Source organism: Octopus sinensis, linkage group LG2, assembly GCF_006345805.1.
Source record: "Octopus sinensis linkage group LG2, ASM634580v1, whole genome shotgun sequence".
NCBI lineage: Eukaryota > Metazoa > Mollusca > Cephalopoda > Octopoda > Octopodidae > Octopus > Octopus sinensis.
The window spans coordinates 45,922,952-45,995,040 of record NC_042998.1 but is presented as its reverse complement, the minus strand read 5'-3'; the positions used below and the strand labels follow the sequence as shown (position 1 = coordinate 45,995,040).

The following is a 72,089-nucleotide window of genomic DNA, read 5'->3' as shown; positions in this document are numbered from 1 at the left end:
CATCGAGAAGAGCATCCAACCATAGAAAACCCATGCTAAATCAGACTGGCATCTGGTGCAGCCTCCCAGCTTACCAGCCCTGGTCAAACCGTCCGCCCAATGCCAGCATGGACAACAGCCCTCAAATGATGACGATGATATATATGTGTGTGTGTGTGTGTATAATATACGACAGGTTTCTTTCAATTTCCATCTCCAAAATACACTAACAAGGCTATGGTTGACATGGAGCTATAGCAGAAAACATTTGTCCATGGTGCCACACAGTGGGACTGAACCAAAGACCACATAGTTGGGAAACAAGCTTCTTACAAGAAAGCCATGCCTGCACCTATAGCCAGACCAGTGCCTATATCTAAAAGAGCATTATTTAACATATCCGTTTTTTTGCCTTAAGACAACATGGTGTGATATGAGGTAGATTTGGCTACCATTTATAGCAGATTAACAGTATGGGATATTAGATACTCCTTATTATCTAGAATTAATTTACACATTTAAAACACATTTGCTAATAAATCAACCAACTTCTTTGATAATTCACTGAAAGCAGCAGATAAGTTCTGTTATAGAGGCAACTTAATTAATTTTCTTGGTGCTGTCATTGTTCGCGTCATAGATAGCATCTACAATACAATGCAGAGTAATTTGAGGAACCACCATTTCATTGATAGAAAAGAGATTATTTTCAAAGCCTTTCTTATTCTGCTTCTGTTTTGGCATCAACAACCATCTTCTTATAGCATTCAGTTACCTTATCCATTCTTATGATATGTCTAAACCAGTTCAGTCATTTATCTTGTATCTTGCTAAAAAGTTGTAGAAGTCTACTTTTTCTGTCTGAAAACAAATGTAGTTTATTATATATGCATACATATAAATATATATATATATATTATATATATATATATATATATATATATATATATATATATATTATATATGTGCATGCATACATACTTACAATCCATACATACATACATACATACATACAATACATACATATATACATACATACACAAACACATTATAGGCTCAGGTATAGCTGCATGGCTAAGAAGTTCAGTCCTCAAACATATCATTTCAAGTTCAAACTCATAGTATGGCACTTGGGAAAGTGTCTTCTATTATAGCTTCAGGTGGGCCAACCAAACCCATATGATCAGATCTGGTAGACAAAAATTGAAAGAAGCCCATCATATGTATGTATGCATGTACATACGTATGTATGTATGTATGTATAAATGTATGTATGTATGTATGTATGCATGTATGTACATATGTGGATGTATGTATGTGTGTATGTATGTATGTGTTGCAGCGGACACCCCCAAGTGGAAAGTGGGCTATTCCACTACTGATAAATAGTGGACAGACACAGCAGGCAGTGTCAGTCAGTGAGGTATGCTGTTTGGGCCAATCATGCAGACAACAAAATGTGTCACCATAATGCAGGACATATCAGTGACACCACTGTATAACGGTTTTGTTATATCACTAGTAATGAGGATACCTCTCACTATATAATGGTGTCATTATATCTGTGGCGACGAGGAGTTGAACTACATGCAGAGGCAGATAAGACACATCACAGACGAATCGTGTAAGAAGACACAACAACTACACACAGTGAAAAATTTGAAGAAGGATTTGAACACACAGTGAAAAGTATTAAAAATCCTGAAGTAGGATTTGAACTAAACACAGTGAAAGATAATATACACACAGTGAAAAATATATAAATTCTATTGAAAAAAGATTCTGAAGGAAAAAATGCCTGATAAAACTGGAACTCTAACACAGAACTGAACTACACACAGTGAAAAATAACAATAATAATAATAAGTGCCTGTGAAAGTTTTTAGTTAGGTTGGTCTGTGTTAGTACCACTACTGGTAAACAATGTAGACTGGTACTACCTGCAGCATTCTGAAAAGAAAATTAATTCTGTGTGGAAGAAAAAATAATAATAATAATAATAATAATAATAAGTCCATGTGAGAGATTTTAGTCAGGTCACTATGTGTTAGTACCGCTACTGGTAAACAATGTAGACTGGTATTACCTGCAGCATTCTGAAGAGAAAAATAATTCTGTAAAAAATCATCATCATCATCGCTTGATGTCGGTTTTCCATGCTAGCATGGGTTGGACAGTTTGACCAGAGTCTGGGAAACCAGGAGGCCGCACCAGGCTCCAGTCTGATCTGGCAGTGTTTCTACAGCTGGATGCCCTTCCTAATGCCAACCACTCCGTGAGTGTAGTGGGTGCTTTTTACGTGCCACCGGCACAGGTGCCAGGGGAGGCTGGCAATGTCCACAATCAGTTGGTGCTTTTTGCGTGCCACCGGCACGGAACCCAGTCATGGCGGCGCTAGCATCGGCCACGTTCGGATGATACAGACAAAAAAGTTTACAATGATGCTTAATATACCAAAGGAAAAGACATGAGAGTGTGAGGTTTTGAGTGGATATCCTTTATCAAAGAATAGAAAAAGAACTGAAAGGCCGGTGAAAGAGACAAAAATACATGATGCCAAAAGAGATGTCTGTTCATAGGGCAGGTCTCAGGTAGAATGAAACCTGGAGCTCAATAACAACAACTCATATGGGCCAAGTCAGTTTGTATGTAGTCATTTGACCTGCTAGAAATAGTAGCTAAGTCTCTTTTTAAAAAATAGCATATTAGGTGGTGTAGCCCTTAGATTCTTCTAAAAAGACAATGTTTACAACTGTAATTTTTTGATAAGTCTGCATGGTCAAGGTTAAACAACAATGACATCTTATGGGCATAAACAGGATTTCAGCTTGGCTGAGTTCATATTTCTTAAAATCAAAAACCATCAATACCCATATAAATTGTGGAAAACACAAAATTGAAATAGATATCATGAAATATTTGCATGGAGGTACAAGGTTCATCTAAAAATATTGACATTCAGTTATAGATGTGTATTTGATTATACTGTTGATTTTTATCAAGCTAGCATTACATTAGCAACATGTGGCCAATGATTAATGATTAGGGGTGTAATTTCAACTGATTAAAAATTCTTAGGTTTATACCATCAAGTATGTCAATCCACATTTAACTACATGTTCTTCATGTAGAAGGTATCCCTGTGAAATTTTTATTATTTTAAGTTGTCTAATCAGTGAATAATTTCCACTAAAAAACTACATTCTAAGATCAAATAGATGTGTTAGACCCCATTCCAGATTTAGAAGAAGAGAGGCTCAAGAGAGGGGCTCTTTTCAACAGGCTTAAGGCAGTGTCAAAAATATGGAGGACCCCTAGATTTTGAGGCTCTTTATTTCAGTTTTAAAATCCTGTAGTTAAATATGGCACTGGTTAAACTATACTCCTCATTGCATGTCTCCACTTCATTTTCAATCAATTTTTTAATATTCAGAAGTTCTTTCCCTTGCTTTCTTTGACATGAATTGTCATTAAAATTATTGACTTTTCTTCTCATTATGGCTCAAGTTCCAGCAGGTTAAAATTTCTTTTGGCTCACTATATCATGTATGCTACATCATACTTTAAATATTCTTTTATATGCATCTAAATCTAAATTCTAACTCTGGTTAAATGTCTATGCCATCAGATGTGAGACCCATAAAGGGTGGCATGCTGCCCAGTTTAACATCATCATCTGGTCTTTAACTGCTTTTAACACTAGTTCTCAACCATTTTTTTTTATCTATGGACCCCTTCAGTGTTGGCTTGTGTATATGAACTGCAGCACTCCCTATTTCTACTCAATATTATTGATAACATTTAATATAATGAGTCCTTTTTTGCTTTAATTCTTTCTTTATACTTGTACATTATATAATCCTTAAGCTCAATGTCAGTAGCCATCCTGTAGTTTATAGAAAAAATACAAAAATCCTTGTATAGAACTGTGCGCTTCACAGTTGCAGTAACACGGTGTTTAGCTGTTGTGCACATGCTCACATGTCTGAGATAGGAAGCTTCACACTAGGGAGAGAGAGCACTGTGTGAATGACAGTGCCAGGTGAAAGGTAGTATTTCTTTCTGACTGTGCATGTGTTGTGCTTAAAAATGTGTTTATACTCTTGAATGCAATAAAGTGTAGAATTAGATTATTATCCTGCTTCCAGCTTCAGTGTTGCTGGGATTTGAAAAATAGGGCTCATTCCCCCTGCTTATTTTGTGATTGAAGTGGGATTTTTGAAAAACAAGGTGGAATTCGCAGCGGTCTTCAGCGAACAAATTAAACAAACTACCCAGCATTGGCTAAAACGCGAACCGATGAAGTTCATGTATAAATTTTCTTTTTATATGTTTGTTTCCTTTTAGACAATATTAAAACGACGGCTAAAAATTTTCTGAAGCAGCATCCCCACTAATTTTATCAACGAGCCGCCACTGGAGCCCTTTGATTCTTATTTCACTCTGAGGGACCCTCAATGGAGCCATTCAATATTTAAAATATTCTGTGAAGCCATTCAATGTTTAAAATATTCTATAGTATTTTTATTATTAAATATTATTAGTAAAAAATATTTGGTGTATTGTAGAAGTATACGCAATTTATTGCTCATAAATTTTAACAAAAATTCTTATATAGGTCCCCAAGGATCATGTAAAGTCTGACTGCAAACCATTGCTTTAACAGGATTCACTAAATTGCAAGCATTCAGACCAAACAACACTGACGAATCGAGAATCAATTCCTTACGGTAGTTTCTCTCTCTCTCTCTCTCTCACACACACACATTAAATCCCGCCAGAGTCAACATCTTTCTCTAGTCTTTCGGGATCGATAAAAAAAAGAGTATACTCGCCCAGGGCAGTGGATTGGTTGAACTGTAAAAATGTAACGTTCTAAGTTCAAATCATGTCATAGCATAGATCTGTGGTAAGACGAATCAGTCGATTTGTCGCCAGGGTGAACAAAGTCTACTGGCACTGTGCCTTTAATAGAATCTGTTCTGTTGCGAGCACTTGAGCCAGATATTCAGGTGGAAGACAGCTTCGACTCTCTCTCCTACCAGCCTTAGAAAACTTCTTAAGGATCAAAAGATCTTAGACACTGCCTTCTCTTCTGACTAAAAAATGTTTATGCCATGCTGGGCATGGACCGTATCAGTCACACGCATATGGGAAGTCATGAGTAGCTACTCTTCCCTTCTTCCCCCAACTCATAAAATAACAAAATATACACAAACATGAATTAGCTTATATCATGGTAGAATCATTTTAGCCATAAAAGAAATTCTTGTATTCCATTTCAATATATTTTATAATACTATAGCATATATCAAAGTCTTTCGTTGTACATATACAACATGATCACTATATACAAATATTAACATGCATACTAGATTTAAGGGGTCGTTACGCACCTCAATAAGGGACCAATCCTGCAATCTTTACCATTCCCAATATTTTTCTTAAATTTGTTTAACGTATATCAAAAAGTAAATTACATCTAGAACTTCTCAATAAAACAACAAATATAAAATATCGTGATTTCTTCTCTTGTATATCGTCTATTTGGTTCTTTTGGCTGTTGTTTAACACTAATAGAAGCATTCCAGCTGTGGACATCTCGTCTTTTTTTTAAATGTTCAGAGAACTAAAGACACATTACCCAATCAACAATTTAAGAGGTTTGGCTGCTATTTCTTGCAGGTCGAGCAAGCGCTTAGAGGCTCTCCTGCTGGCTCATTTCCATTCGGTCATTTAATACAGTGTGTCTAATATATCACTGTCAATGTATTTCATTCATTACAGCAGCTGCTGTCTCTGCTTTCCTCTTTCTCTCGGCAACAGTGTCTGTCCTCTATGGCTCTGTCTTTCCGCAGTAATGTAAGGTCAATTGTCACCTCTCTCTCTGTACCTGCTTTCCTCACCACGCTGATGTTATTCGGTTTCCCAGAGACATTTCTTACATACATAAGCGAATCCAACTTCGAGCGCCACACATACATATACAACCACATACATGCTTACGTTCACACCCACAAATATACGTACATAGATACGTACACATGTATTCACGCGTATATAAATATATATATATATATATATATATATATATATCATCATCATCATTTAACGTCCGCTTTCCACACTGGCATGGGTTAGATAGTTTAACTGGAACTGGTAAGCCGGAGGGCTGCACTTGGTTCCAGTCTGATTTGGCATGGTTTCTACACGTGTGTGCGTGCATATGCATGCATGCATACATATATGTATGTATTATGCATGTATGTATGTATGGTGAGAGAAAGATAATATATATATATACACTCATCTACACACACACACACACACACACACACACACATATATATATATATATATATACATTCATGTACACATATAAGAAATTAAAATGACAAAAGAAAAGAAATTATGTCATGAACTTCATTAGCTTACAGTTGTTTCTGCTATAAGATGCAATGCACTCATAGTTTGTATATCATCCTAAAGCTGCATCAGAACTACAAACATGGGTCTTGAATGCAAAGAACTTGAAAATACTGGAAAGACATGAAGCAAGTATGCTCTGTTGAATATACAATGTAAGTGTGCATGAATGACACAGTACAAATGTGCTGAGATGAAAACTGGGCATAAGGAGAACTAAATGTAGTGTGCAAGAAAAAAAAATGATTGGGCTGGTATGCTCATATCATGTCTGGTTGAAGACAGCTGTATAAAGTAATCATTTAATGTGGACAGAGCTTGTGGGAGAGGAGACCGAGGAAGATATGGGATAAAGTGATGAAGGCTGACCTCAGAACTTTGAACCTTAAGGCGGCGAGCTGGCAGAAATGTTAGCACACCAGGCAAAATGCTTTCTGGCATTTTGTCTGCCGCTGCATTCTGAGTTCAAATTCCGCCGAGGCCAACTTTGCCTTTCATCCTTTCGGGGTCGATAAATTAAGTACCAGTCACACACTGGGGTCGATGTAATCGACTTAATCCATTTGTCTGTCCTTGTTTGCCTCCTCTATGTTTAGCCCCTTGTGGGCAATAAAGAAATAAGAACTTTGAACCTCAAGTAGATAAGGAACTCAAATAACTGGTAATATGCAGCTCATGAGAAGACCTACCCAACTCAGTGAAATTAAGTTCTGGAAGTGTTGTGTGTGAGTGTGTGTGTGTATGCACAAGTGGGCCTTTTGCTTATTTTGTTCCTAAGACACCCCATTACCCTCCATCTCTCTAACTGCATTTTTTTTCCTTGATGCCACTAATCTTTCTCACAAGCTAGGACCATTTTACTTGATATCCCTCCTTCATTCTTAATAATGCCCTCTCTTCCCACATTTTACATTGACCCCATCCCCTCAGTCTCAGATCACTAATTCATCTCACAATCACACCTTTTCCACCATCAGGTGTATCTCACTCTCCCCATGTACTATGCCTGCCTTTCTCTCTCACCCACACAACTATTTACCTTTCCGTCTCTCACCCTTCCCCTGTCTACCGAACCATCATTGTTATTCTGCAGCACATCACATCCATCATCATTGGTCACCCCACCCCACTCCTTATCCATCATTCATTACATAGAAAAACACAAGCAGAGTTTAAAAGTCACAACAGCTCTTTCAGCAGTTATGATATTGATGAATACTTTGATTACATCATGACAAAAATTCACTATCTTCAGGTGATTTTAGACAAATAACTAGATAGATAGATAGATAGATAGATGGCGAATTTAAGTTGACCAGTTGACCAAGTTACATGGCAAAAACAAATGAAGTTATCAGAGGAACTGTAGAATTTATAAAATTGCTAGTAAGACCTGTAAGGGCAAAGTTCAAAAACCATTAAATTTCTTAGATCATTATCTGACTTACTTTATATCCTTAGTGAGGATTCAGGAAGCAGATTGTATAATATAAGAGAAAATAAGATAATATAACAGAAGAGGAATATCCACCCAGATCAATGTAGATAACATATCAGACAAAATCTTATAAAAGAATAGAAAATAAGATAAAGTAACATGAGAAGTGTCCACACCAGATCAATGAAGATAACATATCAGATGAAATCTTGTCTGATATGGTCAACTTAAATTTTCCACCTATCTATCTGTTTGTCTGTTTAAAATTACCTGAAGATAACAGATTTTTGTCATGGTGTAATTGAAGTATTCAATAAAATACTGCTGAAACTGTCATTATGAATTTCAAAGTCCACTTGTGTTCTTCCTTAATATATGTGCTATACTTAGAACCATCCTGAGGCCAGATCTATAGTTTGTATTTAGATTGGGCACATGTATATGTATACATACATTTGTCTACATGCACTCACAGCTGGATTGATATGTAGACATGTATACACATACTTGCAGGATACAGCCAGCTAACAACAACTGAATATTGCAAGCCCAGTACCTGACCTTTCCCAACATCACACACAAATGTTTAGATTCTGATGAATCCTGCAATTGAATATGTGTGTGTGTGTGTGTACATACATACATACATACATATATATAGGGAAGGTTTACGAAAATAAACAAAAGACGAAGGCAGGTGGAGTACAAACTAACAATTGTATTAGTATGGCACTCAGGAATAGAAATAAAACAAGTCTTTTACGTTTCGAGCTTACGCTCTTCGACAGAAAGATACACAGAAAAGAAACAAGGAGAGAAAAAAATGCGTGTAGGAGCTAACAGTCCATCATGATGTTCTGAGCTTGAGATGACGCATTCAGCAATGCTAGTAAGGTATAACTGAGATTTTGAAATTATGTACGCACACTAAATGCACTCAACTAGGTCCCTCATCTAATCGCCCTCTTAATCAATGGGGTCTCTAAATTGAATCACTTCCTATAGACATCCATCTGTCATTCTGACCATCATTGTCACACAACTTATACTGGTTTCAAATTTTGCCACAAGGCCAGCAATTTAGGGAGAAGGGGTAAGTCAATTATATCAACCCCAATCAAAAGGATGAAGGGCAAAGTCAACCTCTGTGGTTGACTTTGCTTGTAAGGACAGATGAAATACTGCTAAGCATTTTCCCCAGCATGCTATCAAATCTTCCAGCTCACTGCTCATATCAACTATCATTTTTACTATCATCCCTATTGCCATTTTTCAAATCCGTCTCTCACTCTTTCCCAAACTCTAGCAGCCTTAACTTCACACCTCTTCTTCATATCACCCATCCCTTTATCACTCTCCTATCTACTATTCTACTGAAGTGAATAATGAAAGCAGAACCTGTTCTTACATGCTATATAATATCACCATTTTATATATCATATATTTTCTAACCGATGTAAGCATGGGAAAAAAAAGATATACATATATGTGCATATATATGTTATATATCATGATCATTTTAATGCCCACTTTTCCATGCTTACCTGGGTCAGATGGATTTTATTCAAGTAGATTTTCTGTGGCCAGATGCCCTTACTATTACCAACTGTTTAGTCCATTAACAGAACAGGAGGAGATGCACGCATGGAATGGAGAGTCATTGAAGAGGTCACAGGATACATGATGAAAGATTTAAGCCAAAGGGCACTAAAATAGGAATGAAGATAAAGTTGAAGTGAAGAACTAGTATATAGTGCATGTGGTTAATTAGACAAAAAATATGACCTTCCCCAAATATTACAATGTATGTATATGTATATATATATATATATATATATTTATATACTGAGAAAAAAAGTCATCAGAATTTTGGGAAAAAATCCTTTTATTTCTTCATTATTATTTCTGTACATCACACCTAACACTCTATGCATACATACATATACACACCACACACACACACACATATATATATATACATACATATATTATGTATGTGTGCGTTATATATAATGTACTTATATCTACATACATATATTTATGTGTATGTATGTCTATATATGTACATTATATTATTTATATATATATATATGTATATATATGTATATATATATATATATATATATATATATAGAGAGAGAGAGAGATAGATAGATAGATAGATAGATAGATAGATAGATAGATATACATATATTATGTATGTGTACATTATATATAATGTAGTTATATCTACATACATATATTTATATGTATGTATATATGTGTATGTATGTCTATATATGTACATTATATTATTTATATATATATAGATAGATAGAAAGAAAGATATATATATATATATATATATACACATACATACACACATACATATATACAATGTACATATCTCTACATACATATACACATGCATATATTTATGTGTGTGTGTATTATTCCTCATTATAAATTCCATTAATAAAATAGAAGCTTGAATAGTAAATGCCAAACCAGTATTACATTTAGAAATAACACGCAAATTAATAATAATTTGTATCTTTATGAACTTCTCGTTGGGTTTCAGCTTACTAATTAACACAATAGAGATAAGGGAAATTTAATCATAGCTGCAAATGGGATTATCACAGTTTTTGTGTGTCTATGTGTGTTTCATGTATATCAACTGTTATCCCTAGACATTTACATCAGTGAACTATATATCTGTAACGGGGTACTACTTGTCTAGAGTTAGTGCAAAGGATAAAAAAAAAAATAAAGGTATTTGAAATGTCACAGGAATTTGGTAATAAGCTTCTAACCCCTCCCCCCCATAAAATATAATGAACAATTCCTTTGGCTATTCCTCTTTCACTTCCATTTTCTTCGTCCTTTTCCTTTTTTTTTCTGGGTTATGTTGAAATATGAGAAAGTGAGGAGGAGGAGGGAAAGAGGTAGGGGTTGGGGAAGTTGAGAAATAGTAAAAGACAGTGGTTTTTTTTTTCAAGGGCGAATTTGATGCAGTTACTCTGGTCCAACTAAAATATATTAAGAGCTTTCGTTTTGTGAACAGCAGTAGCCATATATGTAGTTTATTCTGTTGGAAATAATCAACTTTTATCTTGATGTTTTTTTCTTTCTCATGAAACTATAGATTTTTATTTTATGCAAATTGATTTTTTTAGTTCTATGAAATATAATGGAAAAGGGGTTTAACATAATTTTAAATATCTAATGTGTTGGAGAATAAATAAAAAATAAAATTGTTTACGTGAGCATAAACAGTTGATATAACGATGTGGTTTTGTTTTGTTTTCTTAATGCATTTTCAATATAAATATAAAGAAAAAAAAAATCAAAGAAAGAGAACGCTACAAAGAAAATTGATAAGAAATGTAAATCAGAGTAACGCGTCAGCTCGACAAACGAAACGAAACAGTTTCTTAACAATTCCCCATTTTCGTATTTTCACTGATGATTTTGATGTCAAATATACCGTATATCACTTATCAATTGAATTCTGAAAGCGAAGCGTAGGTTAATATTGCTTCTAAAAATATATCAGATTATTTTAAATTATAAATGTAGAACTGAACTTAAAAACTGAAATAAAAGATTAAGTCGGTTGGAGGTGGAGGAGGAGGAAGATGATAGATCGGCCATCTTTCTTCTTATTGCTAGGTGAGTGTATGAGGTCGCTCTTTGCGTCGTCTTACTCGTTTGGCACTCTCAGATATACCACTTAATAGAGCCAAAGGTAAGCTAAGCAATTATACATTTTTATATTTTATTTTCGTTACTTTTAGGAAGATACTTGAGAAAATTGTTTGCGTTTTCATTTTCTTCTCGAAATAATCTATGCGTTTGTTTTGGTTACTTGCGATGCCGGGCTCGGTTTTTTAATATGCATGATTAAAAACTGGAGTAAGTTTATGTTGGGGGGAATTAGCTATGTTGTGGCGGCGGGGAAAAGAAAAAAATCAAACTAGAAAAAAATCTTGGGTTCGTTTATCATTCCGATAGCTTTTTAATAACTTTTATTCATTCAGTTTTACCTAGAATTCGTAGTGTGTTACAAGAACTTTTAAGTAAATGCTGTCCGCCATAGTCTATTTCAACCACATGCAAGCAGGTAAGGTAGAATTAGTGAGATGAGGAAAAAAATCAATCTTAAAATTCCGTGTGTGTTACGGTGATTATACACTAACATATTTAAAATATATGAATTAGTTCCCCGATTCTGATTTAAACAATCTTCAAATTCCCCCTTTTTCTCTGATTTTTTTGTCTTTTTTTTGTGGGAAGACATCGGTGAAAGGCTTTCCCTTCATCTCCCTCACACCATGACGCACGATTCTTAGGTGTATGAAAGAGATGTGTGTTCTTTCTTTAGTTATAATTATGAGGACTTATTAAATGCTATCTGCCTCACTTTTTGTTTCCTCCAACTTATTTGCTGTCGTTTTTCTATTGTTAAAAGGTTGACTATCCTGTTCCGCTCCCCTATCTCGTCATTCTTCATGCTACCTTTCTGATGTAAACCTTTATTATCAGTATAATTATTATTATCATCATCAGATCAGATATTTCTTTTATTGTAGTTCATAGATTTAGTTTAAAATCAATTTTTTTAAAAAAGTAATGAATTAATTGCATTTTATTTATTTTACTTACCTCTTTTTTTCCTAATGCATACAGCACATTTTAAGAAAATATTTTTGTAATGTATGTATGCTAATTGAGGTATGAAATTAGCTGAGTGGACTTGAAACTGACCACGTAGAAAATAAGTGTAATTGATTACCGAAGGTAACTGACATATCTAAATGCAATGTTTTTTGAAATTTTTAATTTTCAAAAATAAAATAATAATTATGATTGGTGATCAAAGGAAAGTTATATATCGATCAATTTAAAATCGATGGTTGTTCAATGGCTTGTTAAAAAGTATTTAAATGCAAATTTCAAAAAGTTGACTTCTTTAATTGTTTTCGTTAAGCGATTTAAAATAAAAAGCTATCTTGAACTCATAGATAATTGTCTTTTTTTTTAACGATTTTTTTTTCTTTCATTTAATCGCCACGAAAAAAAAAGGGGGAAAAAATTAAATCACTGCAGTGATTCATGTTCTGATTGAATAGATGTCTCGTCTTGATATCGATGTGGCTGAGGTTTAATGCATTGGAATGTGTCCTCAACATAACGATGTTTCTGGACGTGTCTTGGCCATAATTTTGTATTTTAATGTCTTGCCTGTTGTGACCAAGGCTCACTATTCTATTAATTTAATGTAGTTATGTTCTTCGAGCATACCGAAGAAAAAAGTATTTTGATTTTATTTTAATCCAGTTTAATAACGGTATCTTACAAGCGGGGATAAACGGATGTACAGGACTTAAATTTTATTTATTCTCTTTCTATTTTATCTCTAGTCCACCCTGCAGAACCAATAAAATTGTCTTGTAATATAAAACACGTTAGTCAATTGTCTCTCCTCCCTCTCAAGAAGTGTCTTTTGTTTAAAGTGTGCAAGTGGGGGTGTAATCAACATTATTATTAATTCAGTTTGAAATGTTATTAATATAGATTTCTTACACGCACACAAACTGTATAGATATGAGGGTGGGAGTTTATGATGTTCATGTGCTTCTAAAGGTGTCAGTAATAGAAATATAGTATTGGAACATATAATACGAAATGTCCATTTAAAATACAAGTTTACAGTACTTTTAATTGGGATTTTAAAATGTATGATTCTAAATGTGTATTTGACATGAAAGATAATGAGTAATTTAAGACAACAATTTTTCCGGATGAATGAAGCTTTCTCCATTGTCTGGTTCTTGTGTCTACTTGTATGTTTGAAGGTTTTTCTGTATTAAGTGTGAAGTTTAAACAAATTGTCTCGACGTTGAATTAAGATTATGTAGCTACGTTTTTTTATTTTTTTTTATTAAGTCTAACATGTTGGCATTTTATGCAAGTAAGGCTTATTTTATTTCATTTTTGTATCACCATCTCCAAGCAATAAGAAAAAAAAAATCTTTGGAAAGCTCAGTACCTAATTTGCTAAAAAAAAGTACGAAGAAAAAAAAATTAAGTTATTCAAAAATTCATTTTGATATTTAAAGGGTCAGAAAGTGTATACTATACTTAAGTGTTAGAGCTAGCTAACTCAAGCTCTTTCCATTACAAATTCAACTCTGTTGTACTATAACATCACCCCACTTCATAAGTCTAAGAAAGATCTGAGGTTTTCTTAGACTAAAGAGAAGTGCTCTTTACGAAAACTTCAGTTATTTTTACCTTATTTACATTTTTCAATGTTAATTTGAAATATAGCATGCAATAATCTAATTTGTTGCCTAGCAGTATTTGATATATAATAGACGGTTCTGAATATGTACCATACATATAGTCATAATTTTTGTCTTTTTTTTTAAATTTCCCTAAACCTAATTATGTTACTTGTAATTAATTGTTTTAAATTTAATTATAGGCATATATGATTTTTATAGAAAGTTCTAATGCTGACATTACTGTGGGGAAAAAAATTTTTTTTTTTGAAATTTGGGTTTTCTTCCTTTGTATTAATGCTAGAAAGAATTAAAAATTTCATCACATTTATTATCTTGGCAAAATTTATTGTATTTTGACAATACGTCAATGTATTCTGCTAATGCAAAATGAATCAGTAAGCCTTTGTTCTGATTGTGATTAAGGCTAAATACCAAAAGATGCACTATTCTAGATGCATACAATTCTGGAGAGTTTTTTTTTTTTTATGAAAAGTAGGTAAATATCTTTTAATAGATAAATACTTCTTAGCTGAATGGTTTCAGTCTGCTGATGGGGGTGGAACTGGGGTGAGCAGATTCAGTCTTATGAACCAGTTTAGCTAAAACTTTACAACCACTTAAAAAAGACCTTGAAAACGACAACCAAAATGTTTTCTTACTAAATATAACAGGCAATATGTTAATCTTCACTGCTTTTCCTACATACTATCGAAAGTGAAAAGACTTGACATTAGCTATTGATAGTTAATGTCAACAAAAGTCTTTCTTCTCGGATTTCTTACAGTTCACTTAACAATCCTAATATTTGATTTTTAGTTATAAAAGTTCTTTTTATAGTAGTACTGCATATTTTTTTCATTGAGAATAATTGATTTAAATAGTATTGATATTACCTGAAGATACATTTGAGCACTCAGCTACCAATGGAATTGTAGGGGTGCTGCTGTGACACAATGCACTCTTATCCATCTGTTGCAGCTAGCTGAATGCCAGGGCTCAAGTCTCCGTCAATGATTTGTTCAACCATTCTTTAAGCCTCTGCAATGAGAGCCTCCATTCTTTAAGCCTCTGCAATGTGTGACAGGAAAGTGAAGGCTTGCACCTGAAGGATTTATACCATTTACTTGCTTCATTATTATACTGAATAACTAGGTTAGAAAGATGAATTAACTTGAATGGACTTGAATGAGCAAAGGATTAACAATTTTAAACTTTTAGAAGCTTGGCTTTAAGCTACTGAAAATCTCTGGTAATATCTTGAAGGGATTAACTTAAACTATTGGAGAATAACAAAGAAAAGTATAATTATTTTGAAATTTCTTCTTATAATTAATACAGAAGAAACTATTAAAAAAATAGATGTAATCCATTGCTTGGTGGCAGAATATGCATATTAGATTTTTTGGTCTATCATTGTTTTGATGACAAGATGTTTCACCATACTTCTACTTTCTATGTTGGCATGAGTTAGGCTGTTTAACAGGATCCAGTTGGTTGGCAGTATAATATATATATATACACACACACACACACATAGATTTATATATATATACACACACACACACACACATATATATATATATACACAGATTTATATACATATATATATACACACATATATCTATCTATATATATATATATATACACACACACACGCACATATATATACATACACATACATTTATATATATATATATATATATACACACACACACATATACACACACACACACACTATATATATATATATAATTTAGTATGCATTTAAATATAACAGTAACATCAATACTAGTTTCTGGATTGTTTCCTGCTTTTTCATTTGTTTGTGGCAAGCCAAAATGCCAAATCTAAATTTGCAAGCAGTATCGTAACTTTTTTTTTTGTGTGTTATCATTGCTGACTTATATGTCATGTTGCATGACCAAACCCATAGTAAGGCTTAGATTTTTCTCCAATATTCTTTTGGAATTCTAATATTTTCTAATTCTTACAATATATTTTAGTATAATTATTGAAGAATATTTTACTTACCCTTCTCTAATTCTCTTCTTGAAAAAGAGAAAACTTGAGAATGTTAACTGATATATTTTTTTTAATAGGATTTTCAAAGCAATTGTGCTTACATTGTTGTAATGATTAAAAAGCCTTATATTATTAATCATTCATTACTTGGATATATGAAGAATATAATTCTACTGATGCTAGATGCTGCTCTAAGATAATGTTTTAAGAAGTATTTACTGTACAAGAGTTTGTTTTGTGTGTTTTGAGTATCTTGTTTTTCCATGAGAAAAGTCAATGATTCAGACATTAACGTGCTTAGTTTTAAATCTGTGTTGTCAAGTGTATACTTAGAATTGTGAAATATTCATAAAATGAATTCGAAGGAGTTTGACTCTCAAGTTGTGAGGCTTCATTTTAAATACCTTTGTTTTGAAGAATATGTACTGTGTATGAGTAACTAGATTTCAGTTAACATTAAATAATAATTCTTCCTAATTTTGGCACAAGGTCAACTATTTTGAGGAGAGGGGCAACTCGATTACATAAACCCTAGTAATTTATCAACCACAAAGGATGAAAGTTAGTTTTAGCAGAATTTGAACTCTAAATGTAGAGAAAAAATCCCACTAAACATATTGTCCAATGTGCTAAAAATTCTGTATCGCCTTTAGTCGAACAAATCAACCCCAGGATTTATATATGTTGGGCTTCTTTCAGTTTCCATCAACCAAGTCCACTCACAATGCTTTTGTCGGCCCAAGGCTATAGTAGAAGACACTTGCCCATGGTGCCATGTAATGGGACTAAACTTGGAATCATGTAGTTGGGAAGCAAGCTTCTTACCACACAGCCATACATATATATATATTCTTTGCTAATATACAACAGTAAAAGATTGAAAACTGCTGCTTTTTAATTGAAAGTCCTTTGAAGTATTTTTTCTTCATTGTTGTCACTTTTGTCATCAGATGTATAATAAAACAGTAGTTGACCCATTGGAAACCTGTGATTCACCAATTACAAAATGTGAATAAATAGGATGCAACATTTAGTTTCATACTCTATTGTCGTACTGTCTCCTTCATAGTAATTACAAAAACTATAGATTTAAAAGAGAGAGAAAAAACAAACCTGTTTCAGGATTAGTCAAACAAGTATTAAATCACATCTTAGATATTTAAAGATATATGACAACAATTATTTACAGAATATCCAGTCAAGTGCAGGTCAGATGCTTGCAACAACTAGACAAGACATTCTCTTGCTATAACATAACTTATTTTGGCTCCTGAAGAAGAGGGTAAGCTGGAATGATATTGGTGAGAAAAAGGTTAATTGCAGAAGAAAAGCATAGCTAGGTACACAGGAAGAGTGATTTTCAAGTACATGCATTCCATTATTTGATAAAAGTGCACAATATTAAAAAATACAACTGTGACTTAACACTGCTAGACTCTATAGAAAATAATGAACTTAACTCTTCTCTACTAGCTTTCCACTGACCCTTGTGTTTTCCAACAAATAGCTTTCAAATTTGAAAATGGTTTTAAATCATTTGTTAGATGGATGACAAATAGAATTAGATGCACAAAAAACTCTTTACGCTAATCATTACCATCATGTCTATTTTTCCACACTAGTATGGAATTGAACTGACAAAATAATCACCTTTACCATTTTACCACTTCAATCATAAGAGGTCTCATGAAATTCAGTCAACTTTTTCAAGTAGAGGGGGGGGGGGTCACTGTTGTTTTGCTTCATTAGAATTTAGTGATTACTGTTTGTTGATTAGTATAAAAGTTTAGATGCTTAATGTCAACCTAGATTTATAATAAAACCAATTGCATTGAGTGCTAACTTAAATGAGTATAATTAAATTAGAAACAAAATCATTGTAACTATAGGAAAAGTGGATTAAATATTGTGAAATGAACATTCCCAACTACATGGTTCTAAGTTCGGTCCCACTGCATGGCACATTTGGGCAAGTGTCTTTTACTATAACACAGAGCTGGCCAGAGTCTTGTGAGTGAATTTGGTAGATGGAAACTGAAAGAAGCCTGTCATATATTCTTTTTAAACAAGAATGTTGTTGTCAGAGATTTCAAAGTTTTGACCAGCTAAGCCATCAATGGATGACAGCTTAGCTGACTGTAAACTTCAAGGTTACTTTAACAACATTCTTGTTTTAGATTAATAAATTTGTATTCAACAAAAGTATAGAGTAACCCATCAGATTTCGGAGGAGTTTGTAGTGAAAGTTGGTGTGCATCAGGGATCTGCGTTGTCACCGTTGTTGTTTGCAATAGTGGTTGATGTGGTGACAGAGAGTGCAAGAGAGGGATTGATAATGGAGATAATGTATGACCTTGCTCTGATGTGTGAGACAATGGAGGGATTGAGGGAGAAGTTTTGGAAATGGAAGGAGGCGTTTGAAGGTAAACCTCAGGAAAACAAAGGTGATGGTAAGCGGGGTGGAAGGAGAAGTGTTAGTGCGCAAGGTGAATCCATGTGGTGTATGTGGGAGGAGGATAATGGTAAATGCAGTGTTTATGAGATGTGAGAAATGGATTCATGGTAGATATACGAAAATAAAGAAGGTGATCCCAAGACTGGTGAGAGAGTTTGTTTGTGGAAGATGTGAGAAAGGAGCAGGAGGGCTGGCAGAACCCGTGGAAACGGTGAGAGGGTTTTGTTATTTGGGAAATAGCGTGGATGTGAAGCAGCTGTGACAGCAAGAGCGAGACTTGGCTGGGTGAAGTTCAGTGAATATGGAGCATTATATGGGAAAAGGTTCTCATTAAAGATGAAAGGAAGGGTCTATAAGAGTTGTGTGAGGGCTGCAATGCTGTATGGGAGTGAGACATGGTGTCTGAGGGAGAGAGAGATGGTAATTTTGAGGACTGAGAGAGCAATGGTGAGAGAAACGTGTGGGGTGAAGCTGTTTGATAGGAGGACTGAGGATTTGATGGCGATGCTGGGGTTGGAGGGATCGGTGGAATGGCTGGCAAGGGCGAATGGAGTGAGGTGGTATGGGCATGTGTTGAGGAGGGATATAAAGAGCATGTTCTAAGGAGGGTGACTGCATTTGAGGTAAATGGAGCGCGAGAGTGAGGTAGACCAAGGAGATTGGAAGGGTTAGTTTGAAAAAGGAGGATGCCCAAAACTGGGCAAGATGGTGTGAGGGCGGTTGCTATGGCATTGAGGTAGATCTGGCCACCTCCATTTACCGGGACAAAACTCGGATTTAAAACACTAAATGACTGACTGACTGAACGTAAAAACACAATGTGTGTGTGTGAGTGAATGTATGTTTGTCTCCTTGCCTTGATATTATATGATATCTGTAAATGGGTGTCACTGTCATACAAGCAGCATCATATCTATTTTTCTGCAAAAACATGTCAAGCAATGGGGAAATATGTTACCTTGCTTAGAAATAAGTGAGGGTTGACTACCACAAGGTAGAAAATCTGCTTCAACAAAACTCTGTCAAACTCATGCAAAAGCATAGAAAAGTGGACTTCAAAATAGTGGTGAAACATTCTTGGATTCAATCAGTTATTTGCCAAGCTGATGGTTGAATTATCAAACTGCCTATCATAATAATCTGTAAAAATATCCACTGAATCCTTCATAGACTTTTATAGTTACATATATATATATGTTGCCTTACTGGCATGTGCAAAAATCATTCGAGCGAGGTCGTTGCCAGTGCTGCCGGACTGGCTCCTGTGTGGGTGGCACATAAAAAACACCATTTGAGCATGGCCGTTGCCAGTACTGCCTGACTGGCCCTCGTGCTGGTGGCACGTAAAAGCATCCACTACACTCTTGGAGTGGTTGGCGTTAGGAAGGGCATCAAGCTGTAGAAACTCTGCCAGATCAGATTGGAGCTTGGTGCAGCCATCTGGTTCGCCAGTCCTCAGTCAAATCATCCAACCCATGCTAGCATGGAAAGTGGACGTTAAACGATGATGATGATATATGTATATTTACAGGATATTGATAAAGATAAATATACTTGTATGGTAAACTTAGTTTTGGGGAATTCAAGAAGAAAAAAAATACTAAGGAAGAATGTTAAAGTAAAAATCTTGAAATAGATCCGTTCAAATTTATTTAAGAATCCAATATTGAATATGCATTGGTTAAATATAGGTTTCAAATTTTGGCATAAGGCTAGCAATTTCAATTACATCAATCCCCAGTGTTCAACTGGTAATTATAAGGATGGAAGGCAAAGTTTGAATTCAGAACGTAAAGACGGATGAAATGCTGCTAAGCATTTTGCCTGGTGTGCTAACAATTCTGCCAGTTCGTTGCCTTGCATTGGTTAAGTATTGCGACCTGTTTATGTAATTAAGCACAACTGATGTGGACAGGAAGGAAGGTCCTTTTCCTTGAGATTAGTCATGTTCTGTAGCTATTATTAAATCAGCATTTACTGTTAAAATAAATGCCGCAGATACATATGAAAATAATCATAAATGTAACTTTTTTTTTAAAAATGTCTTATGGCTGTGTGGTAAGAAGCTTGCTTTCCTACCACATGGTTCCTGGTTCAGTCCCATTGAGTGGCACCTCAGGCATGCTATAACCCTAGATCGACCAAAGCCTTGTAAGTTGATTTGGTAAGCAGAAACTGAAAGAAGCCCATCATATATGTGCGTTTGTGTTTATCCCCCTTCACCACTTGGCAACTGGTGTTGGTTTGTTTACATTCCCATAATCTAGCTGTTTAGCAAAAAATAACTGATAGAATAAGTACTGGGATCAATTTGTTCAACTAAACCCTTCAAGGGGGTGTCCCAGTGAATGGTTGCAGTCAAGTGACTGAAACGAGAAAAAAAATATATGGTATAAAATTTTTTTTTATGTAATGTGTTAAAAGAAAAGCAGTTGTCTCTCTTTTGCCTAAATAATTTTCAAAAGAACATTTTTCATCATAATTTTTTAAATGTTTAAATATATTTTTTTTTAATTTTTCAGGTTTTTAATTGAAAATGAGTTATCGCTCTAGTTCTAGTAATCGTACTTCTAGTGGAAGAAATAGAAGTGGGAGGTCATCTCTTGGATCCCACTCTAACCGAAGACTTAGTGGGGGTCAAGGGGGATATGGAATACTTGGAAGTGCTCCCCCTATGCCTGGTATGAATAATATGTGTTCTGGAATGAACAATATGGGTGGCGGCGGCGGAGGGGGTGGTGGTGGCATGGGCGGTGGTGGTGGTGGAATGGGCGGCGGTGGTGGCATGGGTGGTGGCGGTGGCATGGGTGGTGGTATGGGCGGTGTGGGTGGGGGGATGGGTGGTATGGGCAATATGGGTGGTGGCATGGGTGGAGGTATGAATATGTCACCCAACATGAATAATAACATGGGCATGGGGAATTACGGGGGTGGGATGATGTCTCCGAATTCTAACATGGGTATGGGAAATATGATGGGATCCGGTGGTGGGATGATGATGCAACAACAACAACAAAACATGGGGGTGCAACAACAAGCTATGCGAGAAACTCAGTTAGCTTTGGTCAATACATTACTGAAAGGTTCGATGATTGGTTCAGGTGGTAGAAGTAGAAATCTTCCTGATGGTGGAATGGGGCTGGGTATGTTGGGTTCTTCTGGGCCGTTACCTTCATTGCTGGATATCAAAACAAGTGGAATTAAACGACGTTCTGGATCTGATGGTATGTCAAACATCGTTAAAAGAATGAAGAAGGATTCTGATGTGAGTTTTCATTTTTATATTTTCTGTTATAGTTTAGCTGCATCACAAATACATTATTTTGCCCCATAATTTTGTCAGTCTGATATGATAACGTCGAGTTAAAGTTGTATTTTAAAAAAAAATGTTGTTTGAAGTCTAAAATAATTGTTTTGTGTAAGGTAGCTGATGGCTTTCTGATACTATTACTAAAATAATTTATTTGCTTACGAGATGAACATGTAACTTCATAGCTGTTCTCAAACATTTATGAATAGTTTGCTTATTGAATTTCTCACATGAAAAAAATAATTGGTTTTGGAAGAGTATGAGAATTTAGACTATTGTAAGAAATAAAGTTACTTTTCACAGAATAATTATTTGCAATTAATTACGTATGAAACAAATAATTGGTTTGAAAATAGTTTATTGGGTAAGAAGAGAGGTTTTTTTTTTTGTTAGAGAGAGAGATTAAACTAACCGCGTTGTAGTAATCTTAGGAACTCCTTTTATGAAAACTACTTGAATGATTTGTAATTGTTTATTACTATTTGTGAAGAAATCCTTCGTGCTTTTGTCAAATAATGTCTGCAAACCTTTGAGTTGAAAGGAAATGTTAAGATTTAAGATTGTCACAGTAGTTGCAGGAACTAATGACAACAAAGAAATATTAATTATTCTTAAATTGATGAAATGAGTGGAGCAAATTAAACAGGTTTTATTTCTCCTGAGTGGAAAAACATACCAGTTGTTTAACACCAAGCCAGCTATGATTGAATGTATCAAAGTTGCCTGACCTAGCAGATAGGCTGTTGGCTTTATGATCATTTGGTTTTTGTGCAAAGCATTTTGTTCCAGTCTCCCTCTGTTGAGTGGTGCTTCATAGACTATTTAGCCCAAATTCTTGTAAATAGAAAATGTTAATGGCACACTAGATGTAATGATGAGAATCAAAAGTGTGTTCTTGTCACAAACATTCCATTTTTTTTTGTCTTTCTCCCAGACATTTTAATATCTTATGTGCCCTTTTTTCTTTCTAAGATGGTAAGGAGTGATAAGCAAGCAAGACTGACTTTCTTGTTAGATGAAATCAGCACCAATTGTGTATTACAGTTAATTTAATAGACTGCCATATCTGTTTATTTCTCAGACCACTATAAAGAAATTTAAGTTGGAAAGTCATTATTTTTGACACAATAGCAATGAAAAATAGTAATTACTGTGAAAATGATTTTCTTATTGAAATGTTAAATCTTGACATCATACTGACTGCTCCTATACTTTTTCTGATTTTACAATATTAAACAATTTAGTTTCATAAAAAGTTACATAAGCAAGCATATTAAGAACTTAATTAATAGGTAGTTACTAAATAAATACTTTGCTTAATTATATATTAGTTTTTCATTTTAAACATTTGACTAAAAATATAAATTATTTCAGTCTTCCATTTGATTATATGTGCATTGCCATACAAACAGTGTTCATATAGCAATGCACTTTTTTAAAATTGTGCACATGCACACAACCAAGAACTCTATTCAATTGTTATTTTGAAATTTAAAAAAAAAAAATTAAAATAATAAATTAGTTGATAACATTAACCGAAACTGAGCCTTTAAAGAAAAGAAAACAATTTATATTATTGAGCTATATGTTACTGACATAAAATGTTATTGCTATAATTCTTTGCTTATTGTTTTAATTTCATAAATGGCATATTTTATTGCCTGTATCCTATTGAAAACGTGTTTTTTACAGATTTCCTGAGAGTTAGGGAATGATAAAAAAATATTATTTTTCTTCCATGAAATTCCTGTGAATTGTATTGAGCAAGAATAACATTTTTTTTTTCCTTTAGTTCATCTTTAAATCAGTACATTTGTCTGACTGAAATATGAAATACATAGAAAATGTTGCAAAAATTATACAGCCAAAGGATTATCCATATAAAATTTTCAAATGTTTTTGTGCTTTGTTTAAATTTATATATTTTTATTTGTAATTTGAATTATTTTTAGATGTTTGAAGGAATTGTTTGCCCTTATTTATTTTTCATTTGTAGAAATGTGGGGCTATTAAAACTATTAAACAAACCTGAAGATTATTTTGAACTTTTACATAAATCTATACAATTAAATTGATAACTGTTTTTCTCTCATCTGTATATTATGAATTTTTTGATAGTTGAAATGGCATGAAATATTCAATAGTTTTTTCCTCTATTTCAAATAAATGATATATATAAAGTATAAGTTTTATACTTCATGTAAAAAACAAAAAATTCTAATATTCCTATAAATTTATTTCAATATTTAGCTTATCTTTTTTTAGGTAATTTTTATATTTAAAATTTTTGAGAACATTTTGGAAAAAAAGTCATTTGTATGCCCCAAGAAATAGATCTAATTTAAATGAGTGAAGAACATACTGGAATTTAGAACAGCTTCTGTTTGTTGGTATCATGTAACCCAGTACAATTTGTCTCCTGGTTGGGTGGTTGCTAACATGACTGCACTTCCCCTGCACCCAGTTTACTGGATGAGGAAGTTGTGTGAACATCCCAGCAGGATTTAAAATAAATCTCATCAAAGGGCAGGAGAAGCTCTCAGAAAAGCTAACAACCAACTAAATCTTTAAAAGAGATAGGTGCTACTGAATTATTTGACTGTTGCTTTTCACCTCTGACCTACTTGGGGCTATAAATTTTGGATGTGTTGAATAAAATTGAAATGATAATTTTTTTTTGTGATAATTGATATTCCTAGCTTACTGCAGTAGAATTAAACAGAGCATATTTGGAATGTTATAGTAAGAGAGCTAGCTAGCATAAGTTGATTGTTAGAGGAAGTAGCCAAAATTTGGGCTTTAAAAAAAAGCTCTTAATTATTTAATGCTAATACAAATATTTAAATATGCACTCAAATACTTGTTTCTTTCCTACTATGTTAATAGACAACTAGTTATTTAGAATTCTGTATATAATAATTTAAGGCTTTATATAGTATTAAATGGAATTTATCATTAGGATAAGATTTCTGGAGACATAAAAATAAAGAAAATATTTTCTTCTTCCTTAAAACATCTTTATACTTCACTTAAAAAGATATTTTATATTTTTCGAAAATACTTATTGGAATAGCATTTCAAATACAAAGTTTGATTGCAGAAATTATCCAATTCTCTAAGAAGAAAGTTACATTTAAAAGTAATTTTGTTTCAAAATCTATTCTACATTGGCTGTGAAATATTAGGACCCTTCCAGATAAATAGTTCTATTTGTGCCTTACCAGTTTTGCCAGAGATTATCTAAAAACATGTTGAATAATAACCTCTATTATTAACTATTCATTTTGGAAAGTTAATGTTAAACAAGTTCTAAAATATGTGTATAAAACTCTATATTGTATATATGTTAGTTCTTGCATACAAACCGCTTATGCACCAAACACTTACAAACAATATTTAGTCAATTTCATCTTTTCTGTTTTTTTAATATTCTAGTTTTTTTTTTTTTTACATATAAAGTTTAATAAAATGTTATTTAAGGTAAGTTTTTCTAATGTCTGTTTACAAATAGTAATTTTCTAAAGATTATTATCAATCAACAAAATAGATATTTAAAAAAATATAAGAATCTTTTCAAACAGTTTAAAACAGTGTATTTTCAGTACATTATTTCAACTCACTCACATTTTTAATGAAAGGAAAATTGCCCAGCTTTCATTTACTTTATTTTCATTTTTTATGACAATCTTGTGTCATTACATTTTTATGACGCAATTTTCATTTCAAATAGAAACCAGAGAGAGCCACAAACGCAACTCTCCTTCTTGCTTTCATTTTTATCAGTCTTTCCAAAATTATAGGTTTCCTCCTACTTTCATAGATTGCATTTTCTCCTAATGATTGTGTTTATAAATGTGTGTGTCTGAACATTAGAAATATGTAAGACATGTATGTATGTGTTTGAATGTGTGTACATATGCATGCTTCAGATTTAATTCCTATCAAGTTGCTTTCATATTTTCAGTTGGTCTGAAAATATTGAATATCCAAAAAAATGAAAGAATAAAAAAATTATTTCCCAATATCCTTCCTTCCTTCTGCTCATATCTCAATAATTTCATTCTCAGTGATTCAACTCTGGCTGTTTCTTAAGTCAAGGATGTTACCAAGCAATGTAACATTGATTTTACCCACATTCAGATTGTTTTTTTCCAAATTTAAAAAATGCATTCATTGTTTCCATTGTTTCTGGTATGGAATATATTGAAGAAAAAAGAGAGAGAGAGAGTGAGAGAAGTTTAAAACAGCTCTCCTTTTGTTTTCAACTCATGACTGCATTTTTAAAATGCTATATCTCTCTGCTAGAGTTTCTCTGATTTGATAGCATTTCATCTTCAAATAAAAACTCCATCCTCTATTCATTGTTTTAGTGCAATGTGTTTTAACCTATCCACCATGTTCCCTTTCTATCTTTTTGTCTAATGGCTTATCTATGGCCGCTTTATTCAACCTTTTCTTAAGACGTTGGCCCCTTGTCATGGTTTCAGCGCTCCTCCAGAGGCAAAGACAGGATCATCCGCCCAAATGACAGGAGAAGGCCACAGGGAAGTACCCCTTCTACTAAAAAACGGGATCAACTCTACTCTCAAGGTCGTAAAGACCAATCTTCCAATAGAAGACAGCGTGATACTTCAGGTAAAGTAAATAAATGGTTTTTCCTGCTGGCGCCTGCATTGTTGGTCATTTTCCAATGAGCGGTCAGCTACAGATGAAATGTCACTAGCATGTTGTCTCCGCTGCTTCTCTACCTCTTTTTCTCCCACCCTATTACTATAATTCTCTCTTTCTTTCTCACTCTCTCACTCTGTTTTCTCTCTCTCTTTTTCTCTTCTGCATATCTCTTTGGCAAGTTTATTTTGGTCTGTTTACAGAGCATCCCACCCAATTTCCTATTGCTTCAAATGACACTCAGGAAGCAAAATGATTCAATTTCTGTATTTATTTCCTTCATTTTTCTTACAAGAGCATTTTATACTACCCAGATAATCATTGTCTTTCTACTACTAATTTGGATGGAAGGTGGGACAACTTTTTCTTGTCAAAATAATGTAATTTTAAGGTCATCACAAACTGAATTCTGGAAAGAAATGAAAAGCCATGGTGATGGTGTATTATTTATGCTTCCTTCCCTCCATGTCTTTACCAACATCTGCCTCCTTACATTTATTTAACTCATTTAAAGAAATTTTTTTCATAAATCTCTACCCAATTTTTTTTTTCCCACTTTTAATACAGTTTTCTAGATTAAAATCTTCACTACATGTTTTCTTTTTTTACCTACTTTTTTTAATGCTTTGGATTTAATTTTTTCGTTTTATAGCCAAACTGTTGTCACCTGGGTTTTTTTTCTTTTACTAAGATCCATTCTTTATTAAGGTCTGGTAGTAAACACCTAATGACAGACATCAACACAACTCATTGTCTTTCTTTTTACTTCAGTTTTGTAACTTGGCTTCATGGTAACATCAAGTTTTCACCATTTTAAAAATTTCTTATATATATATATATATAGAAAAAATACAGTAAAAAAAAGTTTCTTTTTTCACCTTTTCCATAGTATTTTAGTGTCCGTTCTAGTACACATGCTTGATAATGTTATCATTTCTCATCACCCCTTTGTCCATTTCTCATAACGTGGCAACTTGCAATTTTTATATACACTCATGTACACACAATACACTCGCTCACACAATGCAATCACACATAAGTATTTCCTATTAAGTTCTAAAATTTCTTTACAGATAAAACATAACCCTCTTCTTTCTAATTTTCATACTTCTTATATATAAAGAAGTATATACTGTGTTTTCTCCAAGGTTTGTATAGGTCAAAAGGCTTGATATTGCTTTGACAATACAACCATTGACATTTGCAGCTAAGAAAAAGATGGAAGATGATGATGAAGAAGAGGATGAGATGTATGATCCTGCCGAGCCAACTGATGATGAGGTATGTTTTTCTTTGTCTTATTTATAGGGGAGAGGGTTCTTAGCTGGTGGATGTTTAAACTCTTACAAAACATTTGACTTTATTAGAGATGATACATAATTAAGTTTATCAAATCATCTTGATGTGTTGAAAATATATCTGTTCAATATCAAAGTATATTGCATAAAAGTATGATATTTATGAATACTTATTGTTATTTAAAGCAAATATGTGAAGTGATTAATCCTTAGACAATAACTAAATTTTTCCATTGATAATTTTGGTAACTATGGTCTAAAATAATTTACTAAAGTTTTATGTTCTCAAATGAATGAAATTCTTAAATTATTCTCATCTAATAGATTTAGTTATATATGGGCACGTAAAAAGCACCCACTACACTCTCGGAGTGGTTGGCGTTAGGAAGGGCATCCAGCTGTAGAAACTGCCAGATCAAGATTGGAGCCTGGTGCAGCCATCTGGCTCGCCAGCCCTCAGTCAAAGTTGTCCAACCCATGCTAGCATGGAAAGCGGACGTTAAATGATGATATATATATAAATATATATATAATCATTGGGAAAATATCTAACCCTTCAGCATTCAGATTATTTCATCAAATGTAATGCTTATTTATTCACATTGTTTGGAATTAGTCATGTATTATCTTGTAGCTTCAAGATTTTACTGAAGTGATTGTTTCTTTTTAGAATGGCATAGGCTAGGTGTGAGAGGCCAAATCTAGCCGATTTGAATGTGAAACAGGTAGAATATTTGGGCTGGATATGACCAGTTTAAATTCTAGAGGGTTAAGTAAAAATGAACTTGATAAGGATTGCTTTAAACATTGTAACTTCCCATTTGATGTGAACTGTTCTTAAAGAACTTAAATCCCTAAAATATATCATTTTATTTTACACAAATTCATCAGAAAGTGTTTTAACATTTCTTCTAATGCATTCGTTGAAATAAATCCGTCAAATAAAATTCAGAACCTGTTATATACTATATATAGTAATTAGATATTTTTAAGTAATACTAACTTGCTGTTCCAAGAGCTGCTCTGTGAGGAATAGCTGCTAATAAACCGACCTTTCAAACAATGAACCATATCATCAAAATATATAATTTTATAAGGGTGCCTTCAATTTGTATAAGTGAGAGGGATACATTTATGAGTTCAGTACACTGCTCGGCCCTAACCTCTTTATGTATATATTTTGTTGTGAGAGGAAAAGAGACTACCTATAGTCCTTGGTGAGATTAATGCAGTTGATATTCACTTGGAATTTCATTAAGTCAGTGCTATTGGTACAAAATATGAGCAAGAAGGAATCTCAGGAAGCTGCCTTTCTGAGGAGGAAAGATTGAGAAAAAGTGTCTAGCATGAGAGGGTTTGGTGAGAGTGGTTAGACAATTTGGAATGACTGGTGGAAGAGAGGCGCTTTATCTCTAAGAAGTTGAAACATTGTTTAACATCAATTTATCCATGCTGGCTTGGGTGGGACGGTTCAACAGGAATCAAAAAACCAGAGGACCCTGCCTAACAACAATGTTCATTTTGGCAAAGGTTACTGTAGTTATGTCCTTCCTAATATCAATCACTTTACAGAGTGTAATGGTTTTTTTTTTCTGTTTTGAGGGGGCACCAGCACTAATGAGTTTACCAAGTTACTTGCAAAATAGGACCACCACCCAACTGATTTGGGGTGTAGTACTGAAGGAGGTCAAAAGGTTGAAGTATGAGAGATGAATATGAACAGGTGTCTTGCTTAATAAGACATACATGGCTTCACCAGCTGGAAAAGGAGAGAGGTGGTGGGGATGTATCCTTAAGGTACAAGGTGATTATAAAGAGAGAACAGGAATAGAAGAGCAGAATGGTTAGATATCTTTGGGCTTGTGGTTGTAGAGTTGATGATGTAAATCTTCAGCAATCGGTTTTTTTGTTTCATGTGGTCATGAATCTTGGGTAGTGGCTGAAAGTGTGTAATGAATACGGGCAGCTAAAATGGGGTACCTTCAAAGGGTTATTGGAATAACATTACTTGCTAAGGTGTGCAGCAAGTTGCTCCTGGTCAAGCCACTACTTCACATTGAGACATTAGAGCTTGTGGTTAGTGTTGACAGAAATGAACACAGGACAGACTAACCAGCAGGAGACCTAGTAGTAGATCACAAGCAAAATGATTGGATAATATCCATAAACTTCGTTGGTTTTGCTTTGGGATCCAAATGGAACATATACTGACAGGACCCTATGGAGAGTGTGTCCAAGCGTGTCTGCCCCCATGATTCTTATGCAAATGGTGAGGCTTGCTATTTGTTCAGTCGGGCAAACTGGTCCAAGCATAGATTGGAGCATAACACAGTGACATAATCTACTCTATTTGTAGTAATTTATATATATATGTGTAAAAGTGTTTCCATTATACACTTTCCATTATATATGAGAGAGATACTGATGTTTTTAAATGTATGATTCCAAACCTTTGACTATCAAATATATTTTTCAATAAGATACATTCTTTTCATTCAAGTTCCATTCATGTTAAGCTCCACCTAATCACACTTTCTTTATTTAGCATTAAAATAATTTATCCGTGGTCTACTTTTATTTTAACAGATACAATCCACTGAACACAGTAATGGTGGTTTAACAGTAACTGTTGATGGCAGTAGACGTTCAGTTACTGAAGACACTGCTAAGGTAACTACAGTTTAAATTTAATATCATGAATAATCACTTTAAAAAGTAGTTTTTCATTTAATTTGCTAAAATTTCAACTTTTTTGTTGTTGTTATTAATGGTAATTTGATTTTATAACATACTGGGTAGTAACTAAATGTTTTGTTACAAGCTCTCAGTCAATATCACTTTTATGCTTAAAATTTAAATCCTAGAAAATATAATTAGCATTCTTGTTAACCTTTTGTTAGAATTTTACTAACTTGTACTGAAGCAGTCATGTTCAATGCATTATCTAAGTCAATTTTTGTTTCTCTTCTAAAAAGCTTGCATAAAAATCTACAATTATACTAAATTTCTTATTCATTAGGCTTGTTGGGTAATCTTTTTTAACTTTTTTTTTTTAAGTTTAGAAATATTTTTGCTCTTTAATAAAATTGTTTGAAGTTGTAATTCTCTGATCTATCACTGTAGCATCTGTTTGGTTTTTTATGCTGGAATTTGTTTCCATCAGGATACTTTTTGGTAAAACTATATTTGTGTATCCTGTAGGCTAACTTTCAAGTATTTCAAGAATTCTGTTGTTTCCTTTTTTTTTTTTTTTTTTTTCCCCCTACTTAGAATATTTAGGATAGCAAACCCGTCAACACCTTAAATCAAGTATCCTCATAGTTTATCTTTATTCTGAAAGTATTGACTTTTGAGAATAACTCTAATCTTCTGTTTTTGTTTGGGCAACCTTTTTATTTTTTATTTCTTACTTAAAATTTTTATTTATTTTTTGTAAAGATATTGGCATCATGTTGAACAGTTGGTTACTGACTTCTCAGTTGTCCAGTAACTGCTGAGTCTGCTAAGTTATAGCAAAATTTGCAAAATAATTTGTGTACTCTCTGAAAAGGTCTCTCTTGAAATATAATTATCATAGCTCAACTCTACTCTGTATATGGCTTTATCTTATTTTACTAATTTTGTTTTGTATATCTATTTATTTAGTTATTTTTTCCAAAGCAGACAGTCATTAGTTTCCTCTTTTTTTCTTAAAGATTGTAGAATCTTGAATGTATGATAATGTAGCTTTACAATGCCTTTTGCTTGTGGCCTTTTCTTTGCTTGAAAAAATGAGGGTTGGTTAGTGTATTTTAAGACTGTTCATCTTATTGGATCTGTGCACAAACCTATACTATTAGTTTGGAGGAAAAATAAAACTGATTAGTATTCTTTTATTGGTTTCAGTCATTTGACTGTGGTCATACTGGGGTATTACTTTCTACAGTAGAGCTGATTATATTGACTACTTACTTATTTCATTAGCCTTGGGAGGATGAGAGGGAAAATTAATCAGTGTTATTAGCACAAGGTATTTTGTTCACACTATCACCTCTACTATCCACTACCAACATAACGGGATTAAAAATAAAAGTTTAGATTGTTTGAATAACAACAATTATTAATAGAAATAAAGCAACACTATTGTAAACAAAAGAAATTTTATTTCTATATTAGCTGTGCAAAATAACTTACATGGGCTCTCAATTGAGATGAAAAATTTATTCTTTCTTGTTTAGTGTATAGTATATTCAACCAACAATGATTATATTAAATGTGATAAAACAATGTAAACAAATTCCTTCGATACTGATCCATCATTTTAGTATGACGCATTCCTAAGTACATCTATGTCCTCTGCCACTCATCAAACTCTTTCAGCCATCATCTCTTTCACCATATCTGCATCAGAGACATGTATCTCCCCTCACCTTTCTCAGAATTGTCCTTTATGACTTCAATGCTCACAGCTCATCAACTCTCACTCTCATCCTGTGCTGATGCTGGTTATACAAAGGCTGCATTCCTTTGAAATCTTCAGCTCTTTACCTCAACTAGTTTCATGTTTCACCCCCCACACTCATTTCTGACTAAGAAACAGACACTCCAAATATCTTCAGTTTGTTTTTCACCTTCAAACTGAACTTCTACTGAACCATAACCATCAAGTCTTCTGACAACTACTGTGGAACTTTGTCATTTGGCTGGTGGGGAGGTCACCAATTCTACATTGATGCTTCTGGCTTTGCTTTTAAACCATCAAAAAAGTTAGGTTGGTGATTGATCCTTTTAGGTATCTCTCTACATTTCACAGACCACCATGACTCATAGCCTCAATTCTTGCAAGTGGTTTGCCCACAATTGCACTGCAGCAGTTCAGATAAAGACGCACTTGCAATGCTTTGTGAAAATCCTTCATCCTTACGTAATGGTTGGCTATAACACTGCACTGAACTTCTTTAAGGCTATCATCCAAAATGGAACGTTTGTCTTTGTGTATCACACAGTCTGTATACTCTCTTGTTTCCCAAACAGCTACTTTTTTTTTTCCTGTTTTCTCATTAAAAGGATATGTATTAAATTTGTAAAACCCTCTGAAACTCTGTTTCGCAGCCATAATGGTTTTGCGAGCAGTAATTCTTTGGAAAAAGCCTCCATATTCTTGCTTAGTTTATATCCAACTCTACATTCCACATTACTCCAAATTTATTGTTTCCCATTTCACCTGGCTCACATCACAGCACATAGATGTTTCAAACTAATAAGGCCAGCAGCCTGATACTGTCCCTTTCATTACCCTCAAACAATGCACCAAAGAGTTAAGCTAGTTTCTATTCTTGCAAAACTTTTCAATCTGTCTTTGTACAGGAATCTATCCTGATCTGTGGAAACCTATGACAATGTGCTCCTTTAACTGAAGGCTAACTCCTCTAACCTTACCTACTATTGTTCTATTGCTCTTACTGCTCTGATATATCTGTTGATAAAGAGTTACATGCATATATGTTAGAGATGTAAATTTATTGGACTGCATATTATTTTAAGTTGGCTCCCCTCTTTTTTTCCAATGAAATCAATGTCAAAACTTATACTAAATAGTTAGCTATGTGGTCATTTTCCTTTGTTGTGACTGGTACAAATCAATAAAAGAATATGCATTTGCTAACATTGTTTGCTCTGCACATTTGCATTATCATGAAAGTAATTGCTTATCAAGCGCTGATGATATACATAATAGATTTTATTATTAACTAAAACTAAGTATATTTATAAAAACTGAAAGCTTTTTATTTATTTTTTTTTGGCAGGGAAAATTCTATTTCCTGAATTTGTATATCCAGTACTGGATAGATTATTTTGAATATAGATGCTTATAATTCATATTTTTTCAAAAAGGGAAATAAATGAGGATTAGTACAGATTATTTTCTGCTTGTTTATTCTCTTAATGTTCTCTTTTTCTCTGTGATGTCATGGTCCAGATTATCATGAGCTTATTTATTATATCTAATTTTGTTTTCTCTGAAGCTTCACTTATTCAACTCTGATTATATTTCATCATTTAAAGTCTCGTTATTTTTATAAAACATAAAATATCAAAATGCTGTAGTTTATAATAAAATTAACAGCTCTGTTTGATGTACTTGATTTTCTTGCATAAAAATTAACAGATTTTGAAAATATTCATTTTACTGCCATGATTTTCATTTTAGAACAGTTTACATGAATTTCAATTTTCATTACATTGAAGTATATATTACGGTTTTCTGCAGAGATGCATATTTGTACTTTATTGTGCATATATACACTTGCATCGGAAATTAATTAGCACTTTTCAAATTTCTACATTTTCTTACATTTTCTTAATTTAATTAACTTATTATCAGAAATGAACTTGTTTTTAATCAAAAATTTATTAAAACATATCCCAGCACACCACATAATTGTTATTAATCGTGAAATTTAGTCAATATCTTGTTGCTCCTCCTTTGGCAGCAATGACAGCTGCTACGCGGGTCGGCATGTTGTCTATGAGTGCCTGCAGGTACTGTGCAGGGATGGCCCCTCATGCAGCAAGAAGTGCCCCAAACAGCTCGTGTCGGTTCCTGTATTGCTGCACATTCAAATCCCTACCCAATCGACTCCAGAAGTTCTCAATAGGGTTCAGGTCAGGTGACTGGCCAGCACGTACTCCTCGCCACCAAAGAGGTATCCCGTACTATCTCAACGTACTTTGCTGCGTTGATGTTGCCTTCGACGGCATAGAGCCGCCCAACACCACTGTAGCTGAACGCCCCTCACACCATCAGACCACCCCCACCATGCTTCATGGTGAGCAAATCAAGGGTGCTAATTAATTTCTGACGGTAGTGTATATATATATATATAATATATATATATATATATATATATATATAGTTTTTCATTTTTTTAATAAATTTTGAGTCCAGTCTTGTTTACACTAAGGCTGCTGTGTGCTAAAGCTTTTGTAATCTTTCTGCTCTGGTTTTGCTTTTAAGGGATTTTTTTCTATTTCATTTATCAAAAAAGCGTATTTTTGCACATAAATCTAAAACTATTTTTATGAAGCTTGAGCATTTGACCTAAGATTATATATTTCATTTCTCTTGTCTTCCCTTTATCCACCTCAAATCTTTCTCATACATCTGTTCAAATATTGATAGCAAATACACATAGACAAGAGAGTGTATTGCCTGCATCATCATAATTAATATGTCCATTTTTCCATGCTTGCATGGGTTGGGCAGAATATGTTGAGGCAGATTTTCTTCAGCTAGACTCTCTTCCTGTCACCAACCTTTTCTTGTTTTCAAGTAATATCCGATGGCCAGGCACATTTTTCATGAAAGATTGGAAATAAGGGTCACTGTTTGCATTATAGTAACCGTCATTTACAACCATATGAAATCAAGGCAAGGCGACAGTAACACACACGCTTATATATTGGGCATAAATGGCATCAGATGTGGTTATGTGATGTGGTATGGTCTTGTGATGTGGATGGATGAGGACAGCTGAATACAGTGTCATTCACTAAATGTGGAAGAGGAAGATGTGGGATAAAGTGGTGAAGACTGACCTCAAGATGTTGATCTTCTCAGAAGACTTGATGGTAGCTGAGATGCATGGTGATATGCTGTGCTTGAGATGACTCATCCATCTCAGCAGAATTGAAATTCTGTCAAGCCTTCCCTCAACTCATCTTCTAACATTCATTCATGTTACCCTATTTCCATCACTCCCTCCTCTGTTGAACTGATATCTTCTGTGTTCAACTCATTTCCTATCTCTAATCATCTGTCACATTATTTTTACTTAGTGCACTTACCTACATATCCATCTTTTCTGTTCTTTTATCCTGTTCTGTTTCATATTCACCTTGTACCTGGACCACACATATCTCTCTCTCTCATATGCAAGCCATGTATTCACCTCTTCAGCAAGATACCTGTGCTTTGACCTTGTATCACAGTTTCTTATCCCTACATTCTATATCCCACTCAGTTGAGGGTCTTATCGTGTGAGTATTTGGCGACCTCACCAGTGCTGAAAAGCACCCAGTACACTCTTAAGTGGTTGGCATTAGGAAGAACATCCAGCTGTTGAAACCACATAGAATCTTGTGGATTCATAGAATTTTGTGGAGTCTTCTAGACCAGCCAACCCATACCAGCATGGAAAAAGAGCTGTTAAATGACAATGACGACATATATATCATCATCACCATCTTCATTTAACATCTGTTGTCCATGCTGGACTGGCATGCTGGAAGGCTGCACCAGACACCAATACACACACACAATGGGCTTCTTTCAGTGTCTATGTACCAAATCCACTCACAAGACTTTGGTCAGCCTAGGGCTAGGCCTGAAATTATGTAGTTAGGAAGCAGACTTCTGTGTCTGTATATATGTATTTTCATCATGGTAGCCCTCAACTTTTTTTGTTTATGTGGTTTTTAACCCAATATTCTACACACTATCATCTATAGCTTTATCTGCTTTGATTTCCACCATGAATGAGGTCCTTATATCATTGAGAATTTGTTCTCCATGACAAACTGCAGGGAAAAGGCCTTTGTTCAAATATGTCCCCAATGTTTCTGAGCTCATCTAAAATTTGTTTATTTTCCATTACTGCTTTGTGCAACAATTTATATAAAAGTATCATTTTTATTTTACATGTACCTTGTATATTCAATGTTTTTATAATGTGTAAGCCACAATGTATTTTATGGCCTTTATTATTAGTATCTCTGGAAACATGGAAATACATTCTTTATGTTTTTTCTTAGCAAGAATGCTAAATTGAAAATTATTCTTTCAAAAATTGAACATGAGAAGGGGCAGTTTATTTTCACTAGTATACAATAATAAACCTATGTAAAGTAACTTGAATCATAAAGCTTTTGTAAATCATATATTTTTTAAAGGCTTAGAGACTTGATAAATATTTCATAATATTCCTTTACTTTTATACAGTTTACATATTGTTTAGCATAGAGTCATACTTTTTCCATTTAACATTTTGAATTCTGATGCATTGCTAAAATTCAATATTAGATGGCAAATTAATTATCAGATACTTATTTTGTTAAATATGTATATTTATATGGCCTGGACCCATCTTGTTTTGCATGTCATCCATTTGTACATAAAATGTTTCTTTAATATCATTTTGGAATTAAGTTAACATCATGGATTTTATACCACACCTAAATTGTTGAACATATACAAGTCTTTCAAAAGTTTCTGCAAATAATTAACAGTTGCAATTTTCTCAGTTCACAAGTGACCATTTCACTCACATATTGCATGTTAATTGTATATTAGCCTCTCAATCAGTAAATGCTCCACTCCTCTTCACTCAAACTAATTTTTGTTGTTCTCTAAGAAATTGTTCTCAACTGCTTGGCTTCTAAAGATAAAGAAGCATTAACCATTCACCAGTCAGATACACTTCTATAGTAGACATTTAGGCACCATCACACAATGTCAAGTGCTTTTTCTTATAGTTTTTTTTTTTTTTCTAAGATTTAGAAATAAAATTTCCTTTTATGATTTATCATCAAAAATTGTCTAACCAAATAATTAACTTACATAGACAAAATTCCAAAATCAAATACATTAATTCACTGTGCCAAAGTCATTATTTCAAGCCTTGATTTGTATAGACCTACAATTAATCTTATTACTTTGGGATTGAAAGGTGCTTACATTTAATTTAGGAAAATTGGTTTGGCTACTGTTATTAGATATGCATTTTTATTATTTTAGATGCTGTTTATTTGAATGTTATTCTTGCCACACCACCTCTGAAAATTCCCTTTGATGCTTGTTTGAGTATTATTTGCTGTTTGCGATTTCACTGGCTATATTTACAGAATTGTAGGCTAGGGTTAGAAGGTATCTCATGTAGTAAAAAAAAAACAAAAAAAACCCTTTCTTTCTCTTTACACATCAATTGTTTACATACTTTTATTTTCCAGGACTCTGGTAGTGATGGTGAGAAAGCTGATAGTTCTGACAAAAAGTCTCAGTATTTCTGTCATGCCTGCATTGTGGAATGTTATAACAACAAGGTAGCTAATATTATTCATTACTACCATTGGTTAGAAATGCACACACGGAAAAAAAAAAGCCCCTACTTTCTCATCCATTTTATGACTGGGAATTTTTCACCACTCACGACATAGTTTATTGAAATTTGTTTCAAATTAAGTAAACTACTTCCTCTACTTCTCCAAGTTATCTCTGTTTCTGCATATATTATACTTAGGTGTACTTAATTATAAATATTTCCTTTTGCATTTTGAATTTATTCCTTGTTCTTTTAGGTTTGGCTATGCTCCGTTTTGTTTTTGTTGTTGTGTAACCCTTGGTCAACCCTGATTGAGCAGACCTATGATCAAAGGCATTCCAGCCCTGACCATCTCATCTTTTTCCTATGTGCAGGGAACCTAGAACTACATTATCCAACGTATCTCTTTTTAAGATGGCAGGGCGTGATTTGAAGGAGGTTTGGCTGCTGTTTCTAGCAGGTCAAACAACCACATTGAGGTTCCCCTGTTGGCTTATGCTCTATTTTGTGAATTCTTTGGTACATTAACTGTTTTAGTAAAATCCACTATCCATTCTTTCCTTCATTTATAAAAACATTTTACTTCAATTTCTTTAAACATGGATATTTTTACATGCATGCTTTTATCATTTTAATATCCTTTCAATGTCTCTCTGTTTAATTCTTTCTTACAATATCTGTTTTCTTGTATTATACTTTTCTCTCAAAGCTTTTGAACTGCAGATATGATGGTTATCAATGTTCTAATACTCGCTCTTATAACAAATTTACTCACAAGAAAGAATTTTTCTGCCTAACTTGTATAGTGAAAAAAAATTAGAACCCTTCTAAAACTATCATTTATGTCTGCCACATGTGTTGAAAAGGAAAGAAAAATGTTTTATTGATTTTCTTTTCTTTATCTTTGAGGCTGCTTGACTGCAATTTTCTTCAGTTGTATATATTTTCAGTAAAATAAGGCTTTTATTACATAACTAATCTAGTTTTGTTACTGACAGCCTGCTTCACACATTTTTAATTCTCTGCATTTATCAGACAGTAATCCTTTGGCTGTAAAGAATTGAATTTTTGCAACATATTTCTTTTGTTTAGCCAGACATAATTTCACCTTCAAGTTCTATACCATTTAGAAGACATTATTATGCATATATCTACTGCACACAGACATATTTGTTTTTGGTGTGTATATTTTATACACAAAATAAATATTTATTTTTTGTGTATATAATGTCTGTGTTTATGTGTGCTAGGTATATTATCTCATGTAAATAATATAGTCTTGTACATGTGTGTAGTGCATATTGCAGATGTGTGTGTAAGCATATATTACTTGTATGCGTGTGCATGTGTAATGTGTATTATATGTACATATTAATCTATTTGTGCAGTGTGCATTTCTCTTTTGTATATATTCTTTGTAATTTATATTGTTTTTATATACATATGTGTATGCATGTAGTGTATGTTGCCTGCAAGTGCTTCTGTTTTCAAACAGTATGTGAATAGTTTGTGTGGGTGTGTGTTTTACAAATATTGCCTGTACATACATGTGTACATGTGTAGTATCTACATTGCCATCTGTACCTAAGTGGAAGTGTGTGATGTATATTTTATGTAAATATTTGTGTTTGTGATGTATATTGTTTATATAATTTAATTGAAATATAAGTCATGTATACCTTTTACTATATGCACATTCGTGTATACTTTTATTAACTGTGTATTCATGTGCTGTATATAGATTGTATGCATGTGTGTGTTTGGGCATTGTATATTGTTTATACTTGTGTGTATGTGATGTATTTCAGTAATATGAAATGATGTGTATTTGTGTTTAGGCCTAATCAATTTTCCAGTATTTCCAATTGTTTTGTTATATACTTTAAAAGTATATTGCAAAACAATTAAAAGTAAGTATTGGTGAAGACACAGTTATAACATCATTAAGAAGGTATCATAATAATGCTTATAATGCTTTGAGAGTTCTCAAAAAAAGTATAGTTTTAAAAGACTATTTTTCATGAGAAAAGGTCTTCTTTATTTTCAAAAGCTTAGGCATTATAATGTTTCTTTTACAAAGGAAATGTGTCCTATGAAGATTCTTGGTCAGTGACTCTTGAAAATTTATTTCTCAAATTCAGTTTCTCTCTTTCTATGATCCATTGACATTTGCAACAACAGAAATATCTGAGATAGACTATTTGGATAATCTTAGAATGTCAGTTGATCTGAAAATGTATAACATTTCTTTGGTTTTCCTTCAATCCTCTCTCCTTGTACAGTTTATGATTGCTATTGAAAAGTGGTTTCTCTTACAAAGTGGTGACAGTGAGTTTATACAAAGAAGTTTTTACTTAACGGATATAAATACATCTTTGCTTTATGGTTTGTATTGTGTTTGTTGTTAAAGTATTTATGGTTTGTATTAAACTACTAATATGCTCTGCATTCCCCATATAGATTATTTTCATCATCACCTTCATTTAGCCTCTGCATTTTCAATCTTGCATGGGTCAGATAGAATTTATTGAGGTACATTTTTCTATGTCCAAATGCCCTTCCTGTCACCACTTCTCACCTGTAATCAACCAAGATCATGTTTCCCCATGGCCAAACCTGTTTTTCACAGAAGACGGGAAATGAACAACGCCACTTGTAGGATGGTGATGCTCATTTACAACCATGGTGTCAAGACAAATATACACACAAGCATATTCATTTATCGATATTGTATTAATAGTCAGAGGAAGGGAGGCAGCATTCATGACCATGGGAGGTTCTACTAGACTGATGAGATATAATTAATAAATATTCAGTTTAAAATTTCTAATTGTTACAAAGCTTGTTTGTCTAAGCTTTCTTGATTGACAACAGGTTTTGTTAATACTCTCTGCTACAGAAAGAGCAACACTTCATTCAGTGTAGCACGGAGGAACAAATGAGAAAGAAAACAACAGATATACTTAACAAATTACTGTCCAATCATATGATCTCTGGGGGTCTTTGTTCTACTTGGATTGCTTTTGCAAAGATTTGAGGAAGTCTTGCATTCTTTATACTGTTATAATTTTGCCGGGTATTTGGTTTTACTTGTGTCACACTATTAGCAGTATCTATGCTTTTTTATCTTCAAAAAATATGAAGACCTCACAAAAGTTTGGCAGAAAAGTAACTCTTTTTGAATGCATTTGATCTTTACACCCTTTTTGACATCCCATGAAAGTTTTGTAGCTTTGGAAGAAAGTTACCACCATATTTTACCTTCTGACTCAAGGTTGTTTGTATATACATCATCATCTAGTCTGCATTTTTTAAATAGTCAAGATAAGGTACTTGTTGGGTGTTTGTACCCAACAATTGTTCTATCTATTAGTTTATTTTGCTTTTCTGTTTGTAGAAGTGCATTGCTTTATGATATGTTTCCTGATAATTTCAGACAGTTTTGCTACTTTCTATCTTGTAGTTGGAGATAAGCTTAGAAAGTAATTTCTTAGAGATCTCTCTTAGTGATATCTTTTTCTCTTATCCAATCTGCTAAAGCTAACTACTTAAAAATGGGTATTAAAAAAATTAGAAACTATTTGAAGCTAAGTGAAGTAAAATGTTACAAAGAATTCAGCTATTAAAATTTGTTTTATTTAACCCTTTCGTTACCAAGCTGGCTGAAATCAGCTCTGGCTCTGAGTACAAATGTCTTGTTTTCATAAGTTTTGAATTAAAATCTTCAACCAAACTTTAATCACAGTTTATGTTCCCAACACTAGCTGAATAATAACTGAGTTATTTTACTAAATTCTTTGTTATATTTAACGTAATTGAAAGAAACGCAGAGCATCCCAAAATATATACAGTAACGAAAGGGTTAAAGATGATTAAAAGATAATATACATTTGTTGGATAAAAATTAATTTGTTTGTAAATTTCTTGTGTATCATAAGAATTCAAGAACGGCTTCAAACATCAATTTTAGTACTTAAAATATTTCATTTTGTAACTGAAGCTTCTTGCCACTGGAAATTTGGAAAGTACAAAAATACAAGTTTTGTTTACAACTCTTGAAATTTTACTTCTGCCCTGCCATGTAGTTTACATGTGTGCAGAGTAAGTTATCTTAACCCTTTCAATACCAGTCAGCCAGAAATCACTTGTGCTTCTGTAATATAAACTCATTCATTTTAAAGTGATCATATTTAAATGTCTACAACTCTTTCCTGCAATCAGACCTAGACACAATGCAGCAATGGATCACAGACTGGCAACTGAAACTGGCTGTGGACAAGTGTACCACCATGCATTTTGGGAGAAAAAACCCTGCGTCCACATACTCCCTCCACAACACTGATATCAAGAAATCCTCTTGCGAGCGTGACCTAGGCATCACTGTCAGCAGTGATTTGCGTTGGACAAAGCATATCTCTAAAATTGTCAAGAAGGCCGAGGGTGTCTTGGCATCACTCAGCAAGACTTTTGTTAGCCGCTCTCCAGCCATCTATTTAAAACTGTATACAGCTATGGTACGACCACACTTGGAATTCGCATCATCAGTTTGGAATCCCTATCTTGCTCAGAACATTGACCTCCTGGAATCTGTCCAGAGATGTGCAACCAAATGCATACCCTCCATCAGACACCTACCATATTCTGAGCGCCTTGTTTCCCTGGGCATGGATTCACTGAAGCTCCGGCGTCTAGCGACGGACTTGGTAAACACCCACAAGGTTATCAACCACCTCACCAACAACAACACTGAACACCTTTTTGATCTCCATGTGTCTAACACACGTGGACATGCCTACAAAGTCAGAAAACAGCACAGCTCCCATGACTTTCGGAAACATTTTTTCACGCTCAGGGTTGTTGAAGCGTGGAATAAACTGCCTGCATCAGTTGTTGACTGCCATGACACTGCATCCTTTAAGGCCCTCATGCTTCCCGAAATCCGTCGAAACTACACCTGATTATATATACACTTTAGATGAGTTGTAGTGCACCTGAGCACTGTACACAATTATTATTATTACTATTATTATTAAATAAAAACTTTCCATGATAATTATATGTAAGAACCTTTAGTTACTTGAAACATCATCATAATTTTCAAGTTCGTTTATCCATGCTGTCATGAGCTGGAGTGAACTTTTTGCGAGTGATTTATGACTGGATGTCCCTCTTAATGTTAATTGCTTTTTAACCTTTAGCATTTAAACTGGTCATATCTTGCTCAAATATTCTACCTGTTTTATGTTCAAACTGGCCAGATCCTACCTCTCTCACCTACCCTACAATGTCATTCTAAAAATAAATATTTGCATCATCAAAATTTTGAAGCTATGAAATAATGCATGATTAAGTCAAAACAATCTGAATAAATGGGTCTTACATTTGACAGTAATCTGAATGCTAAAGGGTTGAGTCACCTCTTGTTACATGCAGGAATACACAGTCCCTATTCCAAAAACCGGGATGCTCATGTTTAAAACATCCGCTTAATAATGAGAAAGTTATTTTACTCACTCATTGCATATATTTGATTATTTTCAATCTAAATTATAAACAAGTAGGCTTTCATTTCATTAGTAGTATACTCACAAAAAGGGTTATTGTGCTTCAAAAAAATTATTTTTATGGTGCATTCTGTAAAAGAAAGTGAATTTCTTCAATTTTACTAATCAGTATGGCTTAAGTTTTCTTGTGATTCTTTATAGTGCAACAAAATAGTATGCAAAGTAGGAGCTTGTCAAGTCTGTAAAAATACAAGATAAAGACATTATATTAGTGGTTGTTGGTACTTTATTGTTGACTGAAAAATGATTTGTTGTTTATGATTTTAAAACTTTTAATTGATTCAATGTCACCTATTCAAACTCATTCATCATTATGACTTATCAGTTAGATTGAGTATGGAAGTGTAAATTACTTCAATTATATTATGGACTCAGTCACTGACTGTTACTCATGTTTAGAGGGAGAGTGTAAATGGCAGATTGCCTTAGAAATCTTCTATATTCACATTTTAAAACTGCATCAGATCAATTTTGATGCAATTAATATTGATATGTGAAAAAGTTGGGTGCAGGAACGACTGTATTAAGTTATAGCTTCAAAGCTATAACATTCCACATTCTGTCACTGGTTTTACTCTCAAAATGGTTCTGTCCACCTAAACTGTAAATTAGTACTGAGTTCTTGTATTCCTGTAGGAGAAACCTGAACTTCAGAGAGTGGCAATGGCAAACCAACTTTGTGATGTACTAGGAGAGTTTTGTGGGTATGGTTCCAATGGGCCACCAGAAATTAAAATGTTTTGCAGTTGTAAACTTAAATGACTAATTCCATAAAAATCTCACCTCATCTTTGTGATGTGCATCATCAATATATTTCCATTCTGTACTTATTTTGAATCTTTATTTCTTCCATTTTTAGATGAAATAGGTATATTTAAAAATATGAAATGTTTCTTTCAATTTGATTTATACATTTTGAATACTGAAAACAAGAAATTTAAAGAACTAATTTCAGGTTACAAAGAGAGGATATTATTACATCTTGGTAGAAATATTTAAAATATATACTTAAACATAAGCATAAAAAGCAGTGCGAAGTGACCAATACACTGCTTTTTTTCATACAACATGATTGCCTAGATTGTGAGCAGACTTGATCCTACATTGGCATACATAGTCAAATGTGAATCCCCAAGTTTTAAATTTAGTGAACAATCATCCTCGTCTTTAGTGGTCGATTTATATGCAATTGACTAAACCTTTGAAAGTAATACCCTGACATAACTATAGTAAAAGAACTAAAACAATATTTGTTCTATAATATGAAGCTATATATTGTCTTAATAATACCATATGTATGAAGAATAAAGTAATCCATGTAGTAGCATGTTTGAAGTTATCAAAATGGCTCCAAAGTATACGATCTCAACTGAAATCCCTTCCTTGACAGTTTTCAAGTGATTGTATTCTGTAACATTCTTCTTGTTTTTATAGTGAAAATGTAGCTATTTTACTCTGAGTAAACTCATTTTCTGCTGACTATCCTATACATATTAATGTCGCATACATTGTTGGACATTTCTAATTTCTTATATTAAATACATGTAATGTGGAATTAAGGTTTTTCATTAAAAACTTCTGTTCTTAATACATAGAATTTACATATTTCTTATAAAAAGAAACCAGATTTTTAATTATTATTTAGCTAGTACCAATAAACAAATTAGCTTTTCCACTTATAAGCGGAATAACTTGTATTGGGTTTCAGGTTTTATTTTTTGGTAGAGTGGCAGAATGATTGTGAAAATAGTCTTTCATTTACATGTACTGTTTTGCTGAGAATTTAGGTTATGAGATTCATTCCACCACAGAACCCTATGTTTTAAATTGATAAATATACTTATATTGAATTTTCGGTTTCTATGCTGTGTTTGAATTTGAGATAATTGTTATCTTCCTATGTAATGATATAGAATATCAAGGACATTTGATATTGGATAGTTCTGAATATTCTGATATTCTAGTCTTTTTAAAAATTTTTTTTTTTTTTATGGTTTCTAAACACCTGCTGCTCAAGTTTGAAGATGGAAGTGGTACCCATTCTTTAGTAAAGCAATAATGTTCTTTGCTCAGTAAAAGCTTAGGATTTTTTATTGCAACCACCTAGCTAAGCCAGTCACTGTGTATAGTCATTGCTAAATTATTTAAAAAATAGCTCTTTGCATAAGTTTTTTGATCTTAGTTTGGAGTATATTTTTGTTTGGTTTTGAGATCTACTACCTAAACATTATAATTAGTAACTAATTATTTTGTTTAATATAGTATCTTGACTAAAGGTATAATATTAGCCAAGTGAAGTCATTGCTTTTATGTAAAACTTAGAACAATGGTTTCTGTCATTCTGCTTGTTTCTTGATTTCTCTTTATCTACTTTGTTTATTAGTTCCACAGTGAAAGGGTTTAAAGAAATTTCTTAAAAATGGTTTATTTTAATACTCTTTTTCCTTGTCTGAGTGTATCTGAAATATGTATACTTGTTGTGTTAGTTTATTTGTGAAGTGTGATGCATAATTTTTTTGCTATGAATATAATGTTGAATGATAATCATTGATATTTTATAGGAAATATTTTTTAATGTATTGATAGTTTGTTTCTTCTCTCTTATATGTGTTGTTTGTATTTTTATTGTGGTGATATAGATTTAGAAATATAATTGCCTGGGAAGTTGTTTAGCCCAGGTCAGCTCAAGCAATACGAACCTATGGTCAAAGTTGTTTGAGCTGTAACCAGCTACCCTTTTTGTCAATCCAGTTTGTCCTTTCATTTTTAAGACAGGTTGTGATCAAGTCCTTATGAAAATTCCTTAACCAACATATAACACTTGAAGAAGTCACTGGGTGTCTATGTAAGGAAAGAAGGGTGTGATTTGAAAGAGATTTGGCCGCAATTTCTAACATGTCTGAGAGAAGCTTGTTGTCAGCTTGTTTTGCACAAGTTCTTTTGAGGTGGAAAGAATATGGAAGCTGTAAATTCATTCACCAAGGGTCATGTTGGTTGGGAGATGGCCTAGAGGTCACAGTCACATCTAATGTCTTGTGATTAAGAAAATGTAATATATCGGACTAGTGTTGCTATAATACTATGTAGGTTATGAAGTTGCAATATATTTTGGATGTATAAATGTGTGTGTATGTATATGATTTATACTTTTCTTATCAATTTATTGCTTGAGACACTAAATTGGAAATAATACTTGATAACTTTGCTTTTATTTGTAGAACTTTAAAAATCACATGCGTGGTACCAAACATCGTTCTCGTATGGATGATCTTGCTAATTTACATCAACAAAAGTCTTCACAGTTGTTTGTCCGGTTGAAAGCAGAAGAACATTTGCGAAATATTGAAAAAAGAGGTGGTGATCTGTATGTATATTTTCATTTATATGATATTTTTTTTAATGATTGTCCTTTAAATATGTTTATTGATTTTATATTCAGTAGGGTTCCAATAAATAATTTAAAAAAAAAAATAGCATCTGCTTTAAATGATCTCTTTGCTTCAATATCATAATATTGAAGTTTAATGATAAGTTTAATACCAGATATTAATAAGTTTGAACAAGTTCAATTCTATTAGACCATCTGCTACTCTTCTGTTAAGAGAATGTGTTTCTTGAACAATAGATATTGATTTCTTGTCACATAAACATCTAAGTTGGATTAAATTATTTGACTATTCCTAAATCTAAGATTAGGTTGAAATAATTTATAGTTCAGTAATATCATGATTTTTATATTAACTAATTTTCCTTCATTCTGTAGATATTTATAGTAAAATGTATTTCATTATTGCTAATGCATTTGTGAGTTCATTTTGTTTGCCTGTTTATTAAACAAGAGAAGACTGCATATGTAAATAATTTAATATTCTTTCTTCAACTTAATTGTCTCAAGTTGGTTGACTGTGTTTATTTATAAGGTGATATTTATTAGTGTTCATATATTTTTTCTGTTTCAGTTTAAAGAAACATTATTGCAGTGTTTGTGAACTCAATCTCAGTATTCCTTACAATAAACACAGACAGACTAAAGAACATCAGGTATTTTTTATTTTTTTATTTTTAAAGATTGTAATCAGTTTACTGTATTGGATTTATTAGTAAATAGATACAATGCTTTCTAGCTGATGGAAATTTAACTTTTTGTATGACATCTGAAAGAAAAAATCCAGAGTAAATAATTACATAGCAGAATATACTACCTGCATATTAGAAGGAAAGCAGTAAATTCAGTTTTATATTAGATCATTTTTAGGTCCTTTTTACAAAACATGTTAGTAAAATTAGGAATATTCTCTCTCTTCTCCGTTTCAATGGCACTTTGCTAAAGTTCACATTTAAAATCCAACAAATTGTATCTAATGTACACTGTTGTAGTTTAATGTAGTTGTTTGGTATTACATCTAAATAAAATGTAAAGTACCGCCATATATGCAAAGTTGTACTTTTTGCATGTTGGGAAAAATGCTTGGTACTGATTGAGTTAGTAGTTCTATCAATGATACCAACTCTTGGATTATGAAGCTGGTTATAAATTGTATAGTTCTTCCATTGGAATACGAGTTTGTAAGCTATTCCAATACATCTAAAGTTCTAAAAGTAGAAAATACCATTTTTTAACACACTATATCTACATTAAATTATGACAACTTTTACTTTACTTCTCCAAGACAAGAATTGCACAATCAAAAAAATTAAAATGTTGATATATTATGTAGAGGAAAATGTCATAAATTATAGGGATGCTTTCAATAAGTTGAGCTCAAAATATGATTTTTTTTCCTGGTTGAAATCACTTCAATTCATCATGAAAGGTATACGCTAATTTCTCCTGTAAATGTGAGGCCTTATGTATACACACACACACACACACATATATAAAGCTATCATTTGAACTACTGATGAACTATTATATGTAATAATCTAGTGTTGTAAAACTATTTTGGTGTAAAAAAAATTGCATGTATTTACTCTCTTGTGAGCTCGTCAGTGAATCAAAATTCTAATTAAAAATACAAATTTGTGATTTTTGTTTTATTTTGGAATTTTATGTTTATTTCTTCAGCAACGTGTCCTTGAAGTATATGGCAACAATAAAGTCAGTTCTGGGCTTCAGGTTAGTATAGAATTTCTACCACATCTACATTGCTATAATATAAAAATCCTGAAAAGTTAAGGTAATGAAAACTCATTGATTCTGGAGGATTCTTGTTATTTCCCTAAATCTCATAATTAACATTGGTATGTATTGTAGTGAATTTCTAAATTGTGAAAATTAACTATTATAGGATTAAGTTATTTTGATACTTGTCCTAATTTATAGGATCTTCTCATCGGTAGTTAACCTATCTGGATTTTTTTTTTTTTTTTTTTAAATTTCTATTGTAATTTGAATAGAGAAACAACTGCTAGAACTGGCTAAGATGCATGAAACACAACCAAATGTTTCTAAAATTTATCCACTATCTAAACACTATTGAACACAAACAGATATATTGGCATTGTTGCTGTAACTGACAGATGTAACTTCTTCAGCACTTCATTACTTTTGCAACAATTGAACAGCTGCAATGTCTGAAGCTTGATTTGTTTTTTTAAGACCATCCCACAATATTAATCACATGAAGGAGTTGGGGTGTTGTAATTTGGACTGCATTGGTGTAGAAGAAAATCTTGTGCAAAGAAACAATTCAGAAAAGATTGCTCATTAGTCATTTATAATTTAATCTGCCATTATTTTTTGTTGGTGGTAATGTGAAGACAAATACCTTTTGAAAATGATTTCAAGTTCTTTCTTAAAACTAGAATATAACCAGTATTATAAAGGATTTCTTCACAAATATTCTCTACCTTTTCATCAATTTTGGAATGGGTTTCATGGTTATCCGCTTTTGTTGTTGATTAAAAATTCAAAGAAAGCATAATTCAGTTACATAAGATGTACAGATCATGAACTGGTAGGGATATTCTGGTGGTAAGCTTGATTGGTTTATAGCAATGGTTTAAAGACAGTTTATGAATTAGCTTAAAGGTATTGTTGTTTACATAAACTTCATGATCTTAGACTAACATTAAACATGTTGATGGTATTGAATGTGTCTTATAATTCCTGTTTGTGTTTTACTTTTTTTTTTGTAGAGAAAGGGTCATAAGATGGAAGAATATTCTGAGGTACCAGAATATGAAGAAAACAAAACATATGGTGATTATTCTTTATTGATTTGGTTCTGTTTAATGAAATTTTCCAAGAATGACATTTTAATCAAGTTTTCAAGCATAACATTTTGAGATAATAATATTGTCAGTCCTAGTAAGCATTAACAAACCCAAATTTATACATCCTTAATCCATGCAAACTTATTTTTAAGAAAAGCAATGATTCAATCATCATCATCGTTTAACGTCCGTTCTCCATGCTAGCATGGGTTGGACGGTTCGACCAGGGATCTGGGAAGCCAGAAGGCTGCACCAGGCTCTGGTCTTATCTGGCAATGTTTCTACAGCTGGATGCCCTTCCCAATGCCAACCACTCCGTGAGTGTAGTGGGTGCTTTTTACGTGCCACCTGCACTGGTGCCAGGCGAGGCTGGCATCGGCCACGGTCGGATTGGTGCATTTTACGTGCCACCTGCACGGAAGCCAGTCGAGGCGGCACTGGCTTCGGCCACGATTCGGATGGTGCTTTTTACGTGCCACAAATATAATTGTTGGGAAATTTTTATAATTCAATTGATTAAAAGAAAATGCTATTTTTGGTACAAAGGTAAGGGGGGGAAAATGATCATAATGTTTCAATGTCTGATTTTTTCTTATGACAAGAGTTGCATTGGTTTGCAATCCAGCATATTACCATTCATTTCAGTTTTTTACCATCTCTTCTATAATTATATCTTGATCTGACCCTTGTTTTAGGTACCTTTCATTGAAAGCATTTTTCTATTTAGCATTCATTGTCCAATCACATTGCATGACCATACCAGCAATAAATTTTTCTGCATATTTTAGCACCTCTCTCTCAGCTCTCTTATAATCTTTCATTCAGGTTAACATTACTCCCAACAGGTCGTGTTCATCTCATTTCCTTCCTATCTCCATTTGTTTTCCACATTAATGTCTATGTTTCTCTACTCTGTAGCATCATATTTCTTACATATTTTTCATATAAAGAGAGAAACCTTTTGTTGCTAATAGACTTTCAAACAACTCTTAGCTGCTGCTTCTAACTCTTTCTACTATATCAGATTGAGGTAACAGAGACTATCAACTTCATCTAATGATTGATCATACCAGTTTCCTTGATGACTTTATGGTTTATGTAGTTATAAGAATATATTTGACTGTCCAAATAATTACCCATCTGACTTGACTACATTCATAATAACAATTCTTAAAAACATACAAACTAAAGCACTTTGCTCAGCAGTTATAAGACGGAGTCATGTGCTGCATTTCATACATTTAATTTCATAATGTTTTTTTTTCCTCCTTTATAGGTCAGAATTATATTATTGCTGTATCTGGTTATTTTTGCAAGTTATGTCATAAATTCTATAATAATGAGAATGCTGCGAAAAACACCCATTGCCAATCAAAGAGTCACTTCGAAAAATTTGAGGTAAAGCAAAAAATATTTTCTGATGTCATTTGATTTATTCTCTCTTTTATAAACAGTGAAGATGTCCACATGAAGTAAAAATGAATTTTCAGAGAACTGAATTTATACAGTTCTTGCTGCTATTTTCTTTTTTTAACCATGCATGTTTTTTATGACTAAATCTCTTTCCCATTCTGAGTAGACTGTGGAATCTAAAGATAGGTTTATGTGTTTTCAGTTAAAGCACTGTATAAAAGTTTGTTTAAATAGTTATTGTGAAAGTGAATTATTTCTCTCTCTACAGGAAGAAGGGAATCTTTAGTCCTACTGAGGAAATGGTAACCTCTATTGTGTTGGTACCATGATAAATATGCATTCAGAATATTCTGTAAAGGGAGTGACAATAGGAAATGCATTCAGCCATAGAAACTGTCAGAAATGTCATATATGGATGTGTCGATCCTTGATGCACCTAACAGAGTGGGTGGTAACCTCAAATGAAATCTGACTTGTGCTGTAACCATCAGTTCAAGCCCTGTTAGTGTATAAAAATGCAGACACAAAGATGCATTCATTTTTACCAGTATTTGTTGTTCGATATATAGCGAAATATATTAAATTTTAACTTTGCAAATGATCATAAAAGCAGAAGCCACATAATTTGTTTGGTAATTTTGAATCTGCATAATTTATTATAATTACAGCATGTCATCAACAGCTTTTGTCCATTTTCCCTAGTTGAACGAGTCATCACTCATTACAGTCTGTACCTTCTTGTACACATAGCAACAGAGAAAACTGTCCAATTTCATTGCTTGGGCTATCTTTTATTGAGAGCTGGCTGGATTTTATCTTTATTGTGATACTGGCTATGAAAAGGCTGTTTCCAGTAGGACTACTGCTGTGTCCCCTCTACCCTGTTTCAGTTCTTATTCAGAGCTGCTGACCTCTTAGACCTGCAGCCTGCAATGCATCTTGTAGACTTCATATCTCATTTTTATGTTCCATTTATATGCATGTCAGTGTCTGTGTGTGTATCTGATTATGACATTAAACTGCATCCAGTGGTTAGGCTCCAATTTTAGAGTTGTGGTAAGTGTGGTACCATCACTCCCAAGTCTGTTCTGACTTGTCCAGGTCCCATCTACAGGTTAAATAAATTTCTCAGGAGTAGAGGAGGATTCCATTATTTTTGACAAAGCCATGGAGGAAGGTATCAGAGAAAGATACTTTTACATAAAATTTGCAGTGAAAATAGTACCGGTCATCTTGCAATGCTTGTTGCTGGAACCTACCATGGAAACTGAGGGAGCAGCAGAAGTGTTGTACCATCTTTTGTCACTTAAATCTAATGATGTACAGATGTCTCACTATTCATTAATGAAAGTAAATCAAGACAATCAGGCTGAATGTAAGACAGCAATCATATGACAAGATGAAGTAATATATATATATATATATATATATATATATATAAATGGTTGTGTTGTTAAGAAGTTTGTTGCCCAGCCATGTGCTTTTTGGGTTTGGTTTTACTATGTGGCCCCTTGAGCAGTTGTCTTCTTGGGTTAACCAAAGGTCTTTGTGAGTGAATTTGGTTGATGGAAATTTGTATGTCTCTTTGCATGTATGTGTCTATTTGTTTAAATTTGCACTCTATAAAAATTGTTTGCTACAAGCAGTGTCATTGTTACCACTTCTGCTGTCAGCAAATCATCTGCATATTTCATGCCTTTGAAATCATGAGAAATAAGAGATCCTTTACTTGAAAAACAAGTGAATGTTAGCAACAGGAAGGGCACCGACTATAAAACCTAATATATATGTCTAACCTGTGTTAGCCTGGGAAAACAGACATAAAAATGAATAATGGGTATATATTAGTCATTATCACATGACTGATCTACAGCAGGATGCTTTTCCTGTTGCCAACCCTCACCTATTTCCCAATATAATATTTTCCTGTGACAAGACATGCCTTGGAAAATTGGAAACAAAGGACATCTTGCATGACAATTATGCAACATCGAGGTTAGGACAGAATTAATATAATGACCAGCATGGTTTAGAGATTTTGAATTGAGATATTATTCCAATTACTGTAGAGAAAAGATTTGCAAAATATTTAGGCAATGTTGTTTTTTCTTCTGTTTTCAGAAAATCATCCGTGAAAAGATTGAAGCTAAGAAAAAGGCGGAAGCTGCTGAAGCTGAAATGGAGAAAGATGAAGACAACCCAAACAATGAGAATGGAGAAGAAAGAGAAAATGTTGATGATGAACATATTGAAGATGATGATGAGGAGGAGGAGGAAGATGCTTGTAAAGATGATGAGGATGAAGAAATTAAAGATGAACGCCTTGAAGCCGACATGAAATCAGATGAAGAAAATCAAGACTATGAGGGAGAATTAGAAAAGACTTTAATAGATGAAAGTAAAGATGAAGATACTATTGTAGATGAGGATAATAATATTGAAGACTTGGAAGAAGAGCTAGAGGAGGAAGTAAATGAGGAGGTCGAACATGAGGAGTGTGAAGAAGTGGAAGAGAGGAAAGAGGAAGAGGAAACTGCTGTGCTTGATGAACAGATTGAGAGGGTAGAGGAAGCTGATGAACGGCCAGCAATCGAAGAGGAGATGGAAAGGAAAAATGAGGTTTTCCCCATTGAAGGAGAGGAAGAAGTTCCAGTTGTCAGTACAAAAACAAGAAGCCGAAGTAGAAGCCGGGGACGTGGTCGTGGCAAGGGAAAGAAATAATTTGCCATTATCACCACTACCATGTCTCCTTTGAAATATTCAAGTCATAACCATTCAGTCATTACACATGCTCATTTCACGCATGCACACACACATACATACATACATACATACATAAATATACATATATATATGTGTGTATATATATATATATATATAGTCTCTTATACTTCTGTTTAATATTTTGTTAGGACTGAGACACAGTTGTGCATTATGTTTTGTAAGAATGTAGATAGAGAATATGTTTCTTTCTTTCATTGTCTATTTAAATTTTTTCTTCTGTTAAATTTTTTAAATTTCTTTTTTATTCTAATCTTTTTTTTTTCTTTACATCTAGTCAAACTAGGGTGTTGGGCTTGTTGGGTAGCAGAAGTTTAGTCTTAAAGTGAGCAATCATTTTTAGTGGACCTGTATGATATCAAATTTTTAATATAAAGATCATAAAAGAATTATCACTAATTGAGACCTACCATAAAATTGATTTTGTTTATACACACACATGCTAATTTTCAGATTTTAAGATAGCAACATAAATATTAAAATGATATTACTTTATGGGTATTTTCTTAAAATTCAGCTGACAGAAACACATATCAAATGGAAATCACTGTTATTGTAAGAAACAAACTATTAATACTATTACTAATTAACCCTTTAGTGTTCAGATTATTCTATCAAACATAATGCTTATTGATTCCCATTGATTTGAATTAATCATGCATTATCTCATATCTTCAAGAGCTTGATGGTGTAATTACTTAATGTAGAATAACATTGTAAGGTAGGTGTGAGAGCCTGAATCTGGTCAGTTTGAACATAAAACAGATTAGCTATTTTGGCCGGTTTAAATACTAAAGGGTTAATATCAACAACTACTCAAGCAGAAAGGTTTCACTGGCATAAGGAGAGATGCCTAAAGAAACATTATTTATGCAGTCTTTTCCACTGTAGCAGGTAAAATCCATCATGCAGTAGGGAATTTGTAACCCACCAAGAGGTCTATTGTTGCTACTTTCTGAGTTTTGTTTCCTCTAATTTTTTTTTTTACTACATTGGAACTTAAATCTTATTAAAGTTATTTACCAAATGCTGACATTATAATTATCACTTAAAACTTTTAAAATCTGAACCATACCTTTCTGTCAGTGGTTCAGATTTTTATCTGAAAATCTATTTTTAAATCTGTGATTCTGTTGACTTTGTGGGAAAGTGTATAAAAAAAAAAGCAATTAGCCAAAGTTGTTAGTATTTGGATTTTTTTTTTTTGTGTTGTTTCATTTTTATTGAAGAGAAATAACATATAAGTGGTTTGATGTTGATATGATTCAGAAGTAAATTTAGAGCTTTAAAATATTACCTTAGTAACATTTTGAATAATCAGCCATATGAAAACTCTATTATGTTTCATATACAATAATTTTTTTTGTTCATTCATGATTTGTACAGCTTAAAGTCAGACATTTTAAATTTATCATAAATTCCATAATTGAATTTGTTTTATGACAGTAAATATTTAGAACTATCTCAGCATTGTAGTTGGATGAATTGATGAAAAACTTCATCTTTTTATTGTTTTCTGGGGTTCTTTTTTTGTGTATACGTGTGCAAACACCACACACACACACACACACACTATTTTAAGTAGAAACTAGTTAAATTTTCAAGCTTTGTCATTTCTGTCTTGATGGTATTTTCTAGCATATTCTACAATAAAATACTTGTAGTATTAATTTTTATGAAATTTCTTTACTAGCCATTAAGTTACACTTAGATATGTTTCTATGTAAATTATTGATCATGTCCATATGGGTATATTGTTAATAATATTTTAAATGCCATATAGTTAATTTACATTTTTATAGTCATATGACTAACCTAATGTCTATATTAGAAAATTTTATCAGTATTTTTTATTTATTCTTTTGGCAAGAGGTGAGTATGTGCAAGAGTTACATCTTTTGCTCCAACATTGCTTTTGTTGAAAAGTTTTCACAATGACAACTTTATATCTGTGATGCCATTAATTCATCATTATCATTTGAAGCAAAAAGACAGTATAACCATTTGAAATGATGCAGCTGTTGTCTAAGAAAACTTGAGATCTTCTCATTTCTAATTGCTGTATTTCATTTTTGATTTTAATTTTTAATTTTTTTTTGATGCCTGAGTTTTTCTTAAATCTCATGCCATAACAGGCATTTTCAGAGTGGCCTAAACATTGGCTTATTGTATGATCTGTGGTACTGCATAATAAATGAAAGGCTTCAAACCTTGATTGATTACAAAGAGGTATATTCATTGGGCAATAGAAAATAAATTTAAAAACAAACAAAAAAAAAAAAAATAGATTTCAAGAAAGAAATATATAATAAAACTTTCATTGTATTTTTTTAAAACTCGTCATTAAAAAAAAAAAAACGAAATTTTCTTTCAATTCTTCACTGTTTTTTCCTATTAATAATATCTTTCTTCCAAAACCCGGTGCTCTTTCAGAGTTCTTGTTCTTTGTGCTTTTGGCTTAATGTGATTGCCCTTTCTCTATTGCTTAAAACTAGTGTTATTAACTTACTGCCATCTCTCTAAGTCTATTTAGCAGTAAAGAGAAAAATGGTTTCACCTCTTTGTCTTAATAAGCTGGGGAGGAAAATTTCAAAAATGATTGTTTTCATTGAAATCTTAGCTTTCTCTTAATATATCCTAAAGTATCTTTTTAGAAGTTAGTTTTATGTTCAATTTTTTGATATAGCAGTGCTTCTGTACCAATTATTCTTAATGAAAATTCTATTTACATCATGATGCTTTCTTGTTATTAAAGTAGTGTTTATACATTGGTTTAGTTGTACTAAAACCTAAATAAACCAAGCCTTCTTACAAGGTTTTAAGGTTTGTTAATTGCTCTTCTGCAGAAAATCATGATATTGTGAATTAAATGTATTCTAAATTACCTTCATAAGACTTGTGGTTTTATCGGTTGTAAAGTTGTCAATCCGAAGTATGTTCAGTTTTTTGCTTTGAGAAACACAAACACCATTGTGTTATTGGATGGTGGCCAGAAATGATCTGACTATACAATAAATCAATTGCAGAAACTTTATTTCACAGTGCCTCACTTTGGATATTTGTTTTCAGTCATTTTCGTTTTTAAAATATGTACGTATTGTGGCTGGAAAGTACATCATAGCTTTACACACAAACACACTCCCTCTCTCTCTCCCTCTTTTCAATTATTGACAAAAGAACTAAGATGGGAAGGCTGGGTTAAAAGAAACTTGTTTCATCAAAGGCAAATCTTAAGCTTAACTATTGCTACTTTATAAACAGTTTATTGATAGCAATCCTCCTTTAGTTTCTGACATTTAACTTTCCACAGATTGATCTTGTTTGTATGTAAGAAAGTGCATTCACTGTTGCAAAGTCAAGAACTAGAAAGGCTGTTTCAGAATTTTACATACTGCCAAATCTGTTATGTTGCTGTAGTGTGTTGTTCCACAGATCAAACTATTTGGTTGTGAATGAGAGTCTCACTCAACTACCTTCAAATTTTTAATCACAAGCAATTTTGGGTGATTTTTGGAGCGAATATAATTAACTTAGAAGTGAAAAGTTAATCTTAGTGTGTTCTGAATCTTTGGAGTAACACCCATTCTTTTTGCTTCCTTTTAAAGGCTTATTTTGTTGGAACTATCTGATGCTGACACCCTAAAATGGCTGGCTTAATTCTGTTCATTGTCACATTTAGATTTTGTTAAGCTTTCCTTCATCCCCTGTCTGATTATGACAATCAATTGAAATAATATCCTAAGTGATGTCAGGGTGGAAATAGGATAATAGTAGATATTTATTACCTTTGTTTATTTTATTTGGACATTTTATTATTTTACAATTTACGACTTTATTCATTAACTGCTTGTCATTGACTGCAATATAATTTATTGGGCTTTTTCTTGTCCCTTGTAAGATAAATTGCAGCTGTTATTTGGACCAAGAAAAAGGTTAAGCCTTTTCCTTTTAAGTGTATGGTTGCTTATATACTTTTGCCCATTATGGTACATCTGCTTTTATTTTAATTGTTAATTTTTTTTTTAACCCTTACTGAACCAACCACCATAAATTTATTGTCAGTTTATTATTCCCTAAGTATGTCAACTTAAATCTCTCTCTTTCATTCCCAAATGCTTATTATTATTATTAAAAAATACCATACCTGATTTTATTGGCAGACAGTACAGAACCTTTTTACTGTCTCTAAAATTCCCCGTTGCCCCACCACCCATCTTTCTCGTGATTTTTTAAAGTGTTTCAAAGTAAGGGTTTTTAATTTATTGATCAACTATGTTTATTACTTTTTGTTATTGATGTTTTTTTTTCCTCTTTGTCCCAGTATAAGTTGTTTGAACCACTGCACTGTATTTTGTCATCAGTTAAAGTGACTACTTTCGCTTGATGACAACTTTGTTTCCATTGTCATCTCTTGTCAGTTTATTGACTCCAAGTATTTGGACCTCTACTACTCACTTTAAACATTCTCAGCAGAATTATCAATCAAGTATTCTTATAAACTTTAAAAAAAAAAATATTAAAAAAATTACCAAACAAACCAAAAAATAAAAGCCTCCCTGCAGTTTTGTTGGGCCATAGTTCCCTTCCCTTCATTGTAGTCATGTAGTAGCCACAATAAACATTGCCTTACTGGGATTTTCTGTACTTTGTCTCTTTATCCATGTCTTTTTTTCTTTAAAATTTAAAAAAAGTTCATTTCAAGATGATGTAAGATTTTAGTGAAATGCATCATAGAAAAACAACTGATATATATATGTATTTCTGTACTGTTGAGTGAGAATGAATTTGTAGGTATGATTTGTCCAACCTAAGCCATATACTGAAAATGTTAAAGGCAGTTCTTGGTGAATTATTCCCTTCTATCACAAAAAATTATTAGATATGATCATAATATGAATCTTCTTTCCACAATGACACCTACTATTGTTTCTGGTGTACCAGGTCCATTGAGGATTACTTTTACATTATTCATCAATGGTATCATGCCAATGAAAAGTCTTAAAAAAGTTAAGCTATATTCTCAGCAATAGTTTTCAAATCTGTCTGATATGAATATAGTCTAACACTGCCTAGTCATCATTAAGTGCTGAAATTGGAAGCATCTTATCAGGTTTCAATATGTGTGAACAGTCTTCCAAACCTCTATTCTAAAATAGTTGTTTCTTCCACACTCTTCTCCTTTCACTACATTAGTAGCTCACTTGCTATTATATCTAACCACATGCACTTCTGTTCCACTCCATCATCTTCGTATCTATCAACATGGAACTGTGATACCTGTTAAGCAGGATCCAACTTGGGATCTTCTTTGCTGTTGTCCAAATTCCATTAAATTACACTTTCTTCTTAAAATAATGACCATTTGAAAAATGAAGTCCAACGGATACAAAAGGACTAGATGGTCGTGGCTGGGCTGCCTTTAATCATAGGTTCAATCAGGACTGAGGTTGTGTTATAGGATTTTCTTAAGTCATTACTTTGTATGTAATTTTTGTTTAACCCAGGTTATACTGAAAACTACACATCAAGAATCCACTGTAGCAAGTCATAAAAGACGGCAGTATGACGTAATGGTCGTTTTCCCGAACAAGCACAATTGTTGGTAATCCCATTGGTTAAAATTACTGCCCATATATGAATTCTAAACTTTTGTCAAAGATATTTTTCACGAAATACAGTTCTTAGAATTCGGATATGAGCAGTTATAAAAACCCTGATTTTTGAGAAATTACTCAATGGTAGTTGGATGTTACTAAACTCCATGACACTCACTCCTTGAGATATTGGCTATTTTTCTTATGCCTTGTCTATGACTTAAATCCAACAAGATTTATTTGAATTGTGAACTCTAGTAAGTATGAAGGATTAGCTAGTGTGAAATTTTAAGTCGTAACTCTCAACGACAAAATGACTTTACTTTCCAATTGTACTGTAAATGCTAAATGTGCATAAATAAACTAATGCAGTAATTATTTTCTCCATGTTCTTCAACTTAAGGAAATTTATTTTTTTTATAGCGGTTAAAAGAACATGAATTTATATATCTTCAACATATATGCACGCATAAAATGTCCATTAGTGTTTCAGAGGATATATTTCTCACTATGGTGTTTATGTAGCTGGAGTCAGGATTTATGTATAATGATGACACTTATAAGTAAGTTATAAGTGACGTGTTTATCAATATATATCTCTACTTCAAAAGTAAAATATATTTATTATCTATTTCCAAATAGGAAACACATAAATAAGATAACCATTACAAAAGTAGTGGTGCACAAACAGTAACCAAAACCATGACACCTAATCCTCAGTTACAGATCCTACATAACCCTCAATTACCAAATAGAAGCTTTACAACCTTTTTTTCACTTTTATGGTACAAAATCTCTTAATTCATAGTCCTAAGAAGTTTCTAAGCCAGTGCTGGATGGTGTTTTCAAATTGTAGACAATAAAACTAGAAGGAGCACATTTGCCTAACAAGCAAAATTTCACACCACTTATCATACTTAGCTCTCTTCCTCCTGTCCTTTTCATTTATTTAACCCTACTCCAGAGCCTGTACATAATACTTTGTATGTTTCTTCCACATCAAAACTCAAGAAGTTTTTACTTCATTGTTTCCTCTTCAAATGCCTATTTGCAACAAATTCTAACTGATCCTTAACTGTATTCATTTAAACCAGCCATCATCATCCTCATTGTCCACCTTTCATACTAGCATTGGTTAGGTGGTTTGACAAGAGCCTGCACCAGAGTTCTGTGTCTGTTTTGGCAGGGTTTTTACAGCTAGATGCCCTTCCTAACACCAACCACCCAGCAGAATGGACTGAGTGCTTTTTACATGGCACAAGCACAGGTGAGGGGGACAAGGACTAACACTAAGATTATATATATATATATATGTGGCACATAAAAATCACCAACCGATCGTGGGATCCCGGAACATCTCGCTGTGCTTGAGGAGACCTGTTGAGTCAAGTGCATGTACATGAACATCGAACCAAATATCAATGGAAACAGTAGTAGTTGTGATACCTGTGCCGGTGACACAAAAAGCACCATCCGAACGTGGCCGTCGCCAGTGCAGCCTCCACTGGCTTCTGTGCCGGTGGCACATAAAAAGCAACATCCGAACGTGGCCGATGCCAGCACCGCCCCGACTGGCTTCTGTGCCGGTAGCACAAAAAAAAAAAAAACAAGCACCAACTGATCGTGGCCGATGCCAGACCCCTCTGGCACCTGTGCAGGTGGCACGTAAAAAGCACCCACTACACTCGCGGAGTGGTTGGCATTAGGAAGGGCATCCAGTTGTAGAAACACTGCCAGACCAGACTGGAGCCTGGGGCAGCCCCTGGCTCCCCACACCCCGGTCGAACCGTCCAACCCATGATAGCACGGAAAACGGACGTTAAACGATGATATACACACATACAGTTTCTGTCTAACAAATTTACTCATAAAGCATTTGTTAACCTAGGGCTGTAGTAGAAGACATTTGCCCAAGTATCCATGCATTGAGACTGAACCCAAAGCCACATGGTTGCAAGGTAAGCTTCTTAACCTCATTTGTACCTATACTTTTCATGATTTCCTTATGAGTTTTAAAATAGGTAATAAGTTTTTTCAAAATTATAATTAAGCATAGACGAAAGAATTGATGGAACCCTGATATAAATGCTATTTTATTTGCTTCAATGTAGCCAATTCCAAGAGAGAATTGATATCAGTGTTTGGTACTTCATAGAAAAAAGAGAAAATGTTGGTCTTCATGAGATTTGAACTTGGCACATAACTTAAATAAATACTTTATGATTTTAGCTGGTGCTGACAACTTCTAAATTACAGCCTTAGCTATATTTAACAAAACTTAATGATTGCATTTTCAGAATCTACTATTGGCCTTTAAAAAAAATATTTTAGTACACTGACAGTTTATAATAAGGGCCTATATATATATATATATATATATAATCATTTTAATGTCCACACTTTTTCATGTTTACATTCATCAGACAGAATTTGTCGAGGCAGACTTTCTATAGCTGGGTGCCTTTTTTTTGTTGCTAACTCTCGCCTGTTTCCAAGCAAAGTAATATTTTCCTTGGTTAAAACGAACACCACCTGTATGATGGTGATGCTCATTTACAATTATGTGATGTCAAGTTAAGGAAACATCTACATGGTGGAAGTCAACTTGTGACCAAGCAAGACCACTTCCTAAACTCAGTAAGTCCATGCCAAGTCCAAAAGGTTATGCATGAATTTGTTTTGAGTGGATAAAGTGTTGCACAACACTGAACCCACTTTTCAGTGTAGTCAACCATAAAACCAGAGGAACAATAGAGGTTGAGACAACCAGAAACAAACTACACATCAGGCTTTATATATATATACAAGTTTACCTTCTAGAAGGAAGTACAGAGAAGAACTGGGAGTCTTTCACTCCCAGTGGTTCATATGCAAATTAATCCATAGCTGGGACCATAGTAGGTGCTACTACTCTGGGTCAGAATAGACCAGAGAACAACAGTGACTAAAAGCTGGTTCCACACTTCTTGAAACCCTGGAATTCCCATACCAGAGCTCTGTTACTAGATGCTTACAATTTTTCATGATTTCCTTATTGTTCTGAAGTTGGTAATAGGTTTTTTCAAAATTATTATTAAGCATGGGTAAAAGAATTGATGGGATCCTTGTATACATGACATGCTTTTAGTTTCTGTCTGCCACTTTGGTTGATTTGGGGCTATTGAACAGTATTTGGCATAAAATCTTCAGATTCACCATTCTTGATAAACATTTGAACAGCAAACATGCAATGTATACAGGTCCAAACTATGATGGTAATTGGTTTATAGGTTTCTTTTTTCTTCTTGTCCTTACATTTGCTGTTGAAACAATTATCAAGGATGGTGACTCTGAGGTTTTTGCCACACCTTGCAGAAGCCACCTGACCAATGGAACCAAACCTGAAAATTATGTGTATTAGTATTTCTGCTCAAGCACTTTTCACTGTCAACATATTTTTGACTCACCACTCATTACTTATTTCAGTACAGCTGTCTTTTTTCTTTTCCTACCCTTTTGCATACATTAGGCAATGTATCTTATATGCAGCCTATCTCTTCAACTCATTCGATGCTGTTTTATGCATGCCAATATTACATATTCAATAGATGAAATCTAATTAGCCACTCTCCTATCTCTGCAGATCTCTATTCAATACTAGCAGTATCGCCCAGCGTTGCTCAGGTTTGTTTCGACCCTTTAGAATTGGAATTTTTGAAAAGTAAAAATTTTACATTATGTAGCTTGTTATTCTCTTTACGTGAACATTTTTCTGGTTGAAATACACCGAAAAATGGCAACACAGCAGTAAAAAAAATCGTATAAAATAGGGATTTTCATAGAAAAAAAGGACCTTTTTGGTGTAAATAATTTTTGGTGTTAACATGGTCCGATTTGAATTTTTTCTTCTATGGAAGGAAGAGCAAGCCTTCTTCTATCATACTCTCAATTTTGGTCAACTTGCGGCACAGGGTCTCAGAGGAGATAGTGTTAGTTGAAGGCTACCAAACCTGCCATACACAGACAACTTCAGCTTTATATATATATATAGAGATTTGTATTTCATTACAGCACCAAACATGCACTTTTACAAAGACAAACACTACTTCAAAGAGGCAACCACTATCTGATTATATCAATTAAACTTTCAATACAATCACTTCCATAGCAAATGGCTTCAGCTAACTTCATTTCATGCTAACTACTGCTTATCAAGTGCATACAAATAAATTACAGGTTTTGTCATTTTAACTAGCAAAAGTTAAGCCAACTTCATTTTTAGAACAAGTTTAATTTTAAAAAATTAGCATCCCACATCTATAAGGAGACCTACTTATAATACACATTAACCTAAGACTTAATTTCCGTGTCATAGTGGACCACTTTATGAGCGATCATGGTGATTTAACTCTTAAGCATTCAGATTATTCTGTCAAATGTAATGCTTGCACATTGTTTTGAATTAGTCCTATATTATCTCATACGTTTGGGATTTCAGTGATGTGATTGCTTAATTTTAGAATGACACAGATTGAATGTGAAAGGCCAGATCTCGACAGTTTAAATGCTAAAGGGTCAACTTGGTAGCCAATGTAACCAATACTGAGGTCTTTATAGGGTAATTCTGCATTATACACAATATCAGCAGTTAATGTCACAGAGTAGGAGACAAGAGAAGCTTATTTATCTGGATATTCTCTTCCTACCAAGATTGAGTGATGCATATAAATGGCTTGTACTGTTCCTGAAGTGAATGCTCAGCCTAGTATTCAAAAGGCAGATAACACTGTACACATATCTTTGTGTTCCATGTACTCTACGCTGAATTCTTTCTTACAGATTTGAAACTGGTTCTTTACCAAGTGAGGATCTTTTACACATGGTTTATATGTGTGTGTGTTACCTAATGGATTAGGGTGTTTGGTGATGGACACGACAGTGAGGTAGATGGAGGTTTCAGTCTCAGGTAGGGATTAGTGATATGATCTCATTTAGTTTTATTTTTCTCTAGAGATGTGTTAAAAGGAGGAAGAAAAAAAAACAATCAGTATAGGCCATGAGCCAAGATCGATCCTTTGTCCAAGGGGTATATGTGTTGCTATGTCTGTATGTCTTTACCCACAGGACCATTGAGACAATAGCAATAGCTAGTTTGAAAATGATATATTTAAATCTTATATAGCTATTTGATATGGTGGTGTTCATGGTTTTCTGTGACTTTAGCAATATTTGAGGGGAGTGTGAAATGCTCCAGAAAACAACATGCTACCTGATTCAGGAATTGATCTCACAGCCTTAATGATTATAAGCTGAACACCCTAACCACAAGGCCATGCAATTTCATGGCAAAGTCAGTAGAGTGATGGGTTGATTTCCATTTATATCCTGGGTTCAAGTCTATCTTAGCCTTTCATTCTTCTGGGGTCAATAAAATAAAGTATAGGCCATGACTGCTGAGGACATGCATAAGCTCGCAAGGAATGAATCCAGTATGATCCGATGGATGTGTAATATCAGCGTGCGTACTCGACAGAGTGTAAGTACCTTGAGAGAAAAGTTGGACCTAAGAAGCATCAGACGTAGTGTGCAAGAGAGATGATTGCGCTGGTATGGTCATGTGGCGAGAATGGATGAGGGAACCTATGGAAGAGGTAGACCCAGGAAGACCTGGGATGAAATGGTGAAGCATGACCTTTGAACATTAGGCCTCACCGAGGCAATGACTAGTGACCGAGACTTTTGGAAATATGCTGTGCTTGAGAAGAACCAATAAGCCATTGAGACAATAACCTCGTGGTCTATGCCAGGGGTGTAACCAGCCTACTTAAGCATACCTTTCCTTCATTGGACACTAAACTCTGCTTGCGAAGACCTGTTGAGGCAAGTGAAATCGAAAGCGAAATCAAATTCAATGACTGGCATCCGTGCTAGTGGAGCGCGAAGAGCACCATCCAAGCATGATTGTTGCCAGAGCAGCTAACTGGTTTCTGTGCTGGTGGCACATAAAAGGCACCATTTGAGTGATCATTACCAGCATCGCCTTACTGGCACGTGAAAAAAACATTCGAGCAGGTTGTTGCCAGTGCCGCTGGACTGGCTCCTGTGCAGGTAGCACATAAAAAACAGTATTTGAGCAGGGCTGTTGCCAGTATCGCCTAACTGGCCCCCATGCCGGTGACACGTAAAAGCACCCACTACACTCTCGGAGTGGTTGGCGATAGGAAGGGCATCCAGCTGTAGAAACTCTGCCAGATCAAGATTGGAGCCTAGTGCAGCCATCTGGTTCACCAGCCCTCAATCAAATCGTCCAACCCATGCTAGCATGTAAAGCGGACGTTAAACAACGATGATGATGATGACACATTATATATATACACTATATATATATATATATAATAATAATAATAGTAGGGAATATAATTCCAAACTTACGGGTAAAAATTCAATTTAGCAATTCTAAATGAAATTTCACAATATCTCTTATTATAAAAGGCAGATTTTATCTGCCTCCCTTTGTCACTTATAGAAATCTACAATATAGGATTTCTTCAATTACAATTTACCTAGCATTTTTAAGAGTAGAATGCATCGGGTCATGCCAGGTCCAGTTTTTAAAATTTAAACTTCAATTAAGCAAAATTTACAGAAAACTCACATTCTGGTGTGTATGTCAAATGCTTTTCTTAGTCTGGTTTACAGCACACGCAAACGCACACACACAGTGTGCAACGAATAAAGTGAAGCTAATTCACTTTCTGTAGTGAGTGACTATTTCACTCTACATTCCCACTTCCACTTTACACACATAGACACGCAAATATAAAGTGAAACTAATTCACTTTCTGTAGTGAGTGACTATTTCACTCTACATTCCCACTTCCACTTTACACACATAGACACGCAAATATATAAATAAAATTGTAAGCTAACGTGTGTGTGTGTGTGCGTGAGTGTGTGACAGGAAAGTTTTTTACGACGAATATAAGACCTATATCCAAGTAGCAGAAAGATCGCCCAAAAGTGTATATAGATATTTAAATGTATTTATATATTCATCTATACACAGATGTATGTATAATGTGTGTGTATATATTTCCATAGAGGTAACCTTTCACTCCATACAAAGTTTTTTAGGACGAATATAAGATCTAAAGTATATACAAGTAGCAGAAAGATCGCCCAAAAGTGTATATAGATATTTAAATGTATTATATATTCATCTATGCACACATGTATGTATAACGTGTGTGTATATATTCCATAGAGGTAACCATTCACTCCATACAAAGTTTTTTAGGATGAAAATAAGATCTAAAGTTATCTCTAAGAAAAAGAAAGATCGCCCAAAACTGTATATAGATATTTAAATGTATTATATATTCATCTATACACAGATGTATGTATAATGTGTGTGTATATATTTCCATAGAGGTAACCTTTCACTCCATACAAAGTTTTTTAGGACGAATATAAGATCTAAAGTTATCTCTAAGAAAAAGAAAGATCGCCCAAAAGTGTATATAGATATTTAAATGTATTTATATATTCATCTATACACACATGTATGTATAATGTGCGTGTATATATTTCCATAGAGGTAACCATTCAATCCATACAAAGTTTTTTAGGACGAAAATAGGCTGAAACAAGTAAAAGAGTAAAAGAGTAAAAGAGTATATAAAAGAAAGGTTGTGTGTCTGTCTACTCCGATTTAGATTCCTAACTACTCCCACATTTTGCAATGCAGTTTAACCAAAGTATCTTATAGTCGTGATTCATATCGAGCCCTTCTGGGTATTAGCGCGCGTCTACGATGAGACTATGATTTTACAAATAATTTACCATAATTTTTTCCATTTTAATGCATATTTTTTTAAATAAAGGGAAGTAACTCTCAAACTTCACACCAATATGCGTGCTCATATGCGACGTAATATCACATCAGCAGCATTTCCTCACACCCTCCTTGCACTTGGCGAAGGCAAAATACCAGGGGATGAAAATGGTAATATTGCCATCGATTCCATTTGTACCATTGTTAAGACGCCTTCTGATCTCAGAGATGCAGTGTTCCCAGATCTACAAGCTAATTATCAGAATATGGATTGGATTGGCAAAAAGGCTATACTGGCCCCGAGGAATAAAACTGTTCACCATATTAATGATGAAATGCTAAAACTCATTCCTGGGGAAGTCTATGTATATCAGTCTATCGATACAACTCCTGACCCAGAGGACGTCATCAACTATCCAATAGAGCTACTCAATTCCTTTAAGCACCCCGGACTACCACCACACTTTCTCAAACTTAAAGTTGGTGCCCCTATAATGTTCATCAGAAATTTGGTTCCCCCAAAACAATGCAATGGCACACATTTTATCGTTAAGTCCTTATCTCCCACCGTAAACTTATATCAATATTTGCCTGAATAATCATCATAATTCAGTGCAATCATTAACAGTACTTTCAAGCAATTCAGCCCCGAGCAACGCCGGGCAATTCTGCTAGTATAATATACTAGCACTATGATTCGGCATATACAGCTGCGTGCGTGCACACAAACACGCAAGTACTGTCCAAATCTCTGACCAATCACATACAGCTAGCTGGCATTCAATTGGCGTATCAAGTTTCGGGCATTTTGATTGGGTTTTGGATAGAAAATTCACAAAAAAGTCACTTCTATTGCTTTTTTAATGGCTTTGCCGGGTGACTGGGGAAATGTAAAGATGTGCACGACCACCCTTGGACAGTTTTGAATGACCACAGTAAGTGCGAGCCCTCTAACTGAAAAATTGTGGATTTGTATAAAGGACACACACGCAGACATTTTGCCGTTTATATATATAGAGATGTATATAATTGAGAGAAAAACCTCTAAGTAATTCAATACTGAAAGACGTTATTCACACCATATGGAAAAAATAAATATACTATAAAAACTTTATTGTAAAAATCAATAAAATACATAAACAATAAATAGTATATAAACAATAAATAGTAAATAGTAGTACTACCATTTACTATTTATTGTTTATGTACTTTATTGATTTTTAGAATAAGGTTTTTATAGTATATTTATTTTTTCTATATGGTGTGAATAACGTCTCTCACTAGTGAATTGCTTAATAGAGGTTTTTCTCTCAATTATACAGATACATATATATATATATATGTACACACACACACAATATATATAACATAGTAAGGAATAACAAGTATTACAGATTATCAGGAAGTTTACTATTTTAGACTTTTCTAATGAAATGTAAAAAGTATATTTTATAATATTATTATAACAAATTTGGGATATTTACCAATAGATAAGTAACTCCTATTTCAATATAACCTCATGGTATGGTATATCATACCATGAGGTTATCCTGAAATAGGAGTTGCTATTGGTAAATATCCCAAATTTGTAATAATTATATACACAATATATAGACATATATACACTATATATATGTTGCATTCTCTTCATGCTCACTTTCCTCCCTCTTTTCACTTCACTGTGTCCCTGTCATTTTTTCTTGCCCCTCCTTATTTCTCCTGTCCCTCTGCCTCTCTCTCTTCTCTCCCCACATGACCGGCATTCAGCCAAGCCTGACCTTTCTTTCTTGGTTAGGCCATTGTCCAGGCAACCTCTATATTCTTCCCTGTGCCTGTGAAATCTTGTATCCCTGCCATAAGGCTTTACTTCCACAAACGCCAGTTTAATTTAATTCATCCTCAGTCGAAAGACACCGGTTGTTATGTCCTGTTATTTGTATTGGTATAACTTTCTCCGTTTTTCCCGTCTTTGTTTCTCTATACATTCGCTACTTTCTTCCAAGGAATCTAATGCTCTTAGCTTAGTTTTTCCTTGGGGCTGGCCAGATTGGAGCAATTTCGAGTATAACCAGGTGAAATTGCAAAGATAATCTGGAACTTGACTGAGGAAAGAAAACTCTGAATGACCCATCCTTGTTTTCTTTATATCGTCTACAATGTACAATATATACATACATATACATACAATATATACATATATATATACATACAATATGTATATATACAATATATTCATATATATATATATATATATATACATACATACAAAATTTAGGTTAGTTAAAAAATATTTGTGACATATTTCAACTGTTAAAAGGCAAATTCACTGTGGTTACCATGGAGAAAATATTACTCTTATGGCAAAAAGACAGTGCTTATCACTTTTGGGGCTCTTTAAAACTTGTGAGATAGCTGTGTTAATGTTCAGCTTAAACATCTGCTGAGTGAGGAGAGATTTGCAGACGACTGTAAAGGAAGGATTCGTTGAAGAGCCTTAGGAGGTAAAGATACAATAAGAGTTAAGTGAGGAGGAGCAAAATGGGTGGGCCTGAATGGATAGGATGTGTAAGTATCTATTTAACTGCTATTTAAAATTATGATGAATAACTGAAGACATAATCGCAGTTCATCAAGAGTGAGCTTTTGTACTGAATATTTATCAAAATAATGTTCTTCAATGATGTCATTATGTACTGAACCTGGGTTTAACTTTACTATTTAATTGCAGTTGTTTTATGTTGAGATTTCCAGTAGATGCTGGCTTAAATTATAAGGTGAATGTTAGTTCAAGTACAAAAGTAGATAGATTTCTTATTTTTATGTCAATAAAATGAAATAATATTTTCCAAGCCAAACAAAGGATCCTCTATGTAGTTGTGCGATATCGTGGATATGGCAGCCAAATCTCAAATTACATCCTTCTGTCTTAAAAATGAACACACTAAACAGTGTGATATTATATACACAGTAACCGATTATGGTTGGTATGCCTTTTGATTAAAGTTGACCCACAGTTAAATAATAATAATAATTCATTGTCCAAAATTTCACTGAAATTAAAACATATTACATAAATAAATGACAGTAGAAATTATTACATAAACAAATGGAAAAATGAGATTTTTTTTACATTTTTCTATTTTATTTTTCTAAAAATATTAATACCAAAAGCTGAACACTGGTGGCGAAAAGTACTAAAGTTAAATATAATTTTTGGTTTTCATTTTCATATTTTAGATATAAATAAATACATGATTTCAATAATGATTTAGTTATTAGTCACATTGGTGATATAAATTTAAGATATGATTATGAGTCATAAAATACGGAGATCTTTTTGCAGACATTCTTCTTGAAAGAACAATTTACTATGCTACTCAGCTTACAACAGAGAAATGAAAAGGAAGTTTTCATTTGTATTAACTATTATGTACGATGAAAGACAAGACTGATTTCACTAGGGCACACCAAGCTTCTTCATACACTGCTTAGTTCATTTATCTTGTAAACTGAAACAGAGTTACTGAATCAATGAAACTTCCTGGTCATATACCTTAAGACCTAAACATTTATGTTACATAATGCATTTCAGCTTTGACTTATTCTGTTTCTTTATTTTCATTGAACATTGTTTACATTTCAATTAATTTTGAAAATAAAGAAAGAAGTCAGTAAAATAACTGTCATTGTTAGTCTGAAGTCTGGAACATGAATTAACATGAAACTTTGATGCAAGGTTTAAATTTAGATGATTTTAAAGCAAAGTTTTTTTCAAAGAACCAAAGGCTGTCTCAGATGGTTTAGTATCAAAAGGTTTAAAAATAAAATAAATGGTTGGAGCCCCATTCTGATGAAAATGTGAAATATACTTGGTTTATATTACGAAGCTGGTAAAATAAAAAAATACACCTCTTTATATTATATAAAACAGTAAGCACGACAACTATTTCAAATTTATCTTTAGGGAATGTTGTTAAGAAATATAACCCTCAGAATCCAAGGCAACAGTCCAATTTTGGGTTGCGACACAATCCATAATTTATTAATAGGAGTAAAAGACACTTAGTTTCTTAATTTTTCTTTTATTCAAGTGTTGATTATAACTGAGGTCTATATTTTAATGTCAAGCGACCAACTTCAAAATAAAAACCTTAATTATAATCAATTTTGAGAACCTGAAAGTATTGGAAACCATTATTCTAAATGGGAAAGAAAATCATCTAGTATGACTCAAACCTTGCTTCTTGTGAAACAGTAATAAAAAGGCACACAATCAGTAAAGTAAAATACAAATTATTGTAAAAAAATTATGATCAGTCAAAATATATTGGTTCTAATTTCCTGTCAATCTGCTTAAGCACACAATGTTAATTTCCAGCAGAGGACCAAGCCAAAATGTGTTTTGCTCCAATTATATATTTTTATAAGTATCTAAAATGTAATTTTATAGTAACTGAGAACTTTTTGAAAAGTAACAGTACTTTTTAAAGAGATTTAGCTGTTTCATGCATATCCCGAGTGGTAAAATTGATGCCATCACCAGGTAAGGGAGAATTAATCAAAGGACATATCCAGGATATGTGGTAATTTTTACCTAAGGCATCTAAGAAATTCTTTTTCCATCCAAGATTATAATCATGTTTCTTTGAACGACGTTCATAAGTAGTCTGTCCATTATAAATATTTCTGACATGATAAAGCAAACAGCTAATCACAGCAATAAAAACTAGTGATGAAAGACCTGTGAGAAAACAAGCTAGC

The 72,089-nt window shown here is 33.4% G+C and overlaps 2 protein-coding genes across 4 annotated transcripts in view; one reads left to right on the top strand and one right to left on the bottom strand.

Annotated features, from left to right (window-relative positions):
• Positions 1-21,436: 21,436 nt before the first annotated feature.
• Positions 21,437-54,522, top strand: LOC115224574 (glutamic acid-rich protein). 3 transcript variants are annotated; one of them, XM_029795503.2, is made up of 11 exons: positions 21,437-21,857; positions 26,390-26,537; positions 27,778-27,851; positions 30,455-30,538; positions 37,856-37,948; positions 46,730-46,875; positions 47,471-47,552; positions 48,577-48,627; positions 49,650-49,713; positions 51,004-51,125; positions 53,262-54,522. In XM_029795503.2, exons 1-11 carry the CDS (start codon positions 21,438-21,440, stop codon positions 53,859-53,861), a joined length of 1,884 nt encoding a protein of 627 aa, XP_029651363.2. In that variant the 5' UTR covers position 21,437; the 3' UTR covers positions 53,862-54,522. The 3 variants fall into 3 exon arrangements, with proteins under 3 accessions (XP_029651363.2, XP_036368852.1, XP_036368863.1); XM_036512959.1 differs by lacking the exon at positions 37,856-37,948; XM_036512970.1 differs by lacking the exon at positions 26,390-26,537 and having other exon boundaries at positions 21,720-21,857.
• Positions 54,523-70,954: 16,432 nt separating this feature from the next.
• The window catches only part of LOC115232574 (probable palmitoyltransferase ZDHHC24), a 6,346-nt gene continuing 5,211 nt past the window's right edge, over positions 70,955-72,089 (bottom strand). Inside the window, exon 2 of the mRNA XM_029802538.2 lies at positions 70,955-72,089. This exon is cut by the window's right edge and continues 234 nt beyond it. Coding sequence (XP_029658398.1) covers positions 71,813-72,089 — 277 coding nt within the window. The 3' untranslated portion in view covers positions 70,955-71,812.

What these genes read in the sequence shown, in the direction of transcription:
- LOC115224574 (XM_029795503.2), top strand. Translation starts at nt 21,438, where the DNA reads ATGGGCAATATGGGTGGTGGCATGGGTGGAGGTATGAATATGTCACCC. An exon ending in TGGAATGTTATAACAACAAG is followed by an intron (nt 37,949 to 46,729) that starts GTAGCTAATATT and finishes TTTTATTTGTAG; the next exon opens with AACTTTAAAAATCACATGCG. An exon ending in TGAAGAAAACAAAACATATG is followed by an intron (nt 49,714 to 51,003) that starts GTGATTATTCTT and finishes CCTCCTTTATAG; the next exon opens with GTCAGAATTATATTATTGCT.